General features: G+C 38.1%; 1 protein-coding gene and 1 non-coding gene across 2 annotated transcripts; both read right to left on the bottom strand.

Annotated features, from left to right (window-relative positions):
• Positions 1-2,730: 2,730 nt before the first annotated feature.
• Positions 2,731-2,802, bottom strand: TRNAM-CAU (transfer RNA methionine (anticodon CAU)). Its single transcript has one exon. It is a non-coding gene; the product is annotated as a tRNA-Met (tRNA).
• Positions 2,803-4,953: 2,151 nt separating this feature from the next.
• LOC145981527 (beta-alanyl-bioamine nonribosomal peptide synthetase ebony-like) lies at positions 4,954-47,187 on the bottom strand. Its single transcript, XM_083114829.1, has 12 exons — positions 47,096-47,187; positions 38,454-39,568; positions 36,897-37,064; positions 30,891-31,087; positions 29,650-29,745; positions 25,661-25,748; positions 18,562-18,777; positions 15,145-15,307; positions 13,176-13,301; positions 12,011-12,148; positions 7,307-7,490; positions 4,954-5,174 (listed from the first exon to the last, which is right to left on the bottom strand). Exons 2-12 carry the CDS (start codon positions 39,556-39,558, stop codon positions 5,037-5,039), a joined length of 2,619 nt encoding a protein of 872 aa, XP_082970955.1. The 5' UTR covers positions 39,559-39,568; positions 47,096-47,187; the 3' UTR covers positions 4,954-5,036.
• Positions 47,188-60,948: the final 13,761 nt, after the last annotated feature.

The raw sequence follows: 60,948 nt of genomic DNA, 5'->3' as shown, positions 1-60,948 counted from the left end.
GTGCTCTTTACAAATTAGATATTTTTTTCGCAACCAATTTCCAGCCTTCAGTTTATTGAATTTTCTTGTAACATGTGTGAAAGATCTCGCTTGAATTTGTGCGTAAATAATTTAGCAGTTGCCAACACTACTGACACTGACACTACTGGTTGCTGTCAACACTGGTGACGTAATTTGAGCTGGACCAAGCTGGATGCATGGTTCAGACATTCGACCGCCCGGTATCTTTCTCCCAAGTCCTGGTGTTCACTGGGGTTGTAGCGAGTTGCAGTCTGCAAGGTAGCAAGTCGAAGTGGTCGTGTTGTGTGTTACGTTTCTGCATGTGTAATAGATTTTTGAGGTGGAACTAAAGATGGATAGAAAAAAGAGGAGAAATACATTATTAGATTATTTAAAAAAGAAACAAAAAATGGAAGTTGAAGCTTCACCTTCCACAAATAGAACGTCAGAAAAGGTCGATTTAAGTTCAGAGGAATTCCATCCGAATTGCGAGAGTGAAACGTGCGAACTTTCAGACTCTTGATATTCAACAAGAAGGCATAACAGAAGATATTGCAAACCTTGTTGCAAAATTATGTCAAGGAACTGTCGAGGTAAGTGACGTTCATTATTTGATAGCAGATATATCCATAGGCGGATTTAGAATTGTTTTTCTTGGAGGGCACAGCATGTGCTGTAAGCATACAATCGTGTGTGTGCAGGGGAGGGGTGTGCCCGCGTGTGTATGTCTGGAAGACGTGTGTAGGATGTCACCCTATATCAGCAATAAACTTTCGCAGGGCGAGAGAACATTATGATGAACAAGTTTCCTCAATGATTTCAGGGGCCTCACCGATGGTGGTGTAATCAAAGAGGTCCTGGGTTTGATCCCCTGTGAAGGTGCATTGCACAGTGGTACGTATCCCGATTTAAACTTTAAGACCAGTCCCGATTAACGTATCTGAATATAAAATGGACTTTAAAATCATTTACTTTTTGTTTTGTTCACGAACCCTCGAAAAACGATATTACCTATCTTATAGATCCACCAAGGTATTTGAAACCCTGGCGTCGGAGCAGTGGCACTAATGTCGCTAGTGTATATGTATGCAACCACATTATAAAATCACGGTTGGCATGGACAGTTTTATTATTTTGTAGGAAAGGGATAAAGTTTGTATTACGACACGGGATAGACTAGATAGGCATCCTATTAACTGTAAATATTCCTTACAAATCTTCTGAATATTTCTCTTGTACAAACGCAACAAATACAATAAGTAATATACGTGTGCAGTAATAAATTCATTTTCTGAAAGCATCTTTTCTGGCATCAGTGGTCGAAGTAGGGGATGCTGCCTTCAGTTAAGAAAGTTTCACAAATCATACCCCCAATTAGAATAATTTTCATATTGAGCATCCTCCACCTACTGTATTGTCTCCATGTTGATCCATACAAGGATGTACCCCCTCGTATTTCCAAAATCGATCAAACATCCCCTCCCTTTTCGGCTACGAATTTGCATTTCGAGCACTGTCTGGCAAGATTTTGTCGGGCTCAGTGACAGATCCTGTGGTGCGGTACTGTGCTTCGGAGCGGAAGGGGGGAGTGGCCCCTTCAACAGTTGGTTTCGCAGTTCCATAACGTTAACATTATACAAAATTCCTCTCCATAGACCTAATATGAAAATGAATATGACACATTAATGACACTGTAGTAGAAAATGTTAATTACTGAAGCGGTTCGTATTTGTTTGTCGACTGTCAAACAAATGTTTTGACCAATAATATAATAATACAATGCCAAAAATGTACACAATATTTAGCAAAACCATCTCCACAACAAGTACAATGTTGATTGAATTGATGTTTTAAATCCACTTTATGCACAGTAAGGCTAATCGGGACTGGGCCTAAAGTTTAAAGTGAGATCCGAACCACTATTAGCCTCCACCGGGTATTGAACCCGGGACACCTTGATTACAAGGCGACGACGCTCACACTGAAATGAAACTGTGGTATCGTCATCTTACAGCAATGCAAAGACGTCTAGTAAATGCTCTTGAAGCAATTGATATGTGCAGTGAAGTAATATTTCCCTGGGTAAACACACGTTTGCGCATATTATATACAATCCCGGTAACAACAACATCAAATGAGAAATCATTCTCAACTTTGAGGCACTTGAAGACCTATCTTCGAAATACCATTTGCGAAGAAAGATTAAATGGGTTAGCTGCTCTGAACATTCACCGTGATATAAAAGTTACTTGTGACGACATACTGTCAGAACTCGCACAGAAACCTCGATGCCTAAATTTCAGAATTTAAATTGTTGAACTGTGGTACCTTATTTATTACTGTCTTTAAGACATCAAGTAGTCTTAATCTCTTTAATGTTGTTACAATGTTGAGTGCACATACTTTTTGTTTAAAAATTATATTTGAGCAATTAAATATAAAATATTAATAATTTGGAAATATTCAAGCAGGTGCTTTTATATGATGCAATAAAAACATGAAGCATCCATAGCAAATACATTGATTGCGTTCATTGGGGTAAAATCCAAGTATATTAATTATCTAATTTATTACAAGAAATTTGACCTGTGAACTGGAAAATGTGTTAGATTCATAACCCCCCCCCTTTACGAAAATCCTGGGCACGCGCCTGGCAACTTCATTATTTGTTTGTTGTATAATTAAGCCACATTCGTCAAATCTACCTACGCGATAAAAAAATAAAAGTTTTAGCAGAGCGTGGTTTCGATCCACGGACCTCTGGGTTATGGGCCCAGCACGCTTCCACTGCGCCACTCTGCTCCGACAAGTTCATATTCTACAGCGGCAACCTTCCTAAGAATGGTTAAGCCCGGATTTAGAGGAGGGAGGCAGGGGTTGAATTGGAACGGAGCAGACAGGACTGGCGTTCCGGTTCGTGAAAGTCAGGAACCTGCCCGTTCATTCTCGTCATTGTCGTAATCGGAAACACAAAAGCAAGACAGACAACTTCATAGAATGTTCAGCGAAATAAAAATCAAGAGGACTCGTTCCCGGGACAACTTCGTGATAACGCAAGTAAAGCGTTTTGTTTCGTGAAAATTTCAATGCAAGATAAACTACAATTATCATAAATGAACAGTGGCGTAGCGTTGTAGTACGCCCGGAGTTCCCAGATTTAAACCAAAATGCGTAAATGCTGTAAATATAAAGTAAAACTTGACTATTTCATATATGTTTCACCTTCATGGCATTATAATAGCTATTTTTCGCGATCCGCTTGCAACGCTCCACTAACAACACTCGTTCTAGCATTTTTTTTTCAATGTCTTTCGCCGGACGCCGGGCAGGTTCGGCGTAAACGACTCTATATTCCTTGCTGCCTTTCTGGAGAAAAATCTTGGATCTCTACAGCACGCGCGTAAATGCTCTCTCGGACGCCAGCGTACGGAGCAGAGGTCTACCGTGATTGGTTCATGTGACCCTTCCTGCCTGTTGGAGCAGACGACAGCGGTAGAAGTCCTACCCAGTTCTTCGCGCTCATGCCACTCGTGCTATGATGTAAGAATACACAATATTGACTGACGTAACTTTACCAAACTCAAATATACCACTTCTTAATGGCCACTGCATTGTATAATTTATCGCACGAACAGAGATGTGCATTAGAAACTAAAAGATCAACAAAGTTTTTGTCAAATAAGTTGGTGAAGTCTTCGTGGTAGAAGTTCAGCCTGTGGCTGCTCTACCACTTAACCCGCAAAACTATTATTTTATTATTATTATTATTATATCGTTAGTATCTAACTGCTTAATATTGTGTCAGTGGAAATGTTTAGCATTCATTTGAAAACTCTTAACATCGAATAGTCTCTGGGCAAAATTATTTTAAAATGTTTATCAACATTCTCAAGATGCAATAAACACTGGTCTGAATTACTAATCGGCACTGTTACGTCAGTGGAGTGTACGATAGTTGGATCATCCACCCACTTCCGTGCCAGAGTGTTTTGCAGCCCTGATTCGAATCCCGGCGTTAGCACGGGTGTTCTTTGTGAGTGTCCCTTCATCAATATCATCACTCATATTCATATCGCGATTAACCAAAAGTGGTAGAAAAGCGAAGTAAAATAAACCAAATCAAACAGTAGTTGGATCATCCACAACAATGACGTCTGCTGTTGTGCAGAGGCGCTTGTGATTCAGGTAGGTTTTTAATGACGTGCGTCATGCAGAAAAGGATAAAACACCAGAGTTCAAAACATTTGTGGCATAGTGAGGCATCTAATTTTCTAGCTAAATCTTGCATAGATGATGTTTTATTGAAAACCCAGCTGACTTCAGGCAAATAAACAATACCTGTGGCGACTAATTCCATAAGTAAATTATTAAGCAAGAAAAGGCCGACCCTTCCTTCGGACTTGGCGTTCCCACCCGAAATGTTCATGCTACGCCACTGTAAATGAATGTTCGGAGGAATTTACTAGATTAAATCATTAAAAGCCAGCGGCGGCGATTGGGTTCCAAAACCGGGTGGCAAGAAGCCAAAACTGGGGGGTAAAGACAATATATTTCCCTTTGTAGGTAAAGTTTAGCATAGTGCGGGGGCAAAAGTGGCGAAAAGTAGAGGGCAACTGCCCCTTGCCCCCCTAATCGCCACCACTGTTAAAAGCAGAAACTATTCATGTAGTAACATGCACAATTATAGACATTTCAAAGTCACTATATTTCCAAAGGCGTAGTTGGTAAAATGCTTGACCTTACTTTCAATGAATGAGAGGTCGCAGGCTCAAATCCAAGCCTCTCCAGTTTCTTTCTTTCTTTTTTTTCTTTTTGTATGAAATTCGGATTTGCTTAGAAATCAAACCCTCCAAATTCATTTGAATATATACATTATATATATATATATATATATATATATATATATATATATATATATATATATATATATATATATATTTATGAAGTAAAAAAAGTACAGGACATAATACTGGAAATGACTGTACAAATAAAATATAAAATTCAGCACAGAGATAGTGCTTCCCTTGGTTTCTCCTTCAAACTTCCTTCCACTGGCAGACGGCCCTCTGGGAATCCAGTGCCGCTCCGAACGGTTTGGTGCCGTCTGGTGCCACGTACTGGTTCACCTGGTAATCCAGGAGGACATCGTAGTTGTACACGTCCATGCCCAATTGCTGCGAGAGAAAGTAAGAATTGATTACACAACCAGGATGGATACAAATCATGTTTGTTATTTAATATAATAGATTTTTTTTACTTTCTTTAAAACAATGCTTAAAATTGCTTGCATAATTTTTTGGCACCATACATATGAGGCGTTGCGGATACGAAGGGCGAACTCAACAAACGTACATTGTGAGGGAAATGCGTTTCAAGTTGTCAGGCACAGTACGAACTCCACAAAAAAACTTTGGAAATCACGCATGAAACATTCCAATCCACTGTTACCAAGTTTTTGTGCAGTTCGCACTGTGCCTGAGAACACATTTCCCTCACAATGTACGTTTGTTGAGTTCGCCCTTCGTATCCGCAACTCCTCATATAAATATTAGTTTTTATAGAAAGGCTTTCTTCTAGTAAACAGCGTGGTGAAATATTTTAAGTTTGATTAAAACAAATAAAAATTGAATGTATACATTTTTCTGTTTCTTAAAATGTACATACTATGGAATTGTTTGTTGAGTGTGTTAATGAAAGTATAATAATTTCACTAACTTCTCTTGGAGTGAAAATAAAATATTCTGGATGTACTATACAATTGTAAGTTTAAATATTTTTTGTAATCTTTGTAGCTGAATTTTGGCGATCTTAAAAATTACATTTTGCAAAATATCAGCTGCTATGTTTATTTAGTTTAATGATAATCACACTATTTATGGCTTAACATGATTAGTATTTTTTGTATATTAGTCCACACAAAATGCTTGCTCTTTTTTTTTTTCCGACAAACATTATTGAATCTTAAATCAAGATAAATTTACATATAACATTTCATTTTGTATAAGCTTCACCCAATCATCACATATATTTTATTTCCTTTCTTTTCCATTCTTAGAGCCTAATAAATACCATTAAATGATTACAAGGTTAATGAACTTTCACAAAAGGTGTTTCTGATATCTACAAAATCATTAAGTACATTATTCTATAAATTATTTCTTTAAAAGTGGTTTGAATCAATCCACATTCGTCTTAACCCAGAATTCTGCTGCAGAATTAAGCATCAATAAACTACTGCAATATATTATTATTATTATTATTATTTATTATTTCCATAGGGTTACAATTAAGCCATACAACATTTCATTTTGAACAAAATTAATACAAATAGTGACTTGATGCCCTATATAGTAAAAAAAATATGCAAAGATACATCTAAGGAAAAATGTGATGAATTTACATTAGTATATATAGTGTTCTATAGTAGCAATGAAATAAAGAAAGTTTGAGAGTTATACACATTTAGAAGAAAAGAAAGTGTAAAGGTGTGTGGGTTGGATATGAGTGTGTATGGAATTGCTGTTCGAACAAGGATGAAAATTTTAAAATATATGTGTGTGGGTGGGGGATGGTGAGGAGGGGGGGGGGTAAGCACCGACGTCACTTCCGCTCGCCAAAGGTTAAACGTGCAAGATCTTGCAGTCGACTTGAAGTTTTCTGTGGCTCGCTGAACTCGGAATGAATTGCAATTTCAAGATCTTTGTTGTTAGTGAAATATACTGGAGAAGTAGAATATCAATACGGGAGCCGGGAGGATAAAGAAAATAGCTCTGCGGGAGATCCAGGGAAATACAGGAGATTTAGTCACCATAGGTATAGCTTGCTTCATAGGAAGATTTGTGCACAACAGCCGACATCAGCATTAATCAATAGAATTTCTCACGAGTCACGTGCCTTAGTTTACATGAGGCGTTGCAGATACGAAGGGCTAGCTCAACAAAGGTACATTGTGAGGGAAATGCGTTTCAAGTTCTAAGCCACAGTGCGAACTCCACAAGAACTTGGTAACAGTAGATTGGAATGTTTCATGCGTGATTTCCAAAGTTATTTATGGAGTTCGCACTGTGCCTGACAACTTGAAACGCATTTCCCTCACAATGTACGTTTGTTGAGTTCGCCCTTCGTATCCGCAACGCCTCATGTAAACAAAGGCGCGTGACTCGTGAGAAATTCTATTGATTAATGCTGATGTCGGCTGTTGTGCACAAATCTTCCTATGAAGCAGGCTATACCTAGGATGACGCAACGCCTCACATCCACTTCATTCTTACAGTGGATAAAGATAGCTAACCCCCCTCCCCCGTACCTGTGTGAGGGGGCTTGTATTTGTGGAGAACATCCCTGTGAATCCTCTCTCCTTGGTGATCTTCAACACCTCCTCTTCCATGAAGATGATGACGTCGATATTTTCTTGAAAGCCGAAGTCTGGGTCAGTCCCCATCATGAAACTGTGGAGGACTTGTCCTACCCCTTGGGGCAGCTTGTGGTCCCTGGAAGGAAAGTACGTACTGTAGATAGTCTCACATTCATGACTACTTAAATACAAAATCGCCTCATATCTCTCCAGTTGTCCAAGATGCTCCATAAATAGAACAAGCACAGAAATATATTTACGTGGCAGCAACCAATTTTGTTGAAAATTTCATAAATTAGTTGAGGAATCTTCGTGACAACATTTTAGGTCCTTGTATTTCCTTAGATTTCGAATTCGAATCATTTCTTTTATTTATGATCATAAAACTTTTGCGCACAGGAACTTTGCATAGAAAGAAGCTGGAAATTACGCAGAATTCTCTTCTGAAATGGGCATATCAAAACTGTGGAGTCTAGCACCAGTGCTATCACCCAGCCGAGTCTCTATCAGGGGTTCCGACGGGCAGGTTTGTGGACGCAGGTTGCGTCCACTAGAATTTTTTTTGGGCGGGGGGATTTAATTTACTTATTTTCAATGGAAATTTGACTGAATAAAGTTTCAGCATTGGTCAAAGGTTGTAACATGTAATAATCAGTTCGTATACTGCTAATATACGCTAATGGACAGGTAATAAGTTCGTATTATTTGAAGGGATTGGGAGACAGTGCCCAATTCTTATTGAGTTTCAGATTGCCAACTGAATTCTTGTGGGGAGATTAAGCATTTTTGTATGGGGACACTATAAACCCTTGACTATCAACGTTAAGTCTTAGATTATTACGGGGATTTCTACTAGGGGGGATTGAGCATTATGGGGACTCTTGAGGGGGGAATATCCAGATGTGGATATCAATTTTAGGTCTAAGATTGGCACAGGATTTCCATAGTAAGGGGGATAGAATTTTGAAGTTCGGGGTGAGGTCAATATTAAGGGCTTTGGTGTAGAATTCGTATGATGATCATTATTTAGGCTGCCTTTTTCTGAATCGTGTGGAAGCAGTAATGTGCCGTAGACTATAAGTTTACGTCTACGTGCGTTGTCTACACGTAATATACGCGTAGATTACATTAGGTTGTAGTTTACGTAGACTACGTAGACAATCTAAAGTGCATTAAAATTAATTTTCAAGGGTTTCATGAAGGGAAAGTGACATTTTCAAGTATATTGGTTCCTAACGAAATGACAAGAATCCTATTTACAACAAAATTTCTCTTCTCTTATATTATCAACTATTGAAGAAGATAAATAGTGTGCAAAAAATAACAGATGGCAGTCATGAGGCAACATTAGTCTTTTTTCCATAAAATACTAGAATATTTCCTATGTTAGTTTTTTCCTAGGTGAGAAATTTTTCGAATTTGAAAGAAAGAGTATGAAAAGTTCTCCTCACACATCAGCAACTGCTATGCAGTATAATTTTCTTCTAATTCCACGGCGCCCTTTGATAAGTTATCACCTTTCGCCATGTTGTTTACATAGATTACGTCATCTACGTGTATAAAATAGTCTACGTGTAGGATGTAGACTATCGTTGTTTACGCGTAGCCGCACATCACTGTCTGGAAGTCGTATGTATCAAGTGGATTTTACTCTGCATTATTCACTAAACGGGGTTGCAGTGGGTGTCATAACCATCCGCCTTTGTTCCTTCACTCCTAAAACAAACATCAGATACATTAGAAAGTAGTGAAGTAAAATATAGCCCCGACTACTGAACAAGAAGTTCACGGGTAACTACTTTTGTCATTTCACGTCGTTTTTCTGCAAATTTAAGATAGTGAGGGTGAGTGATGGTTAGACATAGCGTTAACTACGGGGCGCAACAAAAGAAAAATTTGGAAGGAGTAAAGATGATGCCTTGTAAAAATATTGACTCCTTGTTAAATTGTATTATTGCCAGTTTCGTAATAAATACCCTAAGAATTTTCTTCCTCGCTTCCCTCGCAATACTGCTCACGGTATGCTAGGGCGGATTGAAGGAAGGGGGCATACAGCACTGGACGTGATCTCTCCTGAAAACCTGTATAATTTTAACGGTTCGCATTTTGTTATATCATTTGGTATTTTATCCAAAAAAAAAAAGGTTCTTGGGATTGTCCATTGTCTTACCATTTACTTGATATTGTGCCACTTTTCCACCCCCATTTCTTAGAGATGCTGATGCACCGTTTTTGAAGGCGGCGCTCAAGAGCAAATGGTGAAAAAGTTGGGATAGAGTAAATATCATGGAACCCTGGGAAAGTATGGACACCAAATTAAATTAATATTCTTGTAAGGTTGGAAAGATATAAATATAAACATTTTCCTCCTCGCTCCGCTCGCAATTAACAATTATCCGTGTTTGATGTATTGATAAGATGATCGTGAACGATTATACTGTCTGCATTACGATTTAATTTGATATTTGTTATTTAGCGTAGATTGTCTTCCATTTTGGGCTGATCGCAGCGATGAGAATGAGTGATTATATCATGAAATTGATGAGGAGATCCTCACACCCATGCCCAGCCCGGAATTCGATCCCGTGACCCCTGTGCTAACCACTCCGCCACGAAGGTCGGCTGTCGCGCTACCAGACACGTTCAATATTCACGGTGTTGATTAATAACCTCAGTTTTAAGAATATAATACTTACTGCTTGCATACTATTATGCGAGGGTTGTTTGAATATTTTAGTAAATTTTCAGGAGGCGATGCCGCAGTTCAATAGGTAAATAAATCACTTGACCAACAACCAAATAAAATACACGAATTTTTCTTCGAATTTATTCCCCACCCAGCCTATTTCCGTGCGATTTCTTCATACAGGTGCACCATTTTTCTATTAGAAATACTACTGTGTTGTCTATTCCCTGTGCTGTAATAATTGTACTAAATACACTACATACGTCACACATTTTAAATAACCCGATACAACAGAAAAAAAAATAATGTAAAAAATTTTGTACTTGAGATAAAATCCAGAAAATTATGACTATAAAATTATATTTGTCAAATGATTTGGGCGGATTATGATGAACGAATTTAGGGGGACTGCGTTCAGGGTCTTGGGGGGATGGGCACCCCTGGTCTCTAAAGTGTCCAGCACGCCTGTGCATTTACCCCACTTCAGTATTTCTTCTTTCGAGCACACAGTGAATTTAGAAAAAAAACGCATTGTATATAAAATCAAAATAGAATTCATTTCTTGTCCATATAAGAAAGTTTGATGTATCCTGTTACATTTGTTTGTGTTTTCAGAGCTAGTTAGTTAATTGTAATTACAATTTTTGAAAGGTTTTTCTGAAGTGTGTCCCTACTAATTGGGAAAAAAAATCTTGCACCTCCCCCCCTCAAACGGAAAAAAATCGGTATTTAAGTCTTGCTTAGATTCCCCCCCCCCCGCCCTCCCAAATATTGGCAGCAACTGATCATTTGAAAATCTGGGCTTTCTGATAATCTTGGTAGGAACTATAGACTCAGGAACTACGCAATTAGGTCCAATTTATCAAGAGAATTATTTGTAATGATTTCAAAGGAACACAACTGTGTAGTCAAATAGAGCATTAGTTCGTCGTCCAAGTTTCTATAGACTGAGTACTTCTGAGCTGTAGTAGTTGTAAATGGTGAAGTTAACCACACAGGAACAAACCAAAGTAAGCAATTTTGTACATGTGGATAGTAGCTGCTGGATTACAAAATCATGCCATGGGAAGAACTGAACTAAAGGATGTTAGTCAAAGAAAGCAACTGCTGAACTGCAAATATGGAAACTAGAAAATAATTTGTGTGTACAGAGCGTGTACTAGGCTACCATCGAAAAGAATCCTATTTGTCTGTGTACAGAATGAAAATAGTTTTTGTACTAGAATGAACTGCTTTCTCGGAAATGAATTCACGGAGAGCAAGTGGTGAGTTAATAGAACTGCAGAGAGAGACGAAATTAAGTAAAAGAAAGACTTCACGCGGAAGCAAATCATATTTTGTCGATAGACTTTTGTTCCCATACGAGGGAAGTTGTAATGGCGGCCGCGTGAGATGTAAACAATGTATCACTTCACATTTTTAAAAGCCGATAACTATTCAACGGAGAGGAATAACGTTTCGTAGAAAACGTTATTAGGTACAAAACAATGGCGCTGCTTAAATACATACTTTACAACGTTTACTGTACACGTATGGAAGAATATTTTAGTTGTTTCAAATGTAAACACTGTGCACTCGGCATAGATGGTGTAACTCAACGCGCCTTTCATGCTGTATACGTTATACATTGCTGGAGTAACACTCGGAAACCACAGACAAAAACGCTCCTTTGCACACTCACAGATTATCTTCACATGGCGAAACTTTGCTCTGATTGGCTGTTCCACAGAATCCAGCTGAGGAAAGCAAGTAGCAATTAGAACATGTTCTATTCCTCCAAACCAGTCAAGCAGTCAGCCAGGCGGCCATGATTGCTACGTAGAAAGTTAGTTCAGCGCCAACTAGGGCATTCCTACTAGAAATCCAGTTCCGTGTGATAGGGGCTTTAATGTTGAACCTGTATTTGAAAACCTCTTGTCGTTGGTGAATGTAGTAAATTACTATTCACTAAATGAAATACGTATGCACACCTGATAGGGGCTTCCAGCGACTCCAGGAAATCGAAGACGATGCTGAGTTTGCTTTCGATGACCACTTCCGGTTCATCGTTGGCGTCGTAGTTGAAGGCTGCCCCCACAACCTTCCCGCTGCTGGCCCTCACGATGAAGCTGCAAGAAATAAGCACCAGCATTATCTCCAAAAGATCTGAGGTTGAATATCCAATTAATAAGAAGCAAACCATACTTTCTACAAAGTCATGTGATTACAAGCAATATACGTAAATCATTAGATTCAGTAGAAGTAATAATTAGTAGTATAAAGGAAATGATATCTAGAAAAGCTTCATACGCGGAACGTTTCTCTGGGAGGGGCACGGAATATGCATAAGCATATCTTCAGATGTCACATTGCAAATATGATGTGTATATTCAATACATATTAAATGTAGACAAACTATAACGTATTGCAAATTTTTTCAATTAAAAATGTTTGTTTTAGGTCCGCTTTGAGATGAAATAACGTAATCAGAACAGAACCTACGGTTTAAAATAGGACCCAATGCACAGAACAAAATACGTCCACTAGATATCAAACACCTTATTACAAGGAGACATCGTCAGCGGTTTTGGAGACGTCGTTTATTCTTTGAGGGTCTCCACAATTGTGTAATGCTAACATAATCATTTTGTAATGACGCCCCGTATTCGACTTCCGGTGGCACAAATTCCAGTGTGCAGCACACACAGTTTCAATTACCTTATCTTTGCAATTTCTTTTATTCTTGGACTCTGCAAAATAATATTACGTAAGGAATGTTTAAGGAACTTATCTTACGTTGCTCGATCATTTTTGTGTAGGATATAACGATACCATTTTTGGTAACTGGTTCTTTCCTGGAGGGGTAGGGGGCACGTACCGCTCCCCGCTACATCTGCCAATACCTAGTAACAATGTCTTAACTACTGCATCAAACCTGTACTTCTTTGTGTGTGTGTGTGGCGTTAGTTGTGTACTTACAAAGAAGACTATGCATATTCAGTCAACACGGTCTATAAGAAAACTGGAGCTCACGCAGAACAATTATGATGACATTCCGAACCTAGGCATCAATATATATGGTGAATGTTGCACATGTTCGGGAACAGGGTGTCAGCATGTCACTGTATCAAGTGTCCTCCGAACAGAAATCTATACCTGAAGTTCTTCTTCACCAGATTTTCCCACAGTTTGTCCAAAAGTTCGACATAGTCCGCCCTCATGACATGAGCCATCAAGCAGAGCCCGAAGTCTGCCTTTTCGTAGAAACTGCTCAGGATTATCCTGTAAAAATGAGAGGTTTCAGTGGGTTGAAGTATTTCAGAAAAACTATTCATTTCGTTCGAGAAAAACCTGGCACTCCTTGGTTAGAGGCAGTGGTTTATCTACACACCTCCAATATCCCATCCCCTAACATTTTTCATAAAATTCCAATTTATGGTCGTTTAAAAATTCCTTTGAACCCAGAGTAGATAAAAATCAGGATTTTTATTTAAAAAAATAATTTTTGATGATTTTTTTAATTCAAATGTAATTTTTACAATTTAAATCGATTTTTTTATTAAATAATACATGCTTAAAATTACGTGCATGGTTTGTGACACCATACATATAGATATGTTTATTATAGAGAGGCTTTTTGTGGTAAATAGCCCTGTAGAATGTTTGAATAGTTTGATTAAAGCAAGTACAAAAAAGATTTGTAAATATACATTTTTCTGTTTCTGATTCTGTATATATGAACCTTATGAAAATGTTCGTTGAGTGTGTTAATGAAACCATAATCATTTCAGTAAGTTTTCTTGCACTGAGAATAAAACATTCTGGATCTACTATGTAATTGTAACTCAAAATATTTTTTACAGTTATTGTAGCTGAATTTTGGCTATTTTTAAATTATAGTTTGCAAATCATCAGCTGCCATGTATATTTACAGTTTAATGATAATGATACTTTTACGGTTTAACATGATTAGTAGTTTGTACTTATTCTACACTATTTTTTTGCTACTTTTGCCCAGAAAAACTATTGAATTTTAAATCAAGATAAATTTAAGTGTGTTCACAATTACATTTCGTTTCGTACGAGCTTCACCCCATGGGTACATATATTTTGTTTCATTTATTTTCCTTTCTTAGAACCTATTAAACACTATTGAATGATTACGAGATTTTTGTACTTCCACCAAAAGTGATTCTGATATTTACAAAATTCTTATGTACATTTTTCTATAAATTATTTCATTAAAGTGATTTAAATCAGTGATTTTTTCAAAATTGAAACTTGATTTATATTAATATACCTTGTCGACCTTAAAATTCTAGATGATCCCCTGGTTGGATACAATGAGGAGAAGGTAAAAAGAGTGGAACACGCAGAATAGGAAAGAAACGCGAGCCTCTTGCAAAATACTTAAGTTAATAAAACAAACAAATGACGAACAAGGCAAAATTTATTGTAGAATGAAATTATACACTAAAACGTAACGTTTCCACCCTCTAACAGGGTGTTCTTCAGACAAAGGTTCACAATAATTCCTTTGTGTTTCCTTCGATTTCATCAATCCCGACTACACATGAATAACTTCCAATCTTATTTCACACTTTCTAAACTATTCAGTTTCAAAGAAAGCCAAAGCTGTATCAGTGATCGGGAAGTTACTTTTTAATAGGAGTTTCAGCTACTTGATTCAGGAAGTAACAGAGTTTCAGCTTTTACAGTGAAGTTTACAGTTACTTTCTGCCGGAAATCTTGCAAAGAAATTACATACAACCAATGGTCATTAACTGTAACAAAATAAATAAATGAAAAGTTATGTCCGGTGCGTGTGTCTTTATATGTTCATATTACAGCAAATAAGAACATCCTGGAACAAAACACTGAAGTCTTCAAGTGGAAATAAATGAATTATATAAAGCGTGGATGTTTTACATTTAGCAACGAAATTTAGCTTCCTTGCCTTAGGATCTTCCAGGAAAATTATTTTCAAGTTATAATTTAATTGTCTTAAGTTAACTGTAAAAGTAACTGTTCATATGCTTACTTCAGTTGCAAAAGAGTTAATCTGTTATAGTTACAGCTGCTTTCAATGTAGCTAGTTATCGTACAGTTACTAACAAACACTGACCTGTATACGTCATCGCGGTGACTGTCGTTCAACAGCTCCGTTGAGTAGTTCCCCCTGGACGCTATGGCTTTCTCAGGAGACCCTGTTCTCTCCCACTCGTCTTCAGGAACCATTTTGTCTATTATCTGGCCCAGGTTTTCGGCAGATATGAAGTCGCCGATTTCTACAGGGGAGGTTAGATAATGAAGCACTGCACGAAACATCTAACACAAACACTTACTTTATCTCCTATGTATTGTAGACAGTGTGATATTTAAGAAATTTCCAGTGGGGGGAAATTCTACTGACTGTCTAGGGACAGCATGAGATAATGACTTTATGCTATATAACATTTTCCCCATGGATAAAATTTATCAAGCAGAGGGGGGACACAAGTACCCAGAGGGGGGAAATCCCCCATCCCCCCTACAAATACCATCCTGATTGTGGAGTAAAGTAACGCCTTATATTTTTCGTACTTCGTTATTTTGGTTATGTTTACTTGCGTTGCCTGGATAAATACAGACCTCGAGGTTTCATTTGTTATACAGAACTACTATAAATGATTCATTCGATTTCAAAACACTGTATTTTCCAAAGTATTGCACATAGAGATATGAATGATAGATGAAAATTACTGCAAACGCACCACGTTCTTACATTATAAAAATGTTCTATGTGTGTGCCCCTTTGGCCACACGACACATCCAAGCGGTAGTCGAGTTCCACCTATACATTTTGCAGCAACCAGTGTCCTTAAACAGCCAATACGAACCTGGTGGTTCTTTTCGGTACTCTCTTCTGAATGCACGCTACACTGCAATAACAGATGAACATCTCGTATATTCCAACACACAAAAACTGTTTTCTCGGTTTGTACAGGCACTGCACTGGTGCTGCCAACTGGGGTTCCACGATGCAAACTTTGTGAGTTTACAGTTATGTTCATGTATCATTCATATCTGTATGTGCAATACCTTAGAAAATACATGAAAAACTCAATATGCCTACCAAGGCAGAAATTTATTTTATTATAAAACATAAACTAAACGTAACGTTACAACCATCTAGCAAGGTCTTCTTCAGACTCTGCACCAAGTACAAATGTATCAAGGTACAAAACAGGACGATATATATACACAAAAATTACTCTCCTCCAGACTACTAGAAAGTTGTTCTGGAACATTCTAGCAGGTGGCTTTGCCTTGTCAAGTGTACTTTCAACTGAAAGGCATCTTAAGAATAGCGAAGAATGCAAACAAGAAAAAGGAAAACAGAGAAGAGGAAGAGGAAGGGATTATCTACGAACTGAAATGTAAAGAATGTCAGAGAGTGTACATAGGAGAAACGAAAAAGAGGCTGAAAGACAGGTTGAAACAACATAGGGATGATGTACGACTTAAGAGAGAGAGAGAGAGAAATGCTATATTTAAACACACGAGAGAAACAGGACATGACATAGAGTGGGATGAGGCTAAGCAGATAGGAAGGGAGAAGAAAATACTAGTGAGAAAATGGAAGGAGGTCAAGGAAATAGAGAAGAAAGGTGAAGAAGACACAATGAACTGGAATGGGGGACTGAAGATAAACAAAAAATGGAAGAAGGTGTTAGACAGAGTGGAAAGGACAAGAGAGGAAGAGGAGAAAACAAGGAAGAAGAATGAAGGAAAAAGAGCGTGAGATAAAGAGTCCAACCACACTTTCTCTTTCAGGTGAAAGTACAGTTGACAAGGGAAAGCCACCTGCTAGATTGTTCCAGAACAACTTTCTAATAGTCTGGAGGGGAGTAATGTTTGTGTATATATATCGTCCTGTTTTGTACCTTGTTACATCTGTACTTGGTGCAGAGTCTGAAGAAGACTTTGCTAGAAGGTCGACGTTACGTTTAGTTTATGTTTTATAATAAAATAAATTTCTACCTTGGTCAGCATATTGAGTTTTTCATATCATTAAAACAAGGCTTAATGGTGTTATAATTTAGAAAATACAGTGTTTTGAAATTGAATGAATCATTTATAGCAGCCCTGTATTGTAAAGTTGTGCAAGGAATTAAATGTCATTATTATATGAATGTGCTACTTTTTGAACGAAGGTAACTAACTTACCCAAATGTCTCCAGAAACTGACCTCTGTTTCATCCTTACGAAGAAACAGGCGTTCACAGTGTATTGTCCACTATGAACAACAAAAAGAAACCTTTCACTATCTAGTAGAACATTTTTTGTCAAAGCTATCCAACGGTTAATGAAATCTTGGCATGAAATCTAAAATTAGCCGCCATATTCAAATATGGCGGCCGTAGCAGGGATTCAATTTCGGTGGACTTTTAGTATGTTCATTAGAAAGACAAGTACAACATTTCTACAAAATTTCTTGCTTTTTTATTTTTTGAAAAATATTCTACTGCACAATAGTGTGTTGGTTATAAGTAGGGTTCGGAATGTGATGACCTAAAAAATCACAAAAAATGATCTGTAGAATGACCTTAAAACTATTAAAAATTGACCTAAAAATGTTCATAAATTACAAAAGACTTGTTAAATAATTCAAAATAATCTGCTGTTTGGTGGTTTAAACTATCCAAGCAAAGGTAAAAAAAGCAATTAAATGCTAATGTTGTTGCGGATACGAAGGGCGAACTCAACAAACGTACATTGTGAGGGAAATGCGTTTCAAGTTGTCAGGCACAGTACGAACTCCACAGAAAACTTTGGAAATCACGCATGAAACATTCCAATCTATTGTTACCAAGTTTTTGTGGAGTTCGCACTGTGCCTGAGAACTTGACACATTTCCATCACAATGTACGTTTGTTGAGTTCGCCCTTGGTATCCGCAATGCCTCATATTTTATCCATATTTTTTAAAATTCATTTCATGCTAGCAAATGCATTTAAAATTCACGAAACAACTTGGAAGGAGGATAAAGAAACTTCAATAATGATATAGAAGAATGCAATAAGAACAGCAAAAAGTACTGAAAATTACCTAAAAATAAAAAAAGACCGAAAAATGCAAAAAAAAAAAAAAATGCAAATCAGAAACAATGTTTTCTGGTTCTAACTGAAGTGAAACGGACTATTGTCAGGTTTAGCATTGTATTCAAAGCCCAGAAAAGAAAGATGATTTTTCATCAACCTCCTAGCCCTATGCAATTGCTTAATACGTGTATTTCTTGAAATATACAACATACAGACCCATTCCCTCGCCGCTATGGCAAATTCTTTACTATCACGGGCCTTTAGCACATCGCGATACGATACCAGGGGTCCCGGGCTCGAATCCTGGCCTCAACATGGATGTTTGGGAGTGTCCATTCATCAATTTCATCATATCATCACTCACCCCATCTTTCAAATTAGCCAAAAGTGGCACAAAAGGCGAAGTAAAATAAAGAAACTCAATCAATCTTTGCAATCACGCCAAAAACGACACTTACCTATGACATATCCTTGGTCTCTCACTTTGGTGACCACGTAGATGGAATTCAAGGAGTTGCCTCCTATTTCATAGAAGTTGGATTCCGGAGACAGCTTGGCCGAGACTCCCGCCCCAAGCACAGACGCTATGGTTTCAAACAAAGCTTTGGCTGCGGGAATTTTGGCGTCTGGAACTTTTCCGTAGTTAAAGCTCACCTGGCGAAAGTCTTCTGATCCTGTAACGAGGATTACAAGTTAAACAAACTTAAGAGCTTCAAAGGGTGCTTCCAAGTGGACTGTATTCTACATCCTTACCATGAACACCTTAAGCCTACACACATTCAAAAATAAATCTAGAGCAGAGTTTATGAATCATACAATGGCATACGTACAACTTATCACGGGAGGGGGGCACGAATTCAAATGTCTTCCACCCAGGGGTACTGATGTACTGAATCTTATTCGTAACTGTTTGTCTGCTTCACTAACCTTGTATTAATGCGAATAGCACGCCCCTCCTCTTCTAAACCGATTCCAAGGGCATAAGAGGTGGCTTTTCACTTCAACCCCATCGCTGCGATCACCCACAGGAAGGTAAAAGAAGTTTACGTTATAACCATAACTAAAAATGGTAAGAATTTACAATACCGGAAGCATCTCCAATTTCTTTCATATTTCTTATACTCACCAAATATGGAGTCCTGATGACGTATCTGCAGTTAAGATTTGGGGGTGATGTGTAGAAATTGTTAATAACGTGTAGAAGTTGTAAAATAACATTGTCAATTACCGCGATGATTCTCGATACACTAACATGGGAACCATATTTTCTGATATAAACAAGTGACGTTCGCAACGGTGCATGGAGGTTTCTGCCTTGTATCACTTCACTTCTGCAACCTTGTGTTCTGACGTCAGACGAGGAATGCCTACGAGGTTAGGTTAGGCCTCGTATTCTTCAACCTTTCTCTGTTCTTTCCTATCTATATCCTATTTCTTTTCTTATCTTTCCTCTTTTATTTAGGCCTGTTAGGTTAGGTTCCATTAGCATAAATACAATAAAATTTATTATTTAGGCTAAGAGAACTAAACCTAGCTAGCCTAACCTAACAACGTAGGCATTTAGCCTAAAATTAAAAAGGTTGCTCAAGTGTTGTGCGGTAAGTGAGACCCGTGCATGGAGCATTGATTTGCATGTGAGGAAAATGGCATTTTGCGTGAAGAAGGAAAAATTGTTTGTCCCATGAACCATTCACGGTAAGGTAAGGTTAGGTTAGGCAAGCATAGTTAAAATCATGAACATATAACTTCAGTTCTGAAACGCTAATCATTGCGATAAATATGGGGTGCGTTCCGAAAGTCTTACCGAAACGAGTGCATTCAACGAAAATAACTGGGTTCCTGAATCTGGTGAAACCAGTTATTTTACAGACTTATGGGACACTCTAGGCGAATGCGCAGGCGTAGCGTTTTGTTTAGAGAAAGTTTCCAGATGGCGTCCAGCGGAAGGAATGTCCTTATGGCAAAAATGAACTCTACTGTGGACACTCTTACCCATTTTCATGGCATTCTAAGAACGGTTATAGACACACTCATCTTGTGCATGTTGCTTCATATCGCTATCTGTTAAAATTATAATATATTTTCCGAACTAGTGCAGTTTGAATCCATCAGTACGCGCGATGTCTGAAAGCAGCAGACGATTCTCACCGAACAAACCAGCCTCCTGGCCCGTGCGTTTGGTGAATCTCGTTCTTGCACGAAACGCACGGAATGCGACTTTTGGGACAGCATAATCAAACTCACGAAAAGCATGGAAGCACTTTTGGGACAGCCAGTTACCACAACTCGTTTAACGCGTTAAACTCGTGCGACTTTCCGAACGAGCCCATGGTTTTCTTCATAAATCAAGAGTGTCTGTGTCTATTCCGATCACGCACCACCTTATTTCGGTTTATTTTGAAAGTTCTAGATGTGACCCCAAAATTTTAACTGCAGATTCGTGATTACGAGACCTAAATTACTGAGTATGCCTATTTTGAAAGAAATTGGAGATGCTTCCAGTAATGTAAATTCGCTCCCTAAAAATCAATAACAAGTCAATCAAACGAAACGATCTCCCCATTTTTGTGTGAATATATATATATAGGGTGTTTTTTTTTAGAGTGATAGAACTTTGAATTGAAGTAAAACACATACAAAAATAAGTTTGAAGCCAATTATGTTTTCATTTGAAAGATAACTTTCTGACATTTACTTTTTGAAAATAATTTCCGGGATATGTCCACCACGACTAGCTGTGATAAACCGGATTCGATCAGTCCAATTTTGAACCACTTTTTCAAGTAATTGGGGACGTATGTCGTTAATAACACGAGTTATGTTGGCTTCCAAAGCGTCAATTGTTGCTGGTTTATCAGTTTAAACCAGAGACTTTAGATATCCCTATGAAAATAATTCAGTGGCGTTAGGTCACATGATCTTGCTGGCCAAATCACTGACAGCACCGATATTTCCGAAGTGCTCTATACGTTTGGCGAACAGAACATTGATTTTGGAAATATATTTCCACAATTTGTAAACGTTGCGGCGTCAGTCTTACCATGATCATTTGCCAATGCTCACTGATCAGAAATGACAAAACAACATATCATCAAAACAAAACAAATGACAGCTATCCCTATCGAAAGTTCTATCACTCTTAAAAAAACACCCTTTATATATATATATATATATATATATATATATATATATATATATATATATAATAATATATAATATATATATATATATATATATATATATATATATATATATATACACACACACACACACACACATGTCTATATATATATATATACAGGGTGACTGGTAATTAGATATATTCCCTGAAAGGGGTTAAAGTAGAGACAATTTGCAATAAATTTGACCATATGATACCCCGTCCGAAAATTAGTAGTTTTCGAGATAATCGAATTTCAATTGTTTTTTAAAAAATGACAATTTTCGACATAAAAAGATGAATTGAGAAAAAACTGCTCATTGTATGGAACTTATTTCAGCGTTTTCTGATAGCTAACAAATAAGTGGTTCGTTGAAAAAAAAGTTTTTGCCAAATAACAATCACATGTAAGTACCGGGTGGGTCTAAACTTACAAGTGATGATAAAAAAATGCACTCTTAGTTTACTTGGCAACGTATTAATAACAAAAATGGTATGACACGAAGCGTACAAATTACTTAAATTACTTCCTTGTGTCATCTGCTATCCAACAACGTACAAATGTTGCTAACATTCACATTTGTGTACAAGAAATAATACTTCATTCATCTTCATGTGAATGGAATCAATGAACAATACAATTAAAGAACATTACACATCTTGCTCAAAGTGGGCACTCCGTTACGAATGCAGGCACGCAGGTTTTTACGGACATTTGTTCTCTTAACTCGTGATGTGATGGTGTCCTTGATGTGTTGACCAGCTGTTAAGATCCTCTCCCTGAGCTCTTCTTGCGAGTTTACCGGTGTTTTGTCATGTGGCTCCAAATGTAAAAGTAGCAAGGTTTCAAAGAGATCGGGGGATCGAGCTGGGCAGTCATCATGCTGATAAATCATGTCACGTCTTGTAGCTAGAGGCACATCCTCCAACAACATTGCCATCCCGTTCCTCAAGAAATGTTCATAAGTGATGCCTATTAAGATTTGGGGCAGGAAAAATGGCTCGATCAAATGATTGTTGATTACGCCCATCCATACTTCTGCCTGGGCGTGCGACTGTGGCTGGATGAAAATTACCCAAAGAAATGGATTGGCCGAGGCGGCTCGATTCCCTGGCCGGCTCGATCCCCCGATTTGAAGCCTTGCTTGAAGCTTGCTTGAAGCAGTTTTTTCTCAATTCATCTTTTTATGTGGAAAATTGTCATTTTTTAAAAAAAACAATTGAAATTCGATTATCTCGAAAACTACTAATTTTCGGACGGGGTATCATATGGTCAAATTTATTGAAAATTGTCTCTACTTTAACCCCTTTCAGGGAATACATCTAATTACCAGTCACCCTGTATATATATATATATATATATATATATATATATATATATATTTGATAGCTAACTATAAAATGTTCCCCCCCCCAAAAAATCTCATGACGCACGCGCGAGGCCACCCCTGCTTCCACCCATATTCTACAAGATAGATGATGTAAATTGTGGTTTCGAGTTCAGGAGTGGTCCACTGTCTAGTTTCTTCTAACTACCACAAATTCTCATTCTTCCTATTAATCTAAAGACCAAAAGATATATTTTTAAAGATAAATTACAAGCAAGACAGCAAGTGTTAATCCAAAATTGAAAAACTCTCGACAAAATTTTGGTTACAGTTATACATCCAAATTTTTATTTGCACGGACAGCCGAGTTTACTCCATGTTACACTGTGAGAATTGTACAGTGGGATCCATGAGTATTACCGTGCAAATTGTCCATCACTATGCTCGTGCACTTGATATGGTCCAATGCGAGCTAACTCACTAACTCTCTAGCCTTCTTGAACCCGAAGGTTCATGGCTGCAGCAACACAGGCCTTCCATCTGCCCCTATCCTGAGCAAGTTCAATCAAATCTTTTCCATCCCTACCGATTTCCTTTAGGTCCATCTCAACACTATCCCTCCATCTTCGTCTTGATCTTCCTACAGGTCTCTTACCATCAGGTTTCCCAACAAGAATCCTGCAAACTCTTCCTTCCTCTCCCATTCGTGCCGCATGGCCTGCCCACCTAAGTCTTCTTGATTTAATAATTCTAATAATATCTGGACATGAATACAAATTATGTAGTTCTAAATTATGTAACCTTCTCCACTCACCCGTCTCCTCATCTCTTTTATACCCAAATATTTTCCTAAGGATCTTATTTTCAAATACTCTCAATTTATGTTCTATATATATAGGTCTAATGGACCTATATTTTAAAGTGGGACCCGGACCATTATGTGCCTCCACTTAGTATCGAACCCGGGATCTATTGATTACAAGGCGACGGCGGTACCAGTACACTATCGGGGAGCCCCCTCTAGAGATTTATGTACTTACAATAATGTACATAAAATATTTATCAGGAACTTTACTTTTCATCTAATGGACGTACCATCTTTCCTTTTGTTATTCAATAAATATTCAATTTTGTTACTTCTTTGACATTAATTTCTTTGCCAGTTTTAGCGGTCGTAATTACACGTAAGCTAGATGATGAATATTTGCTGTTTTATCTCTGATCTTATAGCGTCTTTTTACTATTTATATAATAAAAATATTTTTTAGTCAAGAAACAAAGAACAAAATAGGTATTAACGTTGTCTTTCCTCCGTTTCTTAGTTTGTGGTTACATGCAACAATACCCCATACGCATCGGAGAAATTAAGTACTAATTAATTAATTAATGTACATATTATTACGAATCGACCTATTATTATTTTAACGTATTAAATAGAAACACTCGGACTGGCTCCCTAAATTATATATTTCTAAATACATGTCTAGTGATGTGACGAGTTAGTATGACTCGATAACTAGCCTTCGTTATTTTATACTGGAATTATACAAATATCGGTTCATGGTATCGGTATCGGCAAATGGTGGTATCGACTCAGCTAAAAATCCACAGCTTAAAAACACACAGGATGTGAGAGAAAAATAGTCATGCGAAATCTCTCGAGCAATACCAGTAGATCCCACTGTACAAGTAATTGTACATGCTCCATTTTATCTTAGCTTACAGTTTTCAAAATACTAACTAACTAACTCTCTAGCCTTCTTAAACCAGAAGGTTCATGGCTGTAGCAACACAGGCTTTCCATCTGTCCCTATCTTGAGCAAGATCTATATACTCTTTTCCATCCCTACCGATTTCCTTTAGGTCCATCTCAACGTTGTCCCTCCATCGTCGTCTTGGCCTTCCTACAGGTCTCTTACCATCAGGTTTCCCAACAAGAAACCTGTAAACTCCTCTTTCCTCTCCCATTGGTTCCACATGGCCTGCCCACCTAAGTCGTCTTGATTTAATTATTCTAATAATATCTGGACATGAATACAAATTATGTAACCTTCTCTACTGACCTGTCTCCTCATCCCTTTTAGGTCCAAAGATTTTCCTAAGGATCTTATTTTCAAATACTCTCAATTTATGTTCCTCTTTCAATGTAAGGTACCAAGTTTCACACCCATATAATACTACAGGCAAAATTACTGTTTTGTATATTTTAACTTTTAGTTTCTTAGATATTAAATGAGAAGACAAAAGTTTATGAGGAGAGAAGTAACATGCATTTCCTGAATTAAGCCTACTTTTTATTTCCTCTTTAATATAATTTTCACTTGTTAATATTACTCCTAAGTATTTGAATTTGGAAACTGGTTCAAACGAGTTGTTATCAATAATTAGATTTTGATTATTACCTAACGCTTGGTTTCGGCCTGTAAGCATATATTTAGTTTTCTCTTTGTTAACTCTTTAGCAGTTTTGAAAAATATTTTAGCATTATTCTTAATTGTATTTATATCATCCCCTAATAATTCTACATCATCTGCATATGCTAACAACTGAGTCACACAGTTTTCAAAATAAGTGAATTAATTACATTCAGTGGCGTGTCCAAGGGTTTGATACAGTATTCCTAAAAAAAATACTTAAGGCAGGAAAAGATGCCAAGATGAGAACTGACTACTAAAGTATGTATACAACCCCCCTCCCCCTTTCGAATATTCTGGGCACTCCACTGCATGCATTGACATGAGAATTATTTTACTGCATTTAGATTTTGATCAGTGTGGAGAAAATTATATGTAGAAAGCTATGGGTGATGTTATACTCCCAGTATACACCAGTTAAACATCCCTCTCAGCTAGGATAACTTGCTTAAGCATTCCAGCCAACTGCTTCACTGTATCCACGTTCAATCGTTCACTCACCTCACCAAGCCTTCCTCCACCTAGGAATTTCCTCTTCGAGCACTACGCTAATCTAACCATAAATGTATATATGTATGTTAATTTAATTTATAGCTCCTATACTCTATATTATCTTTATATTTTATATTTAGGAAAACCTCTGACGCAGATCTACCTGCTACTTCTTCGTCAAATATTCTGAGGAGCCTCTGTCGGTCCGTCTTTCCGTTCACCAGGATTGGAATTGTGTTCATCATCTTCACCTGGAAATGCAAAAGGTAGGCAGAATTTTACTATCCATGATAATGTGTGTAATATATTATTATAAAGGTAAAAAAAGGTAAAGTGCTCCCCTGTGCTTAGCACAACGCCATGAAGGCGTATAGGGGGTGTGGGGGTAACGCCCCACACTTTCTTGATCCGGTTGTGAGTGGGGGTGATGTGATCAGCATCACGCCCCTGGCCGCCTTTACCCCCCAGGGTTTCCCCCAGGGTGGGTGGGCGCCGGGGCCGCTTCCATCGTTAGAAAAGTTCCCGGATTTGAACCGGCCGGGGATCGAACCCGGGACCTTGAGCATGGTAGTCAGACGCGTTACCGACTGAGCCACCGCGTAATATATTATTATATACACATATATACAGACACACACACACACATATTATATATATATATATATATATATATATATATATATATATATATACACACACACATACATATACACACATGAATACAAATTATGAAATTCTAAATTATGTAACCTTCTCCACTCACCTGTGTCCTCATCCCTTTTAGGTCCAAATGTTTTTTAAGAGTTTTATTTTATGTTTCTCCTTTAATGTAAGGGACCAAGTTTCACATCCATATAATACTACAGGCGAATTTACTGTATTGTATAATTTAACTTTTAGTTTCCTTGTTATTATACGAGAAGATAAAATTGTATGAAGAGAAGAGAAACACTGTTGGTATACTGGTTAATTTTTAGTTGGATTCCATGTGCACTTTTAATCCAAATATGGAGGATTATATATCGGTTGCCAAGGGCCCCAGCTATGATATTTCGCAATTGCAGTTGACACGCACCTAACACCGGTCCTCAGGGCCTTTGAATGGTCACTATTAATTTACCCAAATCGGACTTCTCAGTTAACTTTTTAGGTAAACAGATAACAGGCCCTGACTGGTCACTGGGTGTCCCGACAAGACGTACCAGCGACAGAACGTACCACTTGGGTTTTCGCGACGAAACGTACCACTCAGATAAACACCTACCTGTGAAGGATCCACTAATAACTTCAAAATATTTACGACAAAACGTACCGCGGGTCGGGTATCGCATTCTACACCCTCGATTTTCCAATTTTTAATTTTTTTTAATGAAGATTGTGTGATCCTAATTGCGAATAAAAAAAATTGGAGCGCGGAAAGAAGTATTTACGACTGTACCGCCGTTTAAAGTTGAGATGTTGTCGTTTGAAATTGTTGTGTCCAAATTTCCCACCGATTCCAGGCTCCGCCCCTGGGGTAATTGACTTACTGCCTCCTACCTCTACCGCGGCCCCGCCTTTATCTACAGAGTTCCTTTTAAAGGCATGTTAGAAATTGGCCGGAGTCACATGCACCCAACACTATTTCTCACTGTTTTCCTCATTGACACATGAAGATACCAAAAATTAAGGCTAAAATTAGCCCTAAGAAGGTAACTTACCTCTTTTTACCAAGGCCAAGCACTGAATTGCGGGTCGAAGTTAAATTTGAAAGTCCAAAAATGAAGTAACTCCTATGTTGAAAGTCCTTGTTGTCCTTCTCCACAGAATACCACCCTCCACTCCCTTCCCATCATAAAAATAAGAAGTCGCAAATTATCCCATCCCACAAGTCATTTAGAAAAAATTAAACCTTCCTTTTACGGCCTGTAGTTGCCAAAACGAAATAATTAATTCCAATTTCTGAAGTCGCATAAATGAAATCCAATGTCTGAAATGTCCAATCCGCCAATATATCACACAAATAACATATCGCAATCGCAAATGTTCCCATTGCACAAGTCAATCATAAGAAGAAAAAGAAGAAAATCAGACTTGCGCCTGTGACATAAATCCATGAACTGAAATCTTCAGACTTGCGCCTGTGACATGAATCATAGAAGCCTGAAAAACCTTTTTGACGTTACGTAAGGAATTTTAATATTAAAAAGAAGTAAGTTTCGTAGCACGTAGATCTAAAAAAAATACTTTCCGCGTTATTTACAAACACTGTTTGTTATGAGGAAATAAATATTTTCACGGAAAATTTTGAAATGTGCGGAAAATCGAGGGTGTAGAATGGGATACCGGACTTCAAGGAAAACGCCTGAACTTGCCCTTGCCGCGTCAGACATTCCAATACGGTACGGTATCCAGCACCCAGCTAGGTTAGGTTAGGTTAGAAAGAGAAAGAGTGAACGTGGATTTTGAATTGGCAGCCATATCTGCGATTCGCCAAGTGTTTATGATGAGGATGTTTATGATGGATGGCTGGAAATACACTCTCAAGCCCCAGAATCAGCGAAGCTAACTCTTTTCTTTGATTACTTTGTGAATAGTTGGTTGAAAAACGCGGAAATTCCAATAACAGTGTGGAACTGTAATAACAAACGACACCGAACTACGAATGCCGTAGAGGGTTGGAACAACCGGCTGAACACACTCTTAGGAAGGCCAAACTCTAGAGTGAAGGACGTCGTAATTGGTTGAAAGGAGAGGCCGAAAAATCAAACTGTGCATTTTTGAGGTCCGAGTTAAACATTGAAGGTTTGAAGAGGAAGAAGAGGTATATAAAGTAAGACGAACGCTTTGAAAGAATACTGAAGCGCCATTATGAAGAAAACGGAATCCTAAGATCTTGTTTGAAGGCAGAAGGCTTACACGCAGAAATTGGAATGAAACAGAACGATCCTCCGACATGACAAGAGACAATATTCTTGCTGCAGACATAACTAAAATGAAAATAATAATATAAAAATCACTGGTGTCCGATTAACACCTTTCTTTATTAGTTAGAAATGAAAGGTTATGGAACTTTCTTCCAATAAAGTTTGATTTTTTATCTTTCTAGACACAATTACAAAGAAACTTGACACGTCCTTTCCCATTGCACTAATATTTATTGTTATTAATTATCTTTTCTCTTGTACAAATGTTTATTGTTCTTTAATCTTAATTTCTGTAATTTACCTATCACTGATAATGTCAGGATAGTGACTAACCTGTATATACTTATCTTGTTACCATGGCAATTACGATTGTGTTTTGTCTTGACTTTGAAGTTCGGGCTCGGTTTTTGGAATAGAGTGATCAAGTTGAATTATAAGAAGTTTAATTTCTTTGAGTGAAATGGATTATATGTTAGGCATATAAGTATTTAGTTTGCAAAGAAGTAAAATAGACTTCCTTTTTCTTAGTGCCTAACCCATACCCTGAGAGGCATCACGTGAATGCTTTCGAGTCTTTCATGTGAACTTATTATTTGCTCTTTTAGTTAAATCATGTTCTTTTGACTAAATAACGTGTCAAACTTATCCACTGGCAATCTTGGATTTAAGTTGACTGATGCAGATCTGAGTACAAATCTGTAACGGACAACCCTTCCAAGATTATTCACGATTGCTTTGGTATCAAGAACCCAGCGCATAAGCAGCAGGGTAATGAGAAACTGACCCAAGCATAAGCGGCGTCCGACAAGGCACCGGGCAGTTCTCCCTACGAGGTAGACTTGTGATACCAGCAATCGGGTAAAATAGCCGAAGTATACACAAATCTGGTCCCTTTTTATACTGGACGGTTGTTTACAAAATACCAAATTAACTTGGTTAATATTTACACGTATCTATGGATTTACATAATTACATCATGCAATTTAGTATTTTACATTTTCTACATAAAATTATTAAAGTTGTAAATTACATACTTTCCAAAAATATTTTTTAAATGCCTAAATAGATCACATAATTATTAATTTTGTTAGTTTAAGAAATACAGATTAATTCTCGAACATTCGAATCTCGTGCAAGTCACAGATAATATGTGCATAATCTAGTACGCGCAGATGTTGAACTCCCTCTTTTAAAATGGAAGCATGACCAGATTCGACTGGGGCGACACACAGTTCTAAACGCTTACCTGTGGCATCATATACGGAGGAAGGCTGTGCCTTAAAGCCTCTGTGATGTCCTCCTTTGAAAGTGGCTCCTTGAGTGTTACAAATGCAACAATTGCCTGCGGAAAGAACAGTAAAGAGTCTTTAGTAACAAATAGTAGGTCCAAGGAACGATGTTCGTTCATTATGAGAGCAAGCACCGTTATAGAAGGTAATTATTTGTAGTTGTGTATAAAACAAGGTTTAGACAGTCACGTCGATACTGTATCAAGTAGCCTGCCTACCTTGATCTTTAGGGATTGCATAGTCCACAATTGAAACGAAATTTGACAAAATAGAGGATCTTCTTCATAATTGAAGATGCCCTCTGCCCTTAAAAGGCGCCCAATGTAAAATATATAACTTTCAACATTGTTTCATTTGGAATATATTATTTGGGTGATGAATTTTTCATAAAATAATTGAGGATTCTGTGAGGGTGAGGACATTTTAGGTTCTTATTTCCTAAGATTTCTAATTCGAATCCTTTCTTCTATTTACGATTATAAAACTTTTGCACACATGAACTTTGCATACAAAGAAGCGGTAAATTATGTAGGATTCTGTTCTGAAATGAAAACGTCAACAATTTGGAGTCTTATCACCCAGCTAGCCTTTATAGTGTCCAGCATGCCTGTGCATTTTCCCTATTTCTGTATTTACTATTTCTAGTAGACAGTGAATTTAGAAAAAAACTGCATGTTATATTATTTTGATTTAAACTTTGTGGTGGCCGTTTGCTTGCTTACAGTTTCCTAAATAATGAATTAGTCACATTCAGTGGCGTGTCCAAGGTTTTGACAGAGTATTCCTAAAAAAAGAACATTAAAGGCAGGAAATGATGGCAAGATGAGAACTGACTACTAAAGTAAGTACACAACCCCCCCCCCTTCGAATATCCTGGACACGCCACTGCTTGCATTGACATGAGAACTCTCTTGCTACATGTACGCATTGTTTGATGGATTTTGATCAAATATTAAAACTGTTGGCCCAACGAGATACCAACCAAAAGTTACATATTGTGTTGTATAATTATATAATCAAAACATAGTTAATTTTTGTCAAGCTAATAAAGTTTGATATACCCTGATGTATAAGTTTTGTGTTTTCAGAGCTAGTTAATTGTAATTATAATTTTTGAAAGTCTTTCTCGAACTCGGGACCCCCGGCGCTGTAATGCGCTGTGCTGGAATAACTCTTAAGCAACACTGTTCACATTTACCTGATTAACTTCACCCGGTTTGTAGCACAGCGTCACGGTATTGTCCACCCCATTCACGTTCTGCACAGCCATCCCCACCTCCGTGAGGTCCACGCGGTGGCCCCGGACCTTCACCTGAGAATCTGCCCGCCCCTCGTATATGAGAGTGTCCTTCACGAAGCGGGCAAAGTCTCCCGTCTTGAACATCTCTGATATCTCTGCAACAGAAACACATTCTATCAATTTCATGCTATTCTCGAAAATATTCAACATTCTGCTTCATCAGAAATTTTCCAGGAAAGACTCAGTGCTCGGCAATTAAAGACATGACACTTAATGGACCATTTACACGAGGCCAATTGTAAGACATTCCACTAAACCAACCCAACATTGGCATCGTGTGAATAGAGGCAACCAACCATTGTCTCAAGCCACTCCACTAAATTAGAATGGTTTCAAAGTTTTCGGCACCAGTAGTCATTGGATTGGCTTAGTGGAATGTCTTCACAATTGGACTCGTGTAAATGGTCAATAAGTGAGCATCAATGTTCGAAGGACATCTCTCCACAGGACGTATTTAGGGGCTGTCGTCCTAATTGCGAACAGTCCTAATTGCGAACACTTGCTGCCTGAACAGGAATATACTAGAAGGACTATGTCCTAATCGCGAATACATTTTCTCCCTACAACTTTTTCTCACTTCCCGAGTCTATTTAACGAGTTTCTTTTTAAAGGGACTCAGTTTCTGACTTGAGACTGGTCAGTGTTTTGTTGGATCATAGAAAATTCGACATGATTAAAGTAGTCGCCAAAGCATATATAATTTAATAATAAAAGTGTGGCCTATTTTTGTAGGAATACGTACTACATACTTCTTAACTGAAAAGAGCTTCGTCATTTAATAATAGGATTATTAACTTTACCTAAATTTCACATTCAAATTTCAAAGCATATGAAACTGTTCTTAAAAATTTAGGAATACCTTCAATCTCCTTATAATTGTTAGTGCTCTACACAAAAAAAAACAGAAACACATTTATTTCTTCCGTTTTGAATCTTCCTTCCTGAGAATCATGCCACTAGACTTTTCTGCCTCAGCCTTGAAGCTTCCACTCTGATGTGAACTACCTAGCTCACTGTTGATTTTGTGGTTCCATCCCTCCACTAAATTATTTGCCATATCACTTAAGGTAAAAAGGGGTGTATCGAATCATTAACACACGAATGAAAGTCTACGTCGACAGACTGAAACGGTAAAATGGCCTTAGACGGATTTACAAAGTAGAAGACCACGATAAGTCAATCAGATTGACTATTTTTGTTAGTCAAACCACCTTTCTCTCTGCGTCACTACCTTATCTGTTTTTCAGTTTCATGAGTTCGCAATTAGGACATGAGATAATTTCTCACTTGTGTGTGTTCGCAATTAGCACGATTTAGGCGTTGTTCGCATTTAGACACAACCATTTAGGGGGGTCCGGAGCCCCACCCACGAAAGATTTACTAAGTAAAAAAATTAAATAATTAATAAATTCACTGGAATTAAATAATGAAAATATACTTGTTGTTTAATCAGGGTTATTTAATTCCGCCAATCTCATTGGAAGACAAGGATTATATTGTGATCATACGACTTTGAATGACAGTACCAAAGAAGATTTATGCAAGAATTATTACGTACTTATAACTGGATCTAACATCCTTTTTTGATATTCAATAAATATTCAATTCGTTATCTATTGGACATTAATTTCCTTGCCAAGACAGTTTTCTCTTTTTACAAATTTTGCGGACCTGAACTATACATAATCTAGATAATGAATACGTGCTGCTATTCAAGTATCCTTATACAGTCTTTTTACCTATTCATGTAATAAAAATATAATATTAATCAATTCGAATATTTTAATTCATACTATTTTAATTAAATATTATATATTTTTTAATATAAACATTATTATTATTATTATTATTATTAATTGAATACACTTGGTTCGGATCATTATTGTACAATACAATAACTATTATTAATCAAAATATTCCAATTTATTATTATTTTCATCATCATCGTCACTATCCTTGAGAAGACCTTTCAACTCGTTCCACCAGATGAGTAAATATCTAGCCTAACTGTTTTTTTTAAATGTCATACAGTTATTGTGCTGAAATGTATAGTTATTTTATTCTTTTATTAATTTTACATAGCCTAACTCATTCAAGAAAAGGTTTTAAAGGGCCAAATTTTAGTCATGTTTGAGATCTCACACAAAATTAATTTTTGGAATGTTGAAAATTATGGAACCATTTATTGTTTGGATTGAATGGTAGAATATGGAAAAGCAAACTGGTTCCTATATATACTCAATTTTCCCGATCTAACGCAGTTTATACTTTCATTATTCTGTTCGATTGCAAAGAAAGTTAAATTATTTTCTGTTATTAACATTAATATCAAGCTTTCTGCTTTTTGGGTAATGAATAGGGAACGGGTTTAGGCTATATGTAAATACATATTTATATGTGAAGCTGAAATCAGTTATATTTTGTATTATCTTTGCGCATCATGGCATGCAGACTCGATAAATTCAGTTTCTATTTTCCAAATTTTTACATATATTAGGTTTTGGCTCTTATTTTACATATTTTAGTTATTTTTAAATATTATTTCCGTATCTCAGAACATTGCTCAACATATGCTCCATATTCGCGCAATAACTACATGTCCCCGTGTGACCGAAAGAGTGGGTGAATTTCTAGCAAATAACTGAGAAACTTGAAATACACTCCCATTACTTCTTGCGATATTGAAAGCAGTTTTAGTCAATATAAATCCATCTTAAGAGACAACAGAAGGAAATTCACTTACAACAAAAGTTTGTTATTCATTGTTTTGGTAACAGAAAATCAAAAACACATTTTGTGTTGTTTTACAATGAAGGTCAGTGTAAGCGTACTGTATTTTATGTAGCTCGTGTAGTCTTTCATATTATCAAAAACGTAATTTTTTAAAATTTTAATTCTATACTTAACTCCATATTTTGGTGAAAATAACTCCCCCCTACCAATGCTCATACAATGCTCTATTGATGTAAAATACTGTAATGATCCTGCGAGGTCATCACAATTATTTAGTTTCTGAGTGTATTATTCCATGTTAATTGCTAATTCTGTCAACGTTTTTTGTATTAACCATTCATTGTAAATGGTGATAATGAGGTCAGGTGATCTGTGTTAGCATATTATGCTGAGTTGTAATGTTAATCAGGCCCTGCGTGGTCGCAAAGAATACGTATTATTTATCTTATAATTGTATATTAACGTTTAGCACACGTTTAATATTATAATATGTTTTTATCGTTTGTGCTTTGAGCACATAGTTCAATCGTCTGCCGAAGAGATGGCCTTCCCTGCTCTAGCACGGTTCCATGTAGTTCGCTTGAACGGCGCTAGAGGCGCTACCTGAACCGAGGCTATATAACCGGCCGCGCAGCAAATATTCTTCAGTTGGAGTCGAAAAGCAGATCAGTTAGTTTTTATGAACTTTCCAGCCTGATCATTACTAGTGCGTAGTTAGAGATCGGTTAGTTCGTTGAACTTTCCAGCCTAATTATTGCCTATTTTTGTGGAAGTAGGAAAAGGTTTATTATTAATATTCTTCAGTTGGTAAAAAACTGTACATGGAATCAGTGATCGGTTAGTTCGTATGAACTTTCCAGCCTGATCATTACTAAAGTGTAAATCACCAACCCTGAGACCTTCTATAAACAAACGGTCTCACAGATTCGATGTATCACTCCGCGTCAGCTGATTCATGACCGCAATCATCTGCTGTTACACTCATAGTTCGCAGCACCTATTCATTTTATATAAGAGCCTCTGAATGTGAGAACCCGCTCTCAAAACATCAGACGAATATGCAGTCGCATACATTGTTACTCTCCCGGTCATTCTCTCTTTCATAACCCTTAAAACTGCAGACACTGACACACCACTGCACTGGGATACCAACTTAACCACTTCATTTACTGGTTTCTCAGGATACCACTGACAGAACGTTACATAAATATTGAGTAGAATCTGTTTCTCGCCCCTTTTCAAAGGCTGTCCTTGCTGGTGTTTTGAAAACTAGCTCAGAGAACACGGAGACCTTCCCGCACGCATATAACTCGCCATGATATTTTTCTAAGGATAAGTCAGGCAATATTACTAAGTTGCACTACTTCCTTGCTGTTCACATGATTATTTTTAGAAAATAACCAATGTTATAAAATATCATTATGTATACAAAGCTCATTGAAAGTTACAATGCATATTCCTACAAAATATTCACACTTATCTTGCCTTGCCATGTCACCAAGTTATTTTACGAAGTGCACTATATTTAGCGGAACAAAAATCGTTATTAGGATGCTTGTCAAAGTTTCCAACCGCAATAAATTTACGAACTTTCTTTGTCTTGTTTTGATCATCATCATCAATATATTTATTGGACTTACAGCATTTCATATGGCTGTTTATGCCCATTATATATTTTATTTACATAAGGTACAATTTGCATACAATCTACAAACAAATTTCAAATACACTCCTATCTATATCATTCTTAGAAATATACATTACCATGTTATATCTTTTTGTCTAAAAAATGCAAGAAAGAAGCCAAATTTATGGGAAATGATTACTGGTGCAAAGAGTTAACCATAAAGGTGAAGCAATAAGTAAACAAAGAAAGAGCATTGGGTTTAAAGTGAGACGTCATTTGCGGCAGCGTATCCCATACTACAAATTGGCCATTGTTTTACCTTACGTAATGAATCCTGTAACAACGCTGGATTTTCTTGTGGATTATTTTACTTCTGTGAGTTTGCAATGCTTTCTGCATGCAGGTGGTTTTGTTTACAGAAGGTCTCAGGGTTTCTGATTTGAACTTTAGTGCGTAGTTAGAGATCGGTTAGTTCATTGAGCTCTCCAGCCTAATTATTGCCTATTTTTGTGTGAGCAAGAAAAGGTTTATTATCCATTTTGCCTGTACTCATCTCACTCAACAGGTCGTTAGGTGCCGTGGCTTGCCGCGAGTTGATTGCTTCCTGGAGATGAGGCCTTGCTCGAAAAGGTTTATTATCCATATACTTCAGTTGGCTTTCACGTCGACTCACGATAAGATCTCTCTTACCAACTGACCCGGAAGAAAGGAGCACTCCGCTCTTGCGAGAGGCCAAGCACCCTAGAGAAGTTGTCCTTCGCCTGCGGGCGAGAGAAGCTGCACTCCGCCTATCAGCGAGAGAGGTTGAACTCTGCCACTGGCAAGATAACCCACTCCACTTTCGAGTGAGAGATATCCCACTCCGCCTATTGGCGAGAGAGAAAAACTCCACTTTAGAGCGAGAGGACCCGCTCCGCTTGCTACGAGAGGTTTCCTCCCACTATCAACCTGCGGCACCCCGCCAGGGTAGTGTGGCGTTGGTTTTCTAGGCAACCGCTCAGAAGGTAAAATTACAGGTCAGATAAAATACTACTGTTATCGTGAGGGCGACCTTAATAGATGCCCTTGTTTTACTAAAGCCAACAGTTCCCTGTAAAAAGTCTGCAGCTACAAAAGTCGGCACAAGGACAGCACATTCCTAACGAGAGTTGGATCTACATTTTCGACGACAGAGGGCAGCAGCAGCAGTGATCCTGTTCTCAGTTTACAGCAGTTGCAGAAGCCATTCTCCCCCCCATTGTGTGGCAGAACCTAGGTCAGTGAGTGTAATATCCTACGCGGGCGTGTGCTAAACTTCCAACGTTTACAGTGTATCCAGCTATAGTCATTAAAGTTTCTCTAACTTTAGACAGTGTACTTTTTCCCGAACCCTGAGTGAAATAGTGTCTCATGACACCGCTGGCAGAAGAGTTAGCATGATGGGTAAAACTTTGCAGTGGGTTTGGTGCTACTGATTGGTCGTTGCCAAGCTAGTAGCCTTGCACCTCCGCTGACGTACTCGTGCAGGTGTAGTAGGCACTCGAGAAGAATATTGCAAGACTCACCTGCATCCGTGGCGAGAGGGTTCTGCATGAAGTTCCCCATGTTGGATCTTCCCACGTACCCGGCTGCGAGGTTTCTGCCGGCGACATACAGCTCCCCCGTCTCCCCCAGGAGCACCGGCCGCTGCTGCTTGTCCAGAAGGTAGAGGTGCGTGTTGTCGATGGCACGCCCTGCAGGAAGAGACACTCATTAGTAGGGCTCGAAAGTTGACCTAAAAATACCTGTAGAATGACCTTAAAATTGCCAAAAAAGTGACCTAAAATTTTCAAAAAAGACCAAAAATTTTCAAAAAAGTGACCTCAAATGTTCAAAAAATGACCTATAATAAAATAATTTCCGCCCTTAAAATGAAAGCTTCATTTTATCATAAATTGCAAGATACAAGTTGAATAATTTGATAGAATCTGTTGTTTACTGGTTTAAACTATACAAGCAAAAGGACAAAGGAGAAAATAGAAACTTCAAAAATGATAAATGCAAAACTGCAAGAAATACTGAAAAATGACCTAAAACCCCTAAAAGGCCGGAAAATACAATACAAATAATAGTCAAAATAGAAAGAACGTTTTCTGGTTGCAACTGAAATGAAACTGACTACTACAAGGTTTAGCACGGTCTTCAAAGCCCAGAAAGAAAGATGATTTGTCATCAAGTTCCTAGTCTTAATCATTAGGATTCAGAACAGAAAAAACACAATTCTACTTCAATTTCATGATTAAGGACAAGTAAGCAAATTAGAAAAAAGCAGGTGAAGCAATCAATAGTGCGAACAACATCGAAAGTTTGAAAAATAATGATCTATGTATATGACAAAGTACACGCGCTACAGGGCACCGTGATAATGTCTTTAGTAATACTAGATAAAGTGAAAACATCCTATATTAAGACATTGCTATAGCGCTGTTTTATATAGTAGAATGCTCAAGATGCGAATAGAATTCGAAAAAATGAACATATTAAGCAATCACAAAACTAGTATCATTATTTGTCTCCAGTATAATTCTCTGTGGGGTTTGTGTCCATGTGCGTTTGTGATTGCACCTTTCGTCAGTTTCATTTTAGCATTCATCCTCATCGTCAAGAGTATCCAAAGTGGCAGAAAAGCGAGGTAATATAACTAAATTATCCATCAATCAATGTTTGTCTTCGACTACAGTGATGGCAAAGTTGAATTAGTAGCAGTCACATGGGAGAGGAGTGTGGATCTGAATGTGAAAAATGAATGACACAAAGTGGTATATTAGATATTAAGATTACATATGGGAGACTTGCGATCATTTATCAAATAAGAAGGAATACATGTAGAGACCTGAGCAAATTAGAATAAGGGAAGAAGGCACAAAGCTTTGAACAGAAAGGAGTTCAAACTAGACCGTAAAATCTGGTAAGATATGCAGGAAGAATTTAGGAAACTTTTCAAATACACCAAGCAGATTGCGGAGTTTGATTTTTAAGCAGTCGGAGCCATGCACAAAATCAATTCTGTAATTCTATTCACGCTTGTCTGGTTTGAAATGCTTGCTCTCAGAACTAACGAATAGACCAATATCGTTACTTACCGATTGGGACCTTATTGTCAACGACTTTGTTCCTAACGTCATCCTTCGAGGAGAAGACCTCGTACGTGACGTCGGCCATCACCTCCGTGCTGCCGTAGAAATTGCAGATGACGTGGTCGGTAGGGAACCGCTCGAAGAACTCTCGTAAGAGATCCACGGGTAAGATCTCCCCACTGCACACCCACAGGCGGAGCTTCCGCAGCCTCCCCTGGGCGCCGGGAAGAGCGAGGTATAGCAGGATGCTCCTCAGGAGAGAAGGGACCAGCACCAGCCGGGAGATGCCGTAGTCTTCCAGGATTCGCACGAAGGACTCTGGGTTCTGGATGACCTCCTTGGGGACGACGAGGACAGGGTGCCCCTGGAGCAGAGGCCCGAAGATCTCGCTGAGGGAGTCGACGAAGGTGAGCGTCGTCTTGAAGCAGGAAACCTCGTCATTTTTGTACGGGAAAGTCCTCCATTGCCAGCGCAGACGGTTCAGGATGGCCTTGTGCGGGAGTCTAACCCCTTTCGGAGTCCCCGTGCTTCCGGAAGTGTACAGTACGACAGCCAGCCGTTCCCTGGCAGCAGGGAGCATTTGGGTGTCGAGTATGGGACCCTCCTCCTGGTCTAAAGATTCCTGCAGGATCTTCTCGTAGAGAAGCATCGGGACAGGACTCTCCATGAGTTTCAAGGAAGCATCCAGGGTCTCCCTTTTGTCGGAGGCAGCCACGACGAAGACGGGAGCAGAATCCCTCAGTATTTGAGCAACGCGCTCCTCTGGGAAGCTGAGGTCCAAGGGGACGTAGGCGGCTCCCATCTTGAGGATTGCCATCAGAAGGACCACGAGGTCGTCACCGGGAGCCATGTTCACCGCCACCAAGAAGTCTCCGTCGGGGTTCGAAGGCAGCTTCTTCTCCCGGACATGGCGCAAGAGGACCCTGGCCAGGCGGGACGAGGAATTGTCGAGGGTCCCGAATGTCGTGTGGGAGCTTTTGAAAACCAGGGCCGTCTTCTCGAAGATGCTGTTGTTCTGGGCCACGGCCTCGAATATGCGGTGCAGCAAGTGGGGACCTGTGAGGGCATGCTTCTCTCCGAAGGCAATGGACAGAGCTGGAATCGTACCCATCTCCGCTCTTCTGCAAAGAAACAGGAAGGTCAATTATGTTCATGGCTACGACTATAACAAGACTTCTTACTTCCTAATACTTCAATGAGATGCCAGAGATTAATTTAGAAAGCAAACTTTTTTCCACATTCGCACGACACAAGCCTAAGATACCGTTCTTTGTCTTGGTCATTGAAAAATTGTTGAGTATCCCCTGGCCTCGCCTCAAGTAGTGATGCGAGCGACTTATTAGAGTAAAGTACCCTTCTAGATTTTCCTGCGCCAATCCACTTCCGCGGAGTCAGCTTCTCTTGACAAAGAAATCTTAGCCACAAATTTGGGAGATATTGCACTGACACATTTCCTCTTTCGACTGTTTCATTTCCGATATTAGTATGCAGGAAATACAGAGGTTGTTGACTACGGAACAGAAACAAAAAGATACATGGATGGGAGTCGTTACAGCCATAGGCGTTGCGCGCAGGGGGTTGAACCAATGCTTCGAAAACGGTTTCAACAAAAGGTAGCGTCCGTCAGGATGAAACTTCACACACCACAAACGGTACCTCTCGATCGATCCGGTACAGAGGACGATAATGTGAACGCCTTAAAGTTACATTCAGGAATTCAATCGGATATCCCTCATACTCTATAGGGGCTTTATCTGGAAGAATTCACAACTAGTGAACCTTATACACCAGGAGTTGACAATACTGGGAGAAACATTGAAACACTGGCAGCATAAAACAGCTACTTCCTAAAACAGAATCATCCATCATAGTAACAACGCATCAACTATAAAATCTATCATGCTGAATGACGCATATAAACTGTGCTCCTTCTTATAAATTCTCTTTTTTTTTATCTTAGGGAGAAAAATCTGCACCACTAACTCACAGAGCAAGAAAAAAAAAATCTCGTACACGCGACAGCACTCGCCGCAACATTTTTTCTTCTTTCTCATACAAGATTATGCCGACCCTTTGTCCCCGTGACGTCACTTTATGATATGATTCCACACAGAGTAGGGTTGACCCCTGAAGACGATACCCAAGCAGCACGACCTTCTGCTTCGCTAGCATTTTGTGCACGTTAACAACAACTACAAAAAAAAAAACAACCGAAGGAGATGAATATAGCTTCTGCATATGGGAAGAGAGCTCACGTGTTCTCGCTGTTGGCGGAGAAAATACGCTATGCATCATTCGCTGTAAAATTCTCATTCTGTGACTTTTCAGTAACTCATAACTACCTTCAACACGCCAAAATGCCTTTCAGAGCATGTATGTAACAACGTCTTATCCACTCTTTCTCTTCATATTTCTTCAATTCATATAACTTCTTACATATAAACGGCAATATTATCAATATATTTAATATATGACAGCATCTTAACTTCTAAATTATTATCGTTCAGATGTGTCCCAGCTATCGATGAAGCGAATTGATGCATCGTTAAAAACCAACAAAGCTCTCACACAGAACACATTTTTTTTACTCCTACCGAACACAACTCACACGATTTGGACAGAAATATCCAATCAAATCCCAATTTTTTCCTTATTACATCTGCCATTTTCTGACTTCATGCAATATTGCTATTCACACATCTTTACATTAAGTGCTATTACATGTTTGATACTCCCGTTTCCATTTATTTTTTCTGAAAGACTTTTCATTATATGTTCTGCTATAATAGAATGCATACTATGTACCTAATCTTGTTATTTACACCCTGATTAAATTTGCCAATTGCTCCCGTTTACGCTCAAAAGTTAAGGAGATGAATATAGCTTCTGCATATGGGAAGAGAGCTCACGTGTTCTCGCTGTTGGCGGAGAAAATACGCTATGCATCATTCGCTGTAAAATTCTCATTCTGTGACTTTTCAGTAAACATACTAAACACCGATAATGATCATCCTTTGCTGTGTCATCACTAATGTACCTTGTAAATTAGATGTTGCGCAGATCCAGAAGTCATCCATAAGTGGCAAGAAGATCCCGCATCGAATTTATATTGTGGCTGAACTTTGCTTCCAAACATGATTCTGTCTCCAATCAACTTATTTCTGTATTTGTTTTCAAAATTTGAGACCTGCTAACTTATCTTTCGGATTCAGGGTTAAGAGTGATTTTCTTAAAGTGTTTTCCACAGTGTCACATACATATACGTCATGAGATGAGATGTCGCCCAGACTATCATTATTGCCAATTTTGGTTCCATTCGCTTCGGAATACACGACAGAACAATGCTACAGTGCTACACAGTGATGTGCCGTAGACTATAAGTTTACGTCTACATTCGTTGTCTACACGTAATCTACGCTTAGATTACATTGGGTTTTAGTTTACATAGACTACGTAGACAATCTAAAGTGCATTAAGAATAATTTGCAAGGGTTTCATGAAAGGAAAGTGACATTTTCAACTATATTGGTTTCTAACGAACTGAAAAGATTTACAACAAAATTTATCTTCTTTTCTATTATCAACTATGGAAGAAGATAAATAGTATGCAAAAAACAACAACAGATGGCAGTCGTGAGGCAAAAGTGGTATTTTTCCCATAAAACACTAGAATATTTCCTATATTAGGTTTTTCCTAGGTGAGAAATTGTTCGAATTTGGAAGAAAGAGTATGAAAAGTTCTCCTCACAGATCAGCAACTGATACGCAGTATAATTTTCTTTTAATTCCACGGCGCGCTTTGCTAAGTTATCACCTTTCGCCATGTTGTTTACATAGATTACGTAATCTACGTGCATAAAATAGTCTACGTGTAGAATGTAGACTATCGTTGTTTACGCGTAGACGCACATCACTGGTGCTACACTTCAACTAGTGTATTATTATTCGAAATGTACAGTGCCTGTTAATATGACGCTACATACAAAACTACTGCTCTACGACGAAATGTGTTATATACCGGGTGCAATCATTTATTCAGCGGCTGGTCATTGTTCATATTTAATCCTTTTTTTTTTAAATCAAGAAATGGGCTTGTCCCCTGGTCAACCCTATTTCTTTTCAGGGGGAGGTGACATGTCACGAGCCGAAAATAAAATGCTTTGTCGTCACAAAAACTCCAGCCGGCTCCCGGGTGACGAGAGGTCGCGAGAGAAGCGTGAAGGCGAGTGGTTGGTCTTAATGGTGGGACTCGTGAAGTACGTCCGTGCAAAGGTTGGGCAGCGCCCAGAGTACCAAAGTACCACACGGCGCCGACGCGACCAAGCCAACGGACCGGATCAAGTACAGTGAAGACTAGGGAGCGGAAGTTGATGAAATGTCATATTTTTTCTGACATCTCTGACACGATGCCCATTAAATATACACAATATTACACTTCGTCTAGAACCCAAAAAAGGTAATTTTTAAAATGCATTTTTTTTTTCATTTTTTGCCAATTTTCAGGTTGTAGGTCATTTTCCCCGATTTTCGGCATTTTTCAGTCATTTTTCGCAATATTCGGTGTATTGTTTCGTCATATTTTGTCGCTTCTTTCATTTTGGTAATATTCTTGAGTCTTTCCACCAAGATGAACATAGGCCTATATATATATATGAACTGGTGACAGTGTTTGTTGTGTCGGGAGAAACCACCAGGTTGGTGCCTTTTTTTTTTTAAAGCAAGATTGCACTTTGTTTAATTTCCTTTTCATTTCAATTTTTAACCTGAAACTAACAAGTTTAATGGTCATTTTTTGCATTTTTTACGTAATTTTTTCCCATTTTTTAGGACATTCCATAGGTCATATACCTATTTTTTAGGTCATTAACTTCCGCCCCCTAGTGATGACATTAGTAATTTAAGTATCAGTGTTTAGTAGTTCAAACCCGTCTCGGGCGTGTTCATCCCCTTACCTATTCGGCCTGTACATAATAAATAGGTGAAGGACAAAGGAGCATTAATTATTCCCCCTTCTCACATTTAAACCCCACTCGTAACCAAGCTGTTAGGCCGGCGAACTACCTAACGTAACACTATCTCTGCTCTAGTGGAAGTGGTGTGATCAGCATCACGCCGCCATTTACCCTTACCTTCTGCCAGTAGTACTAATTAGAGGTTGGGTGAACCCCAGAGTCTTTTATACAAGGACATTCAACAAAATCCCCACCCGAACTCACGAATCCAAGGAATCCAACCAAAGTTAAATTATGAAATGGATATAGCCCCATCTTTCCCCACGGAGCCAGCTACACGACTGTTGAACTTAATTCTTCAGTCTCAAGGGTGTTCTAGGGTGCAGGGCCGTGCCTAGACCAAGGGCGTATTTAGAGAGCGGTCCACTCGCCACCCTTGGGGAAAGATATCAGATTGAATGGATAAATGCAATACCATGAAGCTCATTTCTGCAATTTGCACGTGAGTGAGTTTATATCATAACTGAAATTATAATTATGACGTTAAACTTATTTAAGATTACAGATTTGTGCTAAAAGAGACATCAATTTGTCTACTAAAGTCCGAAAGCGAGATTAATTTGGAATGATTTTAAAAGCACATAGAAACAAGAATTGCTACATTTCCTGTGTTGATATTAACAATCTCGTCTTATTCTACAAATTTTCATTTCATTTATCTTCGCATTAGTATACTCCCATACGCCGAACTAAATTGAGGGGGGGGGAGTAAATTTTACTATTGTAAATAAAAAAAAAGATCTTTATCTGCGTTGAGCACTTCAGTGATTAACTAGAAATAAGTTCCATTCGTGAATTATGTTTATATTTTTACATCTCAATGCTTCTGTGTAATTCTATTACGTCACAAGTGTCTTGTTATGTAAGCAGGGTGTTCTTGTGCTGACATTTCTAAATAGATTATTCTGCAATGTATTTATAAATCGCCTAAAACTATTCGTAATTATAGCACACACTATTCCATCCAGGTGAATCGCCAATATTCTCTAACATTAATCGTTTATTTCAAGTTTTCTGTTGTATATGATATTATCCAATATTATGTTTTTGACATGTTATATTCAATCACTATTTCTCATCTGGTAAAGCCACCTGTCGTAAATTTGGCTAATCTCAGATTTGCTATGTTGCAATTCAGTCTGAAATGCCCGATGACATGCTTTAATTGAACCAGTTTGCCAGTTTTTACGAACGAGGAACACACACACACTCTTCGATTGTGTACATTGTAATTCCTATACATTCGAGCCAACACTGAGGAGATACATTGCCGCGGAACAAAACAAATGAAGGTCACTGGAAGAGTCCAAACCTATTGCGAGGGGTTACATCCTGTTTTACATTGTTGGAGGTATGTGCATACAAAATTTCAAGACAAACTTTAAGTAAATGGCAGTTTTATAAACAAAAGTTTGGGGCCTCTAGCGAGGGAATCACCCGATATTTCCGGACTTAAAAATATTTCAAAACTGTCAAGACCTTTTGGAGAGGTGTGTAACCATTTTAATAGAAAATCGAACTTCATATACCGTTAGTTGGTTAATTGATTTTGTTATTTAGCTTTCGTTTCTGCCAGTTTTGGCTAATCGTGACGATGAGGATGAGGATGACTAACGACATTATGAAATTATGGAAAGAATACCCATTCCAAGGCCGGGATTCGAACAGAGACCCTTGACGTCATAGCGCGCTGTCCTAAACACTCCGCCACCGAGGTAAGCATCGATTATTAATAATTGTTATTACACGAATAGCTAAAAACATGATATAAGAATAAATACATTACAGCATTACAGTTTCTTTCATGCTCCGGAGGGAATCTACCGCACACTCGGACAAATTTGTACAACAAAACCAAAGTATAAAGATAAATATTTTGCACGATATTCAGGCAATGATCAATGACCCAGTTATAAAGATTCCAGAATATATTGAAGTCAGATGGTTATCGCACTACAGAATAGTCAACGCTGTCCCCAGAAGCTTGAAGTCAATTTTAATGGCTTGTGAACATATCCACAATTAAGGGACGGATCTTACATCACTGGCAGGAGGCATCTTGCTGGATATCAGAAATGAAAGTTTCATTATTACCTGCAATGTGATGAATGAAATTCTCAGTGCACTTTCTATCCTCAGCAACGCTTTGGAAAAGAAGGATTTGAGTCTGGCCAAAGTCATCCCTCTAATTACTTCAACCCACTTGCATTTGCAGAATGTTGCAAATCAGTGTGAAAACATCAACAGTGATCTGCAAAAATGTATTCGGACCGAACTGAAGAATATCGAATATGAATCGCACCTAGTTGCTGATGAAGATGCTAGGAAAACTTTGTGTGGGATGAAGGAATATGCGGAAAGTGTAATTGAAGAACCGGCATAGAATGGTCTTTCAATGCTATGAATAGGATACTAACTGGAACAAGAAGTAGAATGCTACCAGGAACTTTAATGCATTGTATGATAATAAGCATTGAGGGACCTAAGATTCCAACTGATGATTCTCTGGAGAAAACAGTAGATTTATATACCACGAAGAAAGCTAGCAGAATAAGATTGCTGTAAATTCTTCATGCCATCTTAAGCTTTGCATGATGCGTTCTATTGAGTTTAATAATTGTAATATTTTTCCTGGTTCACTATTGTGGAATTTGTTCTGGATGATGAAATGTAAAGGTAGGTGATGTTTTGTAATTTACTATTTACTATTGTAATGCTAAATTCACGAGATAATATTTGTAAATGTTAGACAACAGACTAATAAAAAGAAAAATCTATGTCTTTCCACATTGAATTACTAAGTATACTTAGGCCATCGCATCATACATAATTTTTGTTACTGTACATCATTTCCCACCTGTAACGCTCAGCGTCAAGTTCATTGACGAACCACGAACGACCACTGGCAATTCTCAATGTTAAACGCACATGTGTTGTATTTCGCAGATGAGATTCACAACGCCCTCCCGGTTCTCTGGAATGCCCCCCGGAGCAAATTGTCTGAAAGAAACACTGACTATATAGCTTGTGTGTAACTAATATCACTAAAATTTGTATCAAAGAGCTGTCCCACCAAAGACAATGTCAAGAAAATGTTTGAATACCAAAAAGTTGATGAAAAGTCCTCGATCATTATTTTTATGCGTATTTCTTATGGCACGTATAAATTTTCGCAGGAACATTCAACCCAAAGCTCTATAATCGCAATCTATTCAGTACCCTTATGTAAGTTCTGCGGAAATAAACCAACTTCAAAGTATACAACAGCAAACAAGTGTTTTGCTCATATAATTTTGGACCTAAAGTCTTTCGGAGGGTCTCCCCGATGGCGCAGTGGTAACGTCGTCGCCTTGTAATGAAAGGGTCCCGGGTTCGATTCCCTGTGGAGGCACATAGTGGTTCGGACTTAAAACACCAACTCAATCAATGAATCAATCAATCTTTCGGAGGGGGCTTGAAACCCCCGGACCCTCTAAATGCGTTCTTGTAATTAAGAATATACGTGTTCCACCAAGACCTGCACTAATCAAGGGGTCCCGGGTTCGATACGTGGTGGAGGCGCATGGTGGTTCGGATTACACTTTAAACAGATCCAGTCCCGATTAGCCTATGTGTGCATAAAGTGGACGCACTGACCTGAATAGTTGAAATTTAGAAACTGGAAATCTTCCGACACCTGCAGCACACTCCCCTGTGTAACGGCAATTTCGGTCTGGGAGAAAGCAGCCACTGACTGTACCGACTGCCTCAGCAGAAGATACTTTATAGGGGAGAGGGGGGAAAGCTAAACTTCCCTCTTAAACGGGAACCAACGACAAAGAGTTGATTGTCACATGTCAATAAACCTGACCGAGTCGGAAATTGCAGAAGGTCAAGGAGACGATAAGAACCTAGAGCGTAGAGCGTCTTCTTTATAAAGCATTTGGTAAACAAATTCAAAGATCATTTAAAATCATGCACGTGCACTCCGGTACAGCAAGGCCAGCACACATCATAACTGTTACTAATTAATTCTTTAACTTTTGGATTCTCATTATTTCTTCCGGGTTGCCTCAACAGAATATCAACCTGCAAGCCTCCAAGGTTCGTCCTTTTCCGATATGGGGACATCAAAACCCTCTCGCGGCGTGTTGACAAAACATCTGCGTAGTATCACCCTGGCCATCCTGTAGCTTACAATGTCACCAGGAGCCTCAGAAATCCCCCGGCGACCTTGAAGGATCCAATGGGAGGGTAGGTTGTGCGGAGGCAAATTTTGTTCTCGAGCCGGTAAGCCTGAAAGAAAACCAGAGTGCCATCGGATCAGTCTACTGATGCCCTCAGTGTTGCGAACTGCACGATTAAGGTGAGGAGATACAGTTACGCACCAATTGTGCATTTATTTCAATATCGTCCGAACGGCCACTGCTACTAAAAAAAACCCTGGTGTATCCAAGAGTATGAATTTATCTCCATGTTGCAAGTGGAAGCGTTTTTTATGTTGATTATTAAGTTGGACACGATGTTTGAAAAATATGATGAATAAGAGTTTTCGGAATCCCATGTATTCCTTATGGGGAATCAACTTCAACATCAAGCTAGGGCTAATCAAATGGAAGTTTTCGACTTTCCGCTGGAGAAATGCATCTTCAATCTGCCCTATTCTCGTTGATATATTTTTCTATTCCAGCGGAAGTTTTATATTCCCAAGAGAACGAATCAAATCATACTCCCATATGATCAATGCTTTTCTCCTTGCCTCCTGGCAGTGGTGCAAACCTGATGCGCATAAAAGAACTAAATTTAACCGTAATTGGAGTTAAACGGACTTTCAGGGAGCTAGATTTACGAAGGCTGGATAAAGTGCCTCCTAAGGCAATGTTAGTTGCCAAGGGGTGGGGGTACTGCGATTATCCTTAACTCTAAATTGAATTTATTCTTAGTTTTCAACATCTAGATCCGGCGGCATCACCCATCTCAATAATCCACCGATGGTGGTATGAAATCGAAAAAAAAGAATTCCCTGATAACAATATTATGTCAATTTCACGTCAAACACGGCGCTATAAAGAAGTAGCTGGGGAGATAAGAGGGGGTGGAGCCAATATTACAATATCACGTCACGTGTGAAATGTATAATTATGACGAAAGTTAGTCTATGTGGGCCCAAAACCAGTGATGGCATCATAGTGGAACACAGGGGTGGGCATCCAGGTTCACAGCCAAACGAGTGCACCAAAGAGCCAGATCTGGCTCCAAGAGAGCTAAGTTGGCACACTGCCATGGACGGAAGAGCTTGGGAAGAGTCCCGTGGAGACTGTATCGCATGTCCTTAAGTGTCCAAGTGTACTGTATACTGTCAGGGGTGTAGCATATCCACCAAGCTAGTTAAAATTTATATTCATAAATAAACTATAAAGTTTCGAAACACAAAAATATGACAGCTGACATACGGATGACATATTCTATGTGAAGATAAACGTTTCAGGGCGTTCGGTGTCCATGGACACATCCGCCAAATAGAGTTGGTAAAACTCGCTGGCCGCGGTCACAATTTTTTTCAAGCACTTTGCGAGGTGAAAGGTTACGGTTTTTCAGGCGGGTGAATTTCCATTTGTTTGCTTCATAAACTTTAGTGTTGGCATTGTTTACTATTTACTACGGAAAGAACTACATGGTGCCAAAGTGGATTTGTGTGAAAATCTTGAAGATAGTTTCAATCATCCGCGATCATTTGGTGCAATAAATACGTCTGAAAACAGACCAACTGGAATTCGAAAAAATGAACAAGTGCGCTAGAACATTCATCTTTCCCGTAAGAGACGTTATGGAAACAGTATCAGGTAGAGTGCTAATTGTTTTCAGTATAACTTACCATGTAGAAGCAATGAATTCTTGATTTTCTTTTTTTTTTTCTGGATCTGCTTCCCCAACGGGAAATGTCACCGCACGCCACTGTATAGAAGCTTATGACTTACGAGATTTTACGTGATTTCCTATTGTGTCCAACCCGTGACACCAAATAAACGATTTCTCCATTAACTGTTACATTAAAAGGTTAATAACCTTCTCTGTCTTAATTTATTTTTCATAATTTGACAATTCACAGAAAGTAAAATAAACTTATGAAGTGAAGAGGCACCCGTGAGAAAATTGTTCACTTGTAGCTACAAATCTGGGAAAGTATTTTAAGGGTAGTTATGTTTAATCAACAGTGTTAAGTTTCATATTTCATTGCACAGAAACCAAGATAAATGTTGCTTAACTATTAGTAGAATAGTTACTTTAATACCAAAAATGTAGTCCGCATGTCCCACCCGTGGCAATGGAATGTCCCATTTGTGTGTGTTGTGTGTTACCACCAGTGATGTGCCGTAGACTATAAGTTTACGTCTACATGCGTTGTCTACATGTAATCTACGCGTAGATTACACTGGCTTGTAGTTTACATAGACTACGTAAAAGGTAAAAAGGTAAAGTGCTCCCCTGTGCTTAGCACCACGCCATGAAGGCGTATAGGGGGTGTGGGGGTAACGCCCCACACTTTCTTGATCCGGTCGTGAGTGGGGGTGATGTGATCAGCATCACGCCCCTGACCGCCTTTACCCCCCAGGGTTTCCCCCAGGTACCCATGTTATTCGACGCAATCTAAAGTGCATTAAAATAATTTTCAAGGGTTTCATGAAAGGAAAGTGACATTTTCAACTATATTGGTTCCTAACGAAATGAAAAGAATACCATTTACAACAAAATGTCTCTACTCTTCTATTATCAACTATGGAAGAAGATAAATAGTATGCAAAACACAACAACAGATGGCAGTCGTGAGGCAAGAGTCGTCATTTTCCCATAAAACACTAGAATATTTCCTATATTAGGTTTCTTCCTAGGTGAGAAATTGTTCGAATTTGGAATCAGCAACTGATACGCAGTATAATTTGATTTTAATTTCAGGACGCCCTTTGCTAAGTTATCACCTTTCGCCATGTTGTTTACATAGATTACGTAATGTACGTGTATAAAATAGTCTACGTGTAAAATATAGACTATTGTTGTTTACGCATAGACGCACATCACTGGTTACAATCAATGGAAACATCTAAATAACAGTGAAACAGGCCACCTTGGTGGTCCAACTGGTTGAGTAGTCTACACCAGTGGTATTCAACCTGGGGTACTCGTACCCCTGGGGGTACGCGAAGACTTTTTAGGGGGTACGCACAATTTAAAATAATTATAAATAATGCAAACTGTTTCTGACAGAGATAACTTGAAAATGTAATAAAGGGACGCAAAGAAAATATACATTTCTTTGCCAACATTTTTCTCAAAGTAAATATAAAAAGGGATCGATTGAAGATTTCATGTTATTCCCCCCACAGACCACCAGACTAAAGGATTCTAACTCTGATTTATTATTATGCTCGGAACTTGTATTATCCTCTATTTCCAAGAATCGCTTTTGTTTACTCTTTGCAACAATGAAATCTTGCAGCTGCGCTCATTGCTAATCCTGCTCCGAATGTTATTTGAATTGTTTGTTTCAAAAGCTGACAATACTGGGAGTGATTTTGAATGTACGTAATGGACTGGACAAAGAAAGAGAGGGAGGGAGAGGGGAGTTCAGTGTTATTTCGTGACTGTTGTGTGAAGGTGCGGTTTCTTCTCGTCTCTTCCTCTTTATAGTTACGTTCAGTTTCTCGTTATTAGTGTGGTTATTATAGCTTCTGTTGCATCATGGATAAATTCATTATAAGAGGAAAACGTAAAATCAGTGAGACAAGTGAAAGTGGTGCTAGTGTTGAACCACCGACAGTGAAGAGTGCTGCAGAATGGGTCCCTCCTCCACCGGATATCAGCGAAAATAGTGTTGAACCATTTACGAGCAAGTCGAAAATCTCGAAAAATGTGAAATATAGGTATTATAATGAATTTTACATTAAATATGGATTTGTATCGAGTACGTGTGATTCATCTCTTCCCCTCTGCGTTATTTGTAATCAAACTTTACCTAATAACTCTATTTGTGAGTTCTGGTGTTACGCACACAAAGAGTATATTGAACTTAGTGACACTGCCATCACACGTCTTCTTCCCTTCCCCTCCACTTATTTGTGTGAGCAGGGTTTTTCTGCATTGACAGCCATCAAAACGAAACACAGAAATCGCCTGAATCCAGAATCACCACTGATACTGGCACCAACGAAGATTCAGCCACGAATCGAGGAGCTGGTGTGCAGAAAACAAGTTCAGCCAATCTCATTAACAGGTAAAAAATATTAAAGTTCATAATATATTTTTGCTATACCCGTAATTTTCCTTTATTTATTTTATAATTCTCCTTTTTATAGTAAAACTGTATTACTTAATAGGTAATGATTTGCATAATTTATTTTAGATGTAGTTATGTATAATCTGAATTAAGAATAACTCGAGGAAAGGGAGGGGGGCACGCTTGAGTGGAAAAGTTTCTTTATGGGTACGCGGGGAAAAAGGTTGAATACCACTGGCTCTACACAACTACTCTCGGTTGGAGTCAGGCCCGATTTTAGGAAGAGGCCAGATCCGAAAGTGTGTTTTATATCGTATGTGTGTGTGTGTGTGTGGAGAGAATGTATATGAGGGCGTTACCCCAAAATCAAAATATGATTTTGATCACATGATACATGATAATATAGTGTGTTCTGGTCCAGAACACTATTTCTCTCTCTTTCTAGAACTATGTCACTCGTTCTGGTCACGTTTCTTCTGGCGCAGGTAACCCAACCCAAGCAAAGTAACCAAAACCATCTATGACAATGCACCTTCTGGAACAGGTAACTCGACCCAAGCTGGCTCGGAAGTTGAAGACCTATAAAAAGACCTAAAAATATCAAAAAAGGACCTAAAATCGGAAAAAAGGACGTATAAATGTGATCCAAATTAATTAATAACTTCAGTTCTAATTACACATTTAATGAATATGCGCGACACCTCCTTATCTGACTTGAGATCTTTGCAGGCGCGTGCTGTCTGGTCGTATACACCGTGCTGAAAGCTTCAAAACAAGAGAAAGTTGCCACTTAGAGCGCGACCTTCCAGACAAGTTACGGTTAAAGGACCTTGTACCGTACCTGCTTCGGTCGTCCAAAAATGTTTTTCTCTCGTTTCAGGGATGGTTCAAATATATTTATTTATTTTATTTTATTACTACAGAAAGGATGTTTAAGAGGTGATGAACTGATGAAGATTCGAATTGAGAATGGGCAGTAAAAACCTAGTCGAAAGAAGGTGAAGTTGCAAGAAAAAGCCGTTAAGACCTAAATAGGCTAAAAAAGGACCAATAAGCCAAAAAAGGGCGAAAAAGGCAAAAAAGGACAAATAAAACCCACCTTTTTCTGGCCTACAATGACCCAAAATGAACATATATTATGTTGGGCCTCGTCTTTGGACACTAGGAAAAAAAAAGGATTTTTCCTCAACTTCCGAGCCATAATCATAACCTAACCTAAGCAGGTACCCATCTTAAAATCCCAATGGTGCAAAAGACCCAAAACTAGTATACAATATAATCGAAAACTGAATTAAAATATGATAAAAATGTAGTTTTCAAAAGTGTCATATTTTGGTCACTCTTTGGTTCACTATAAAATAAGGGAGACCCCACTGTATAAATAACCGGCAAAATACCCCTTGATATAATAATGATGCTGTGGCTACACTGTTCTCCACTGAAGGGCAAAAGCATTTTATATAAATGGAGTTCTAAAATTATCTCAAATTCTATTTTATGCTTATTGATCGCTTACCAATATTCCTAATCCATGACTCATCTTCTCGGCTTGTTGTTTTAATACTTTCAAAATAGATAATACTTTTATGAATATTATCTACTTCTTGCTCCATAACTCTCACGTTTTCAATTTGTTGTCTAATTCTAAACTTTTTTTTGCCTAATATTATTTTTAAAAGTAGTTTTCTTCTTTCTTGACTGCGCAATTTTCGCATTAATTTTATCGTTATCAGCGACGTTTATTACTTTGATAAAAAATTGTTTACTCGAGAACCCGATGTAAGTGTTATCCGACATTGTAATAAAGCGACCTTAAAGCTAAAAGACATCAACTGAGAAGGCTTTGGCGTATGCTGATTTATACAATAGCCAGGACTTTGCTCTTCGAACACTCTGGAATAGTCACACATGTTCGAAAAGTCTGGAACGTGCCGCTTTGCACTGATGCAATGTTCGAAAGAGAGAAAACATGTGCATATCATCTCAAGCGTCGAACGTGCTGCTTTGCAATGTGCAAGAGAGATAAAAACATGCGTACGTCATCTTAAGGTGCCGGCCCCCGTGGTGGAGTGGTTAGCACATCGTGCTACGACGCTAGGGGTCCCGGGTTCGAATCCCGGCCTGGGCGTGGATGTTTGTGACTTGTGATACTCACATTTTTCAATTAATATTTGAGACCAAAGATGGAAGAAAAAATTGTCAACTACCCTAACTTTATCATTATCACTATATTCTGTGCCATCATCTCTAACAAGTAATTTATATTTCATGTAGGGATATCAGCATTCCAAGGATGTATAAATCTATCACCAGTGTCTATTTCGTAAATAATGTCTTTATTCGTCTAATTTATGTCACCTATAGTCTTTTGAGATGGATATTCTTGATAACTATAGTTGATGATATTTTCCATTTATAATATAAAAAATTGAGTGCTACTCACAAACCCTTAAAATTACAGTAACAAGACTACCTCCAAAATCAATTTTATTTTCATTTTGATCTCATAACTACTTCTTTTATGTGGTCAAATTCTAGATGCTGAAGTGGAAAGAAGAGAGGATACGAAGGTACATAAATAATAGGCTCTTGATATTCAGCATTAGTTCGAAATGACGAAATGATATCTGATTTTTTGTGCTTCAATAACATGACACGTCCTTTCCCATCGCACTAATATTTATTGTTATTAATTATATTTTCTCTTGTACAAATGTTTATTGTTCTTTAATCTTAATTTCTGTAATTTACCTATCACTGATAATGTCAGGATAGTGACTAACATGTATATACTTATCTTGTTAAGAGCTGTTGCCATGGCAATTACGATGGTGTTTTGTCTTGACTTTGGAAGTTCGGGCTCGGTTTTTGAATAGAGTGATAAAGTTGAATTATAAGAAGTTTAATTTATTTCAGTGACATGGATTATATGTTAGGCATATACGTATTTAGTTGCAAAGAAGTAAAATAGACTTCTTTTTTCTTAGTCCAAACTTAACTTTGATTTTTATTTGACGAACTAACAGAGAGATATTACCCCATACCCTGAGAGGCATGACGCGAATGCTTTCGAGTCTTTCATGTGAACTTGTTATTTGCTCTTTGAGTTAAATCATGTTCTTTTGACCAAAGAACGTGTCAAGATTTTGGCGCAACAACGCTTGGCTCGAAATCTGTTGTTTCCTTAGTGGTGTTCATTTTTGTGTGTTCGTGAAGTGTAATTGATTTGCGATATTGATTGAAATTCTGTGCTAGAAGAAAATGGATAAGGAAATATTGAGAAGTGGAAGTCAATCGTCGGTTGAGGAGAATGAATCTCCAGTGCAGTCAGTTCCAGTTACAGCAGACCTGCTTTCTTCATTCCGGATTATGTTGGAGGAAAGAACAAGGGTTCTGGAAACCAAGATTCAAGAAAGTTTCAGCAATCTGGAGGCCAAGATCCAAGAAAGCTTCTGCAACCTGGATGCCAAGATACAAGAAAATTCCACAAGTCTAGAAGCCAAGATGCAAGGAAACTCCATAAGTCTTGAAGCTAAAATTCAGGAGAGTGGCAGAAATCTCGTGGAAGTGGAACGGCCAGAAGAAGAGAAGTTTCCACAGAGTTATTTGAAGCTCACAGAATCTGCTTCGGAGTTGGGACAGTTGCCTTGTAGAGTAAATCAATTGTGCCTGGCTCATGCTCCGAACACCGTAGTTGATTTTGTTTCGAGGTATAAGCAATCAGAGGAACAAGATGCTTGGCGGTCGATATGGGGACCTGAAACTAGATCTGAACAGAACAGCAGAGATGGCCAAAGAATGTCTAGAGTTCGCCTAGTTCAGCAGCAAAACACCAGCAAAAAAGTTGGAAGTTCATACCCTTCAAATGTAAATCGTTATCATCAACAACGTCGGTTTAGGTCCTTAGGATAGACCATATCATAACAGCGGGTTTTCTTCGCCAAGTCAACAACGTTTTTCTCCACAGAGAGATTAGCTACAATAATTCTCCAAGGACACAAATGACGAGCAGTGACGTGCAGACAGACATTGTTGAACCATATCCCAGCGCTGCGCAACAGCGTAGTGTGGCAGTAACGAAGAACTTCTGTTGGGATACCGGATCTAATTTTGACCAGGTGCGGGATTTCATCCCTCGCCTGACATAGGAACGTTTCTTATGTTAGGCAGTCTCGGAGGGAACTGGTGGCAAGAAGAGAGATTTTACAGTCTGGTGACAAAGATATTATGCTGATATTCGTAACAAATCAGAATTTACCTGTAAATTAAAGCAGATCGTTCAGTATAAAAATTCAGTGTGCTAGAACTACAGCGTGTCCATAAATATACTGTCATACTTTAAAGTGGTATTACGTCGCTTTGGATAATCGTATTTAAATCAAATTGGTGACATTTGAAAGAAAAACTCAAATATTTTTGTGCATGTCAACAATGGACACCAATATCAGCAATGTACAACAATGAACGAGATCAAACATAGAAACTGAAATAAATTCACTCCTGACAACAATGGACGATGCGGGTTCATTTAGCAGGCAGGCAGGTTACATGTGAATGTTTTCCATTAAAATTGTGTTGTTATTACAGAAGATTTAAGAACGTAGTTGGTGTGTTTTAGAATATCATTACACGCGGAGTTTGGTGAACGTGTTGGTGTGTTTTATCATTCCACGCAGAGTTTGGTGAAGGTTCAGCGTGCTTATAGGCGAGGGTTTCAAAATCAGGCTCCTTCACACACGTCAATCTTGAAGTGGTACCAGGATTTTGTGTATTGTGGCTGCATATGTCATCAAAGGAAAGGCCATTCAGGGAGACCATCTGTCAATGCGGGAATTGTGGAACAAGTGCGGGAGTCATTTGTTAGTAGTCCTAAGAAGTCTGTACGTAGACCTAGTCAGCAGTTGAACATCCCTAAATCCACCGTAGCTAAGATCCTGCGTACGCGACTGAAGTTTCACCCCTACAAACTGCAATTAGTGCACAAGTTGAAACCTGATGACCCTGTAAAACGGTTAGATTTCTCTGAACATTTTATGTTACTAATGGAGGATAACGTAAATCTGTCAGGAAAAATAATTTTCAGTGATGGGGCAACATTCCACGTTGGTGGAAAAGTGAACAGACATACTGTAAGGATTTGGGGGAGTGAGAATCCACATGCAATTTTGGAAGTTGAAAGAGACTCCCCTAAAGTGAATGTCTTTTGTGCCGTATCGAAACGTCAAGTCTATGGCCTATTTTTCTTTCGAGAGGCTACTGTGAAAGGTCCAGCTTATCTTGACATGCTCACTGAATGGTTATTTTCACAATTGGAAGAAAATGAAGGCAATGAATTTATTTTTCAACAAGATGGAGCACCTCCTCACTGGCATTTACATGTTCGGAAACATCTGAATGAGCGGCTTCCAGGAAGATGGATTGGACGTGCCGGAAATGATGATAATGTCTTCTACAATTGGCCGCCGAGGTCACCTGACTTGTCGGTCTGTGACCTTTTTTTTATGGGGTTACATAAAAGATTGTGTCTATGTACCCCCATTGCCTCAAAACCTGCAAGAACTGCAAATTCGCATCACTTCTGCAATCCAGTCCATCCCTGTGGATATGTTGGAGCGTGTGTGGCATGAATGGGAATATCGCCTTGATGTTTGCAGGGCCACTCGTGGGGGCCACATTCAATGTCTATGAGTTGTAAAATAAAATATTTGAGTTTTTCTTTCAAATGTCACCAATTTCATTTAAATACGATTATCCAAAGCGACGTAATACCACTTTAAAGTATGACAGTATATTTATGGACACGGTGTATAATTCAGACCTAGGGTGTTGTAAGCGTAACACAGTGCTGGAAATTATTGAAAGCACCAATCCAGTGGAAGTTCTCATTGTTATAAATTAACCATAAAATCTACTGTTAGGTTATTCGTTTCTACGAAAGTATAAAACTGAGATCAGTCTTATACATAGAATATGGTGGATGGAGTGTAGATTGAAAAGGAGCTAGATAATTCCGTAGACAAGCAGTTAAGCGTCCGGAAATTTAATGCTAGCCATTAGAAATGGATTCCTTCACCAGAAGATATGAAAAAGAAGATTGATTCTAGTAAATTACTGAAAATGGAACGAAGAACCGATTTAAGTTGAAATCTTCACGATCCATAGGAAGGTGTCTTTGGAAAGGCCTGGTACTGGAAAAGTTTTCTATGAGTTTGTAGTTACGACATGTTGTAGAACGAGAGCATATTTGAATTGGCTGCTGAATGTTTATTTCATCTATTCTTCTTATTTGTATGAAGTGTCATCGTTTATTTATGATGTATCAGAAGTCCCATGCTGTACAAAAAGTTGAATATTTCTTCAAGCGTCCAGTTTTATCTCAGAACTTGTGAACTGATTACATGAAGAATTGTAAACTCTTATCCAGAGATTGAAACCAAAATCTCCTAGACTGGTAGAAGTTTTCCAGTTCGTCGTCGATTTTGATTTTTCTTCGGAGGGGGCAATTGACACATCCTTTCCTATCGCATTAATATCTATTGTTATTAATTATCTTTTCTCTTGTACAAATGTTTATTGTTCTTTAATCTTAATTTCTGTAATTTACCTATTACTGATAATGTCAGGATAGTGACTAACATGTATATACTTATCTTGTTAAGAGCTGTTGCCATGGCAATTACGATGGTGTTTTGTCTTGACTTTGGAAGTTCGGGCTCGGTTTTTGAATAGAGTGATAAAGTTGAATTATAAGAAGTTTAATTTATTTCAGTGACATGGATTATATGTTAGGCATATACGTATTTAGTTGCAAAGAAGTAAAATAGACTTCTTTTTTCTTAGTGCAAACTTAACTTTGATTTTTATTTGACGAACTAACAGAGAGATATTACCCCATACCCTGAGAGGCATGACGCGAATGCTTTCGAGTCCTTCATGTGAACTTATTATTTGCTCTTTTAGTTAAATCATGTTCTTTTGACTAAAGAACGTGTCAAACATTCCGTTTGCTAAATTGCAATGAATATCAATAGTTTCAAAGGGATGACATTTAGGGGGTTTATTTCCAATGTAATCTCTATTAGGTTCTAGTACTTGATCGCATCCAATTACTTCACCAATTGAATTATCTGCTGACAAAAATAATTTAAATTTGGAATGAATGTTAATTCTATTGGAAGCATTTGCTTCAAGCCATATATTTTGTGAACTGAATGGTGGCTGATTATTGTTATAACTTCTAAGCTTATATAAACTCTACTGGCCTGGTGGAATTACTAGCTCTTTTATGCCTCCATTTTCTTCATATAAGTAGTTTATTATTTTTATCTGTTATATTTGGTGTGAGGTATGTAGTATAAAAACCAATTAAAGCCACTTTGAAATCATCATTAATAATTGAATGGGATAGTGTTTTTTTTTTAAGATAGAATTTTGTTCAGATAGTTTGAATACATATGCCATTTAATACGTACATAGTATTATTTTTTCTTCATTTTCGAATACCTCTAATTATGATTCTTAGTGGTTCATAAGTACCAAAGATACATATTGTAGTGATAGTTTTCCAGTCCATTTATATAGTCTTAAATAGTACGTCTAAATTAATTACAAATCCTGTTCCATCACTCATTACGATACCAACTTTGGTTGAAACGATACGTTATCACCTTCTTTAAATTGAATAGTCATGTTATCTGGTATATCGTTTTTACACAATTCGATAAAGTCTGGTTTAGGGTATGAATTATATCTAACAATAGTACCATCAAAAAAGCACCCATATCCATAATAACCACCAGTTAATTCAAATTTTCCCTCTTCTCCATCATATTCCCCAGTTATATATACCTTTGTGATTCTATTGGTTGATAGTATTCTAAACTAACAGCATCTTGTGGATCAAGTGACTTACTAAATTTTGTTATTCGTCTGTTTTCAAAATCAACGTCACCCTCTGTAGTTAAATGAGGTAAATAAAAGTCACGGGTTAATTTATTAAACTGATCCTGAGTTAATTGCATGATATTACGAGTTGAATTTGTAATATAATCTTCCATTTGAGATTTTTGTACAGCAACTGCTGCAATTCTTCTTTGGTTATGTAAAGTTATATATCCCTATGTATGACCAATAACGCTTTCATCAACAAAATTTTGTCTTTTGGTAGACACTCACACTTTGATGTAATATTTTCAAATATGTCTATTGGCATTTAGTAATGATAAAATATATTTAAATGTATAGCCGTCATTATACATTTTAAAAACAGCATCGCACAAATGTCCACAAGTTACTCTTGTATTCTTTGATCATTATAAGTTATACTCATACCTTTAAAATAGCGTATTAATTATTTTAGGAGGAATACCACCGAATGAATCATACACAAAACTTTTATCATGATATTTAATGTAACATATCCAGTGAGTATCGATATTTTTAGAGACATCAAGATTAACAACACCAATTTCATAATTGTTGGGTTTACTCGGTAATTCGTCTATCATGTAAACAAAGTTACTTAGAGGAATAACGCTATCAAGTTTTTTGTTATACTTTGAATGGTTTTACGCTTACGTCTTACTGGTTTGCGTCGTACTGAACTTCCTGTTTTACCGATTCCATAGTTAAATTATGTCTTTTCATTTCTGCTAGTTCTTCATCATTTTTGATTTTATTGTGAACAGGGTTTGCTACGGCAGCAGCTCCTCCAGCTAATGCACCTATCGCCCCAATTCTTGCAGCAAGAGTTGCTATAAATCCTCCATGATGAATTCTTTGTCCACTTCCAATTTTCAGACTTCTAATAGTTTTAATTGCGTCTTAACTTTATCTAGTGTTATATCTTTACCAATTGGCTGCTTGCCACCAAATAATTTTCTTAGAGTAGAAATAGCATATAACATCAAAGGTAATTGTATGAAAGAGACACCATAGTGTACTCCTTCGGTTCCTTTAAAATTATGGTATCTAGGAAATTGTTCCAGTAATAGTAATGCTGGTATTATTGCTGACATTTATAATGATAAAAATTATATTACAAAACCCCAACCCCATGCAACTTTTCTGTTCATTACAACAGCTGTTCCTAAAGCAGATAGTCTCTCTCCAATTGAGGCATCTTTACTAGTTACTAGGGAGCGGAAGTTGACGAAGTGTCATCTTTTTTCTGACATCTCGGACACGATTCCCATTAAATATACACAATATTACACTTCGTCTAGAATCCAAAAAAGGT

This window comes from Lepisma saccharinum, chromosome 29, assembly GCF_977018435.1.
Source record: "Lepisma saccharinum chromosome 29, izLepSacc3.1, whole genome shotgun sequence".
Classification (NCBI taxonomy): Eukaryota; Metazoa; Arthropoda; class Insecta; order Zygentoma; family Lepismatidae; genus Lepisma; species Lepisma saccharinum.
This window is presented reverse-complemented; position numbering and strand designations above follow the sequence as displayed.

What these genes read in the sequence shown, in the direction of transcription:
- LOC145981527 (XM_083114829.1), bottom strand. Translation starts at nt 39,558, where the DNA reads ATGGGTACGATTCCAGCTCTGTCCATTGCCTTCGGAGAGAAGCATGCC. An exon ending in AGACCAAGGATATGTCATAG is followed by an intron (nt 15,308 to 18,561) that starts GTAAGTGTCGTT and finishes CCTCCCCTGTAG; the next exon opens with AAATCGGCGACTTCATATCT. An exon ending in CTGGTGAAGAAGAACTTCAG is followed by an intron (nt 12,149 to 13,175) that starts GTATAGATTTCT and finishes TATTTCTTGCAG; the next exon opens with CTTCATCGTGAGGGCCAGCA.